Below are 72,089 nucleotides of genomic sequence, written 5' to 3' on the forward strand. Positions count from 1 at the left end.
CTTACCGTTAGTAGGTCTCATTCACGAAGCCGGTCTATAAGGTGGTATAAGGTTACTGCCTATAAAATGATGGTTTAATGGGTGTCCACTCTCATCCACCGCTTCCTTGACCGGTGAATGGGGGTCGTTAGCCGGATGGGTAGGATAGGACATTAATTCTCATTAATAAGTATAATGAAAATTATTAATGTAACTAAAATTTTATAAATTCCCAATCTTAGTTGCTTTAAAAAATGTGAAAATGGTGATATCCCATGAAATTGCACTTTGCACCTTGTTAAGTCGTTAGTAAAGCATGTGTGGTTAACTGACACACTAATCTGGGGCTAACAATGTGTGGCAAATGGTAGCTTGATGTTAATCATGGATCAATGGAGTGTGTGTGGTTAACCAACACATTGATTGGATGATTTGTAACATTAAGTGAACCAAACTAATTTGCATGGTTATTCACCCCTTGTTTGTGATCATCGACATCCCAGTCGAAAACCTGAAGAGCATAATTGAGATTTAAACATGCCATTGAAAATTTCAATGAATTTCATAGGAATCTAGAAATCTCAAGCCAATTAAAAACTTAATAATCAATATCGTTTTTGATGATGGAAATTGGTAAATCTTCATTTACCTACCTAGAAATATTTTGGGGTAGTCTTGGGATGCTTTACGTAGAGTAAAAGTAGAAAGGGAAGTAGACTTGAGCAGCCTAAACCCGAGAGCTTCGGTCTCTATTTATACGGAGTAATTTTGGATCTCACGTCGTGAGCATGGATTGGCTCACGTCGTGAGCTCAATCCTATCCATCCGCTGACTCGACTTCTGGCAGATCGACCATGGGACATATCCATTACTAGCTCACGTCGTGAGTCCTCTGACAGGGTGGGAATTCATGTCCCTAACTTCGGAATTTCATATCTCTCGCATACGAGTTCGGATTTTGACATTCTTTATATTCACGCGTAGGTGATTTTATGCTCTACAACTTTCATTTAGACTCCGTCGGCTAATTTTAAATCTTTTAATATTATATTTTTAACAGGCCGGGACAGGAGCAGATCTCGAAGATCGACTCCGTTTTCTCAAACCATTACGAGAGGGAAATGATTCTACCAGTCCCGTTAAAGGACCTGGGCTTGCAGTTGGTGAAATCCTTATACGAGCACTCTCTAGAGCGCACTGGAGCCTCACCTTGAGTGGAGTGCACAGTCTTTCCACTCCTGCTAGTACCACTAGCACTGAATTGAGCTAAGGCTGTCGAAACAGCCGCAACCACTGCAGCTTGGATAGCTGTTGGATTGTTTTGTGGAGGAGGTGGTGGTTGAGTTGGAGTTATCAGAGGATTACGCCTTGTCACTCTTCGTGGTGGCATTTCTTGACTGAAAGTTTATAAAGATAACAATGATAGTAAGAATCAATTGAGAGTATAATAAGAGTGGTCCATGGACTAAATCGTCATAGCCCAAAAAAACAGATGATAGTATGTTTGAAATAGAGATATAACAATAGAATGACGAAAGCATTTGGATAAAGATTTCCCCTAAGATTAGATGTCTGTCAATAATATTGGCATTAATGATGTAATAAGTTCGGTAAAAATGACCTAGAAGTAGGTCTTACATAAAACCATAAAAAGAAAATTTTGACAGCGTAAAAACTAACAGACTGAATGTTTAAAGTTCTTAACATACGAGGGAAATTACTACTAGGGTCTAAGCATAGACCTAAATATATCCAAAAGACAAAGTAGAGTAGGCTCTAATGGCTACGAGAACCGCTCGAGCGAGTCCTTGATTCTGCCAGACGACGCTCCATGTCTCGCATGCGCCTTTCAAATGTTGCCTGACGAGCTCGAAATTCTTTGACATTGGCTTAGGTTGCAGTAAGTTCTCTCTGCAGGGCCGCATTCTGGTTTATGGTCCTTCCTGAGCAGACTCCAGATGGCGGATGCGAACAGTGTTGACTCCTGCATTGGCATCGACCTCCATGAAGCGGTCAATGGCCGCCCTTCCCTGTTCCTCATTGCGAGCAATTCTGCAGACCATAACATTTAGGACTCTATCTGCTGAGCCTCCCTCGCTCAAATTGTAAAAGCTTCGGTCTCCGTTGTAAGGTAAGGTTGACCCGGCTCGTCACTCCATCTGTTCAAGTTTGTTGCCTACAAAGGGGTGGGGCCTTTAAATCCTGGTTGAGGGTTAGGATTTGGAATGGGAGCCACCGGGGGTAGGTTATTAACTTCTTGCTTGGAGTCAGAATCCTCTGGGAAGTTCTCAGCGAAGTCATCATCCAAAGGAATTTGATGATTCTCTTCTTACTCTGAGTCGAGCCATCCACCATTTCCTTGGTTAGGAACGTACGGGTCGCCAGAGGGATAGAATCCAACCATGTTACCTTACGTACTGCATACTAGTTATATGTAACCAAAACAGGATAGCCCTTCGAATAAGTGACACTAACTCTAAATCCACAACCAAACAAGGAACATGAAGTAAAGCAAAGATCATAGATTCTAAGTCTATGACACCTTAGTCACATATAACCTCTCTGTATCCACTCAACAACTATTGACCTAGTAGTAAAGACCTTGTTAGTTCTTAATTAAGTAATTATAGTAACACAAAATACTCCTATAGTATTTTAGGTTTATGTTCTATTCTAACGTTTTCATTGTAGTAGTGTTGGTAAGTTTTTAGACTTGATACAACATCACAACCATTCCTCGGCACATGCTAATCACTTCTTGGAAAGATATATTTGATCAGGCTATATCATTCCCAGATCTGATTATATGTCCCTAAGCCTGCTTGTGTTGTCCAACAATCGCAACACTTTTGTTCTATCCTAGTATGACACTGATTTTAGAATGAATGTAGGTATGCATACTTTGGTTAAATATTTTGATATTTAAAAGTATAAACTCTTGGTCAGCATATATTAATCTCGATGTGTTTATAGTTGTATATCTTTTATGGGTTGATATACTCAATTCACTATAAACAAAGCTATGATACCAATCTGTCACACCTGCAAACCAGAACGGAAGAAACGTTCAGGGGCGGAGGACGTCATGTACAGTATCATATCAATGCATAATAGTAAACAAGAAACAACATCATCCATTGCATTAATAGAATAATTTAATACAAGTGTTTTCTGTATAGTTTGAAAGACACCCAAAATATGAATCAAAATAAAAGATGAGTCTTGAACACGCTCCATCTTCTCAAAAGTCTGGTCCAGATGTATTTGTCTACTAATGACCTGAGAATACAAGTTATTTTGAAAGAGAGGATCAACATTAATGTTGGTGAGTTCATAAGTTGTTGGGTCAAAAATATGGTTTATACTTTACTTTTCTAGGAAAATGTATTTTTGTGTCTTGGACCATAAACAACTTGGTGTTTACGGTCGTATACGTGTTTACGGCTATGTTTACGGTCGTAAACAAGTTTACGGCCGTAAACCCATTTATGACCCATGTTCAGTTAGCCCATTCTCCCTTGTATATATATAGGTGTTAGGGTGAGGAGTAGGGATTGATGAACAGAAGAGAGTTTACGGCCTAGAGAGAGAAATATGAGTGTGTGTGAATCTTGTATCCGGATCTTCATTCTAATCAATTCATACATAGATTCATCATATTCCTCTTCTTCTTCTCTTCTATTTTATCTGACATCATCCGTTTGATTGGGATTCCGCACCATCAAACGGATCTGATTGATACACATGCAAATTAGGGACTTACAATTGGTATCAGAGCTTGGTTGTATCAGTCAATTTTGTCAGATTTGGAGCATTATTTAATCTTATTTTCAAAATATTCTTGCGTTTATGGATAGATCTCTGAAAAATAAGGGGGGTTTGTTCTTCATATTTTTCATAAAAAAATGGTTTTTGATCGAGTTTTGGAGCTTCAAAGTCGAAAAATCGGTGTTTTTGGTCGAAAGGAAGCGAATTTTGGAGCTTCAAGCCTCGCACTCAGCAGCCTCGCATCAGTAAAAAGGAAGCGAATTTTGGAGGTGTTAGGGATCAAACCCGCGACCTCCAGATCAAGAACACTCTCGCGCCTTACCAACTCAGCTATCTGATCACTTGTTAAAATCTTTTGAAATTTAAACTAAAACCCGTTATTCTCGGTTTCAACTTTCAAAATTTCACACTTTTAACCCAAAATTCAATTCTTTTTAATTTTAAATTCCTTTTTCATCCAAAATTAAAAATAAATAAATAAATAAATAAATAAATAAAAATAATAATAATAAATAAATAAATAAATAAATAAATTAATAAATAAAATTATATTTTAAATTTTGACTTTTATTTTTTAACTTTTGACCTTAAGTTTTGACTTTGACTTCCAAGTTTGACCTTTGACTTTAAACTTTGACTTTTTCGTTTAACTTTTAAAATTTCAAATTTAGCTTTTCGGTTTGACTTTTAAGTTTGACTTTTGAGTTTAACTTTTTAAATTTGACTTTTAAGGTTGACTTTTGAGGTTTATAATCAACGGGTTTGACTTTTAAGTTTGATTTTGGCTTCTAGTTGTGCTTTTTAATTGATTTTAAGGTCTACGAGGGAGTTGCAAACATGAAAGAGAGTCGTCAGGATATGTTAAGACAAATTTTCGACATTTTCGATTATATCTCTGGAGAAACCCTCGAAACTCAGTTGCAGCGATTTACTACACTTACTACTGAAATGAATATAGCTGGGATCTTCTTGCTTAAGTTTGAGATAAACAAAAAGCTACTAAATTCACTTCTGAAATCGTGGGATATGAACGTGGCTATCATCAAGAAGACAAAAGATCTCAATCATCTTAGTCTTGCTGATGTAATTGAAGAACTTGATGCTTTGAAGTGTATAAAAACAATGAGTTTTGAAAACATTCCGGTCACTGAAGTTACATGTACTCCAACTTGTGAAAATATGATTAAATTTCTTTGGGAACAAATTGATTTATTAAAAAGAGAAGTTGAGGACCTGAGATATGAAGAATATCAACTCAGGAAAGGACAGAAACCCCTGAAGGATGAATAAGAAGAAAAAACCAAAGACTTTAGGAAACTTCAGGAAGAGTATAGCAACAAGTGTGAAAATTATGACTATATTAAGAGACAACGTGCTGCTTTAACTGAAGAGCTTGACACTTTGAAAATTAAGTGTGGAAAAACAGACGTTAGTTTCAAAAATTATGCTGCGTCAAGTCAGACAGTCGAGTCATTATTTGAAACCCAATTAAAATTCAAAGATAATCAAAACAAGGGTCTAGGGTATGGTAGTGTTCCTCCACCTTTCAATCATAACTACACATCCATCCCTATGACACTGGGAGAAATTGCCAAGGAGGCACATCTTCAATATGGCAAACGAGCTGGGTTTGTGTCAGGAGAAGTTATTAATGCTGAAAATACTAATGCTTCTACTTCATGTGTAGGTAAAGTAGCAGAAGATGAGAACAAGGAGAGCACTACTGAACAAACCAATTACTCTTTGAACTCAGAATCTGTTGCTTTGAATTATGTTACTCCTAACAAACTTGTCGTTGAGAAATACAGGCGTCCAATTCCAGCACAACAGAGTGCTTGTTGCAAGTGTGCATGTGGGATCAATAAGAGACAAGGCATGGATACGCCACCAGGGGCAGGAAGAGATAACTTCACAGTGAAGAAAAAGACTTGTTTTCACTGTGGAACACCTGGAAACATTGCTAGAAATTATCCTAATCGCGCATACGTTCCCTACTATGAACAAGTCTGGCAGAAAGCGCAAAGAGGGAGATTTTTCAAAAGAAACCCCTCAAGGTCATGTTCAGACAATGCCGACTGGATTGCCATGAAGGCCAAGAATTCAACTCCCAAGGCCAAGCATCCAACTCCCAAGAACAAGAAGGGAATGCTGGCCCAGAAGTCTAGTTCAAGAGATGCTCCTGTGAAGCCAACACCGGTTAGGTCAAAGTCATCTCGGCAGCCGGCTTCAAGTTCCAAATCAAGTGCTGAGGCACCCATCGGATCGAACAAGAAATGGGTTAAACCCGAATATAGATGGGTACCAAAGGTGAAAACTCCCAAATCTTCTAATGACTCTAATATTTCATCGTCTTCTGTTTGTGATAAGCAGGATATGTCATGGGAGAGAGTACCCTGCATTGATGAAAAAGGTCGACCCAGTTTCAAAATGAACTGGGTTCCAAAGACCAACTGATCCCGCTCTGTATCAGAGTAGCTATGGAGGCATATCATCAGACTTCGGTTTGTTGGTAGTAGCTTTTCCAGGCACATGATAGGAGGCATCTCTCAACTGTACAAAACTCAGAACATTATTTGAGAGTATGTGTCCTTTGCGGGAAGGGAAGAAAGGAAGGGATCACTCATTGGGTTAGTTCTTAATGACATGAAGAATTTTCAGATCTGTTCTGAGTTTATGCGTGCTGTTCTCAGACCTTCTGGATGCAAATTCAATCGGTGACTTACGGTTTGAGTTTTCTTCTCTATACTCCTGAGTTTTTCTTAAGCTGATTCGCTTTAAAGACTAATTTTTGTTTTAAGATAGTTTAAATTTGCGCATTTACTTTCGTTTCTCTCCTACGCACAAATTTAGGGGGAGAAATAAAAACAAAACAAAAATTTTAAAATTTTAAAAAATCCAAAAACATTAGAAAATCATAAAATCAAAAAATATGTTGGTTATGAAATGTGCTTGAGGGAGATGTTTTGGGAAGTGATATAATCATGTGATAACAGGCAATCTGAATCTGTGTAAGGGACTGAATCTGAATTGTCTAGGCTCTATGTTTGATGCGCTGGTAGGCACGAAAGATTCTAAATGGACATGACTAGGCAGAGTTGAACTTATGGAATTTATAGACTTGACAAATCTTGACCTAGTTAGATCCGTTTAGCCCGACAATACGATGCTTGGATAGATTGAGCAAGGAGATATATATGGTAATCTACTCGTCACATTCAATGAACCCGTATCTGGAACCGTGGATTAACTTTTCCTCGATGTGCGGATTCTATCCTTAATTCCGGTATTGATGGGGCAACTGGTAAATTCCGATAAATTAGGTCTGTAGAAAATTGTTTTCTTTCTCTATCTGTCTGTTAATCATATGTTACCTCCTCTGCGTGACTCAAAATCCGACCTGGACTGTAACATATGCAACTCTATTTCTCTGCATCTTCTATCTATGCAATTCTTTCTATCTGTTAGCCATATATTGTCTCCTTTGCGTGACTCACAATCCGACCTGGTACACAGTATATGCACCATTATTTTTCTCAATCCCTCTAAAATTTTAGTTAGTCATATGTTCCACCCTTTGCGTGATTGGAAGAGATCCGACCTAGGTGCATAGCATATGCATTCTAAATCTATCTTCTCTCTTAATGATTGTCTACTCACCCGATGTAAGGAGTACTCTGGAAGTCCTTGATGGCTGCGACATATCAGGAAGTGGGAGACATGTTCCAGTACAATTAAAATAGAAGACTCAAATATTGTCTATAGATCTCATTGCTCAATTTAGGTGGATAACAATATCCTTGGTCAGTCAGCTGAATGGTCCTTAAGGAATATTATCTAGGAACTTAGGATCACATTGTCTTGTCACTTATAGTATGTCCTAATTTTGTCACAATTTTTCATGTTTAAGTGGACAACAATACCAGCGATCGACCAGACAAAGACGTGAAGATAGAAGGTAACGACAAGTGGATAAAGGTTGTCTAAAAACTTTGATCCCAAATCATTCTTAAAGTTAGATATCATTTTATTTTTGTTAAATTTTTTTATAGTGTTCTTCTAATTTGAATATAAAGGGGAGAATTAAAAAAATAATGAAACTAAAAATAAAAAAAAACAGAAAAATTCAAAAATCAAAGAAAAATCAGAAAAATTAAAAATCCAAAAATAATGTTATTTCTGTTTTATTTCTTGTTCAGAAAAATAAAAAATCCAAAAATATTTTTGTTTCTGTTTTAATTTGTGTGCTAAGTTTTCTTTTAGTTTTGTTTTGTCTTGAAAAGTGAATTCAGGTGTAGATGAGACTCATGGAGTTTGTGTCGAAGATTTCTGAGCCAAGGCTTCATCCGTGAGCATCGAAGAATTTTCATTCGAAGGAGCGAGAAATGAAGATTATTCTTCCAACATTCAATCCTTCAACCCCAGAAGCAAGGTGAAGCAGAAATTGAAGATTATGTGACGGATTGCATTGAAGCCTCCTCAATCAGTCTGCTGCTATCGTTGTACCTGTTGAAGTGATCCAGAATATTTGTTCTCTCTAAAGTTCTCTCTAAAGATTCTTAAGCTGAAAGCGCTATCTTTCAAGAATCAGTACGTCAAGCCTCCTTACCCTATGTGCATTCAGAGTCAAATCTTGAAGAAAAGCTCAAGTGCTCAAAATAAAGTCATTCATTGAAGATTCATCAAGTTCATCTTGAAGCTATGAATTCATCGAAGATTAAAGCTGAAGCCAAAGCTCCCATTGAAGATTAACAAGAAAAGCCAGCTACTTTTTAAGGGGAGCTTGTTGGGTCATTTAGAAAACAAAGTTATAAACCAAGGGGGAGATTGTTGGGTCAAAAATATGGTTTATACTTTACTTTTCTAGGAAATGTATTTTTGTGTCTTGGACCGTAAACAACATGGTGTTTACGGCCGTATACGTGTTTACGGCTGTGTTTACGGCCGTAAACCCATTTACGACCCATGTTCAGTTAGCCCATTTGTAACATCCGGATTCCCAGGTATATTATTTTATTCCTTTATTTTTGGAGGTTGTGAAGGGACTCGGCGAGTTGGTGCTTAGACTCGCCGAGTAGGGTCGTGGCTTCTTATCCGGGTTCATGACTGGACTCGACAATTTCATGAGTGGACTCGGCGAATCCACGCTTTTTAATGAAACCCTAATTTCCTGGGTTTGGGACCTATTTAAAGGCCCTTAGGGCCGTCATTTGCAGCTACCAAACCCCAGAGAGAAACTCTAAAGGAGTTAGAGCGTTTGTGAGAGGAAAGGAGCCATTTCTTGATCTTTGTGGTTGATTCTTGCAAGAAGAAGGTGATTCCAGCTTAGGAGAGACCAAGGAGGTTGTGCATTTGTGGATTTCGAGTAAGAGACTTCATCTTTGAGGTATTATATCGCCCCTTTATCTGTTTTGTTGAAGGAATCCATAGATGTAGAGTTTTATGACCTTTATTGGAAGAAAATTGTGAGGATATGGCCCCTATTCACTTCGAGACTTTAGATCTGGACCCATAGTGGTCTAAAGAGCTTATCTTAGCTTGCTTTATGTTAAGCTATGGAGGTGTTGAGCTAAGGATGTTACTTTTGGGGCTAAATCACCAAGTGAAGCCTCCTAGACGTCCCATGAGTGTCAAGATTCTAACTTTACGTGTTTATCAGGATTGGGAAGGTCAGATATGGATCAGAGGAACAGATCTGACCTCAGGAGGCCATTTGAGTTAGTGCATGGCATGAACTCGCCGAGTCCAAGGGCAGACTCGGCAAGGTTAGGGTTTCAGACGGTGATGTTTAGTTCGCCTCCATTTTTTGGCAGAAATCACATGAGGAATTATCTAGATTAGGTTTCTATGCCCATAACTATAATTGGTATGTACTTGACCAGCTGATAGCATGGTCCATTTGGGTTGTAACACTCTAGAACAATGTGATAGGATGGATACTTGCGAAATAGGTTATTGTGATTTATTAATATATTATAAGCATAATATATTAATTGGGGATCATATTATTTAATTTGTATTGATCAAGAATTAATTTAGTGATCAAAATAAACTAATTAAAGTTACAGGGACTGATTAAGTAAATCAGTAATACTTCTTATTGGGCTCATGACTCATGTTGATTAAAGTTGGGTTAAACCTATGTGAAAGTCCATAAAGGTTTAGCCCAAAAGACTAAGAAATATGAAGAGTCATTAGGGTTTGCATGGTTGTAATCCTAAGCTATATAAGAAGACCCTAACACCTAAAATCGGCACCCATATGCAAACTAGTTGTTGCTAGCCGATTTTGATATCCCAACCTCTCTCTCAAGTCCATTCTCTTGTTCTTGGTTTGTTATAAAACATTTGAGGCATCACACTTGGGGTGATAGGCTCCTAAAGGTCAAAGACAAGCAAGCTACTACACAAGGTACTCCTCTAACAATTTTTATGATTTAAATGTTACCTTGCATGCTAGTTTAGGCTTCATGATCTGGAAAATGTTTATTGCATGTATAATTAGAGAAAACTTAGATCCAAAATATTAGGGTTGTACGTGCACCATAGGAATGTCAGAGTACATAAAACCCAACATTGGTATCAGAGTCATCGGTGTTTTCTATTGAATTGATGCAATTGTGTAATTTTCAAAAGCAAGAAAACTGCATTCCGGGATTCTGCAAGGGCCAACTCGTTGAGTCCATCTTTGAACTTGATGAGTTGGATGATGTTTGCCTTGAACTCGATGAGTCCATTATGGCACTTAACGAGTTGGTGTATTTGATGGTAGAATCTTCGAGTTTTTGGCTTGTTTTGGATTAGGAACATTACCACAAACTGTTTTGGTTCATAAAATTTGATTTTAATGATATGGTAATGTTTATCCCCATGGAAAAATATGAAGTTTGTCAAGTTCTAAGATAATCTTGATTTTTGTGACATACTAGTTATTTGTAAAATTTGAAACTATCTTGAATATGAATTAAATTAGGTCAAATTGGTAAATGATCATCATATCATAATTGGACTAGTTAATTTGATCCATATGTGTTCTTGAAAAGTTCCATAACTTGTCCTCAAGTTATGGAATATGAAAAGTCTTTATTTATGAAACCATTAACTAATGTTAATTATAGAATTCAAAGAGTCTTGAAAGGTTTCATAACTTGTACACAAGTATGGAATTTGAAAGGTCTCATTCATGGAACTTTAAAATATATAAGTTATGGAAATCAAAAGTTTTGACAAGTTACAAAACTTTCCCTCAAGTTTAGGAACTTGAAGAGCCTCATTTATGAAACTTTAATTCCAAACCCCAGAAATTTAAAAGTTTAAAATTCAACTCTTATACTATTTAATATCAAAGTCTAATATATATATATATATATATATATATATATATATATATATATATATATATAAGACAAGTCAGTCTTACCATTAGTAAGCCTCATCGAAGTCGATCTATAAGGGGGGTATAAGGTTAGTACCTATAAAACAATGGTTTAATGGGTGTCCACTCTTATTTACCGCTTCCATGACCGGTGGAGGGTCGTTAGCCGGATGGGTAGGATAGGACATTAATTCTCATTAATAAGTATAATGAAAATTATTAAAGTAACTAAACTTTTATAAATCTCCAATCTTAGTTACTTTAAAAAAATGTGAAAATGGTGGTATCCCATGAAATTGCACTTTACACCTTGTTAAGTCGTTAGTGAAGCGTGTATTGTTAACCGACACAGTAATATGGGACTGAAAATGTGTGGCAAACGGTAGCTTGATGTTAATCATGGATCCATGGAGTGTGTGTGGTTAACCGACACATTGATTGGATGATTTGTAACATTAAGTGTACCAAACTAATTTGCATGGTTATTCACACCTTTTTTGTGATCCTAGGCATCCCAGTCACAAACCTGAAGGGCATAATCGAGATTTAAACATGCCATTGAAAATTTCAATAAATTTAAAAGGAATCTAGAAATTTCAAGCCAATTGAAACTTAATAATCAATATCATTTTTGATGGTGGAAATTGGTAAATCGTCATTACCTACCTTCAAATATTTTGCAATTGGATTACGCCATTCCTTTTATGAATTGTAAAATATTGTGTTGGGTCCTAGCCTTAATATTTCATTTGGGTGATATATTGAGGATAATTATCCAATCTAAACTTTGTCTTTCTTTTCAGATGTCTTCCAACACTGCTTCAAACCCAATCCCTTCCGGCTCTTTCTCCCTCATGAACTTATGTGGGAGGGTCATCTTCGACGGATCGAATTTCAGTGATTGGATTCGAAACATCAGAATGGTTATTCGTTACGAGGACAAAGAATATATCCTTGATAAAGAGCTTAAGCAAATTGATGAATCTATCGCTACTCTCGAACAAATTGCTGAATACAAGGCCCATGAGAGGGATGCGACTAAAGTGTCATGTATTATGATTGCTACCATGACTGCTGAGCTTCAGAAGTCCTATGCGGACTTTTGGCCTTATGAAATATACCAAGACTTGATGGAAAGGTATCATCAAAGTGCAAGGTAGGAAAGGTATGAAATCATAGCCTCCATGATCACTACTAAAGTGAAGGATGGGGAGTCCATCACGGCCCACTTGCAAAAGATGTAAAGGTTTGTGGACCATTTGCTGAAGTTGAACGTCAACTTCGATGAAGAGTTGGCAATAAATATCATTCTACACTCTTTGCCTCCTTTTTATGATAAGTTTTGTATGACCTATCATATGAACAAGGAGGAGGTCACTCTAAGAAAACTTCAAGGCTTTTTGAGGACTGCTGAAAGTAGTCTTAAAGGAAAATATGTTGTTCCTACTCCTACTGCTACTGCCCCTGTCTTGAAGATTGGACATGGAAAGGGAAAGAAGAGGAAGACTCCTTCTAAGAGTCACAAGGGAAAGTCCCATGTTGGATCCTCTTCTGGTGGGACCAAAGTTGGTTCTGTCACCCCCTCTTCCAATCCAAAGGAAGCCGAGTGCTTCCATTGCCATGAAAAAGGGTATTGGAGACGAAGCTGCCCCAAATAATTGCAGGACATAAAGAATGGGAAGATCAAGCTCACCTTTTCATGTATTTATACTATTTTGTCTAGTAACTCATCACATGCTAATTCTTGGGTCCTTGATACAGGATGTGGTTTTCACATTTGTTCTGGCTTGCAGGGACTAAAAGGAAGTAGGGATGTCGAGCAAGGGAAGATGAACTTATTGATTTCAGCATGTACTTTCAAAACATTCCTAGAGTCATTGTTGATGTTGAAAGTGCAACTGAAGTTCCTCCACCAACTGGTAGAGTCAATGATGTTTCTGATTGCGAGACTGATTACGATGAGACCGATTCTGATTATGATACCAAAGAAGACACCGAAGGATATGAGGAAGATTCTGATTAGAATAGTTCTTATGTAATACGTGGTTGTAATATGAACTTTATTTGGATTTCTATTTTAAATAGAAATGTTTATTCCTATATAAATGTTTATTTCTATATAATGTGTATTTGTAATAAAAATTGTATTTGTATATATTATAATTTATCAGGAAATGATGACAATATGGCTTTTGTTTATGTATACCATGGTTGCTATTATGGGCCGTGGACACGGAGGTGATGGCGCTGAGGACCCACCTCTCCCAGGTGGTAGAAGTGTTGGTCATCATGAGCAGGACGGTAATTTTAATTACATTTGTAATAGTTTTTATTTACTATTTTTTTCAGTTATTATAAATTAAATACCGTTTCTAATAATTTTTAATTACATTTGTAGTTAAGCAACGTGCACGAAGGAAACGAGGCAAAGCGAAAAATATAAAACTTGAAAAAGCGATCTTACGGAACCGGGGAAAACCGATTAGTAGGGGTGGCAAATCGTGTTAACGTTTCGTGTTTCTGTCTACACGACACGACACGACAATGTTTTTTGTAACACGAACACGACACGACACGATGTCGTGTTTTTTTAACTAACACGAAAACGAACGAATTAAAAAACGAAAAACACGACACGACACAACAAATATAACATATACTAAAAATGAGTTTATTTAATGAATATTTTATCACATATACTAAAAATGAGTTTATTTAATGAATATTTTATCACATATAACACGACAAAGACGAAAAACACGATAAAGAACTACTAAATCGTGGCAATTTTGTGTCGAATTTTGAACACAAACACGACACGACACGACATTGTGTTTTTTATAGCGAACACGAACACGAAACGAACACGAATTCAAATTTTAGTTTCGTGCCAATTTCATTTTGTGTCGTGTATTTTGTCGTGTCGTGTCATTAATTGCCACCCCCTTCCGATTAGCATGGAATATGACAGGGATATCACATTTGATCCCGTAGGAGAGCCGGAAGACATGTTTTCCCGAGAAGTTGGAAAAACAATGTGGCAGATGTCGATTTTGATAAATGGACTTGGAAAAAAGTTTCCCCTGCAATATAGGATACCGTATTACAACATTTAGCGGTAATTATTTATTTAAATATATTTTATATGGTTAACTATAATTGTTTTTTACTTGGTTAATTTTTTTTTGTAGACAAAATTTGATTTGGATCAGATGTACTAGGATGTACAAGCTAATATGTTGACAGAGAGTTTTCAAACAGCTTTGTTAAAAGGTTATCGAGAATGTAAAGCTGACGCAAAAGAATATTTTATGTTAGTTGGAGGGTATGAAGATATCCCGGGAGCATTAGCCAACCCTCCAGAGGGTATGGAAATTGATAACCGGAAGAAAGCAGTTGAGTATTTCCAAACAGACGAACACATAATTGTTTCAGAACGGAACAAAAAAAATTGTGAAATGCAAACAAATATGAATCGTGGGGGGTCGAGCTCGTATAGCAGTACTTGCTATAAAAAGATAACGTACGATACATGTAAATATTTATTTAAAATATAATCTAATTTTTAAAGTTAAACATAACCTTAAGAGAGTGGAAACGTTTCACAAAGCTCATACCGATAAGAATGGTATGTTTGTTATTGCTGAGGCGGAACAACAATATGTAAGTATTTAATTATAATTTTATCATATAATTAAATGTTTATTTATACTTAATTGTTACTCACATTTGGGAGTTACATAATCGGTTAGCTGAAGAGCTGTTAGAACAAACTCAACGAGAAAGTCAGTTAACACCCGCTAAAGAAAGAGCTGCATTTGAGAAAGAATTAGGAGAGCGACGTCGCCATATTAGAGGCATTGACCGTAAACCTTCTGCTCACCTGTTGATTCCACAGCCTTCGCAACCGTCACCACAAGCATCACAACCATCACAGGTAAAACAATCTACTTTGGTTTTGTGGTGATTATTTGCTAAAAACTTTGGTAATTACGTTTTTGTCCCAAGTGCAAAAAATAACAACGTACTTTGGTTTTTTGTCTTAGTTTAAAAATAGCAATCTAATTTAGCATTGTAAAATGCATGTTGATTTGGTAATTTTGGTTTTGTGGTGATTATTTGCTAAAACTTTGATGATTATGTTTTTGTCCCAAGTGCAAAAAATAACGATGTACTTTGGTTTTTTGTCTTACTTTAAGAATAACAATCTACTTTAGCATCGTAAAATGCATGTTGATTTGGTAATTTTGGTTTTGTGGTGATTATTTGCTAAAAACTTTGGTAATTAGGTTTTTGTCCCAAGTGCAAAATATAACAACGTACTTTGTTTTTTTGTCTTAGTTTGAAAATAGCAATCTACTTTAGCATCGTAAAATGCATGTTGATTTGGTAATTTTGGTTTTGTGATGAATATTTGCTAAAAACTTTGGTAATTACGTTTTTGTCCCAAGCGCAAAAAAATAACAACGTACTTTGATTTTTTGTCTTAGTTTAAAAATAACAATGTATTTTGATAGTTTTTGTTTATGTTTGATAATTTAACTTATAAGTTTATATATGTTGTTATTAATTATGTAGTTGGAAAGTATTCGTGCAATGCTCAACGACCCGGCATGTAGGGATGAGCTTAATTTGTTTTTTCAATCCTAAAATAATTGAGGAAACGATGAGAACGAAGATGATGTTATGTAGGGATGAGTTTTATTTGCATACATTGTCACGCTTTGTTACTTGGTAGATTGTAAAACTTTGGTTGTTTTTTGTAATTACCGACGACACTAATACCGGGCGACATTATTATTTTTTATATTTAATCGGATGTTATGTAATTACCAGACGACATTATTACTTTTTATATTTAATCGGATATTATGACTTTTGATATTTAATTAATTATAATCGGATGTTTGATTTATAATTAGTGTTGACACTATTATTTTTGATATTTAATCGAATATTGTTATGTAATTATCGACAACATTATTACCGACAACTAAAATCGTTAATTAAAAAAAAATAAAAAAAATGAAAATTGTTATTACCGGCGACACACCTTATTACCGGCGACATGGTCATTAGCGGCGACATCTATTAATAGCGGCAACAGTATGGTCAATAGCGTCGAAGCAGTAGCGACGACTTATTACAGGCGACGCGTCGCCGCTATTACTATTACCGGCGACAACTAATTATTACCGACGACTTTTGTCGCCGCTAATGATCGTTTTCCTTGTAGTGTAATTTTGTATAACATAAATTAGAATTTGAGAGGGAAAAAATAGATGTACCACATGACACGTGCCTAATACAGGCTTATAAAGGTGACACATGAAGATAGAAGATAAGATTAGGTCTCTTTTCTTAGATTTTAGGTTTTCTATTTAATTCGACAGATTCCTTCATTTAGATCTCGAACGTCTACAGCAAATAATGATCCCTCGCAAAATTTCATTGAAAATAAGTTTATATACTGCGATGGTTTTATGCTGATAAGACGTTCTTGAGTTGTGGTAATTCGACTTCTTTTTGTCACGCTGGTTTCTCTTAATCGCGTCGAAACTACCACCCCTTTTCATTTTGCTATTCATAACTCGAATAAACAATCTTATAGCTACTTATGCTTCTTCATTGTTCGTTTTTTGGAGATTAATTTAGGCTTCTTAAAAAGGTATGTCTCAAATTCCTCTGGCTCATTCAGATTTTCTATTTTTCTTTTTTCTACCGAATATGATTCACTTTGATCATGAGTTAACTTCAATTTTTCTTGAAGAATGTACAAAATCGTGACTGATTGCTTCTCAACATGTGCTTGAGCACAATTGAATGTGTTACCCCAAACAATTACCATAAAATTAATATTACTTTATTGCATATTCACTGCTTTTTTCTGTTTGAGAGTGGTTTTAGTTATGATATTAACTTTTTAAGGCTATTTTTATACCAGGAAGTGTTTGTTAAAGGTTTTTGAAAGTGGTTATTCGATTATTGCTACTTCAAGTGGTTATCTATTGCTATATGCTTATTTAATTAGGGTAAATAATCATACAGTATATATAGTAGAGTAAAGTTACTTATACACCACTATTTTATACATAATTAAAACTATTATTGCATTATATAATTAGGCCTAACTTGCTTCCCCTGAGCTCATTTTCAACTCAGCATTTGTTGTAGAAGTGTAAGAGGCAAAACCTGAAACTGAAGTTGTGTGATTCATTTAAGGGTCAAACAACCAGATAATAAGTTTCCAATAATTAGTTTGCTACTAGCTAAAATTACTATAAACCCTTATTCAGTAGGTTCTATCCATCAAAACTGATTGTTAACAACTTCAAACAGGAAAAGGATGTCCAAACACTATCTACTACAAGGATTCTAATTATTCATTAAAAAATAGCATATGGAGGACCTAGGTGTGACACATTCATGGATAAATGAGAAAAGGGCAAAATGGGTGGAAAATAACTCCAAATGTGTATAACTTTTGATCCGTAGACCCACTTTATATGGACGGAAAGCTTCTATGGGTTGGACCCAATAAATTTCCCACCTTTGGGACTTTTTGATTACTTATTGTTCTTTATTTATGTTCTACATCAATAGGTAACTCTTTCTTTTCTTTTTCTCTCATCAAGCATATTTGTTTGACTTGTTTTCATGTCTTTAATACAGGTTTTTGCACTTGAGGGTTTATAGATGGACGTTGAAGGAAAAGATGATGTACGATCTTTAAATGCTACAGATTGGCCATCCCATAGACACGAGAATAATCTAAATCAAAGATTTTCACAAACAACCAGAAGTGTTTCAATATCCATTCCTGTAAGTTCCATTGAATTGAACTCCATCGCAACAAGTCATGTTGCCTTACTAAATAAAAAAAATGTCTTGATGTACAGAGACAAGAGAGGGAAGCTGTGGAAGAGAAAGAGATTAGAAATGATAACCATCAATTGGGAGTTAATGATGAAGTAAAAAATAAGCACTTATTGAGGTCAGGACAATTGGGGATGTGCAATGCTTCTTATTGTACATCATGCCCGATATCTTGCTATTATGAAAGACCACTTACCTTCAGAGTTTCACAGCGGTTTGATCACTATGTATTACTCTTCTCTTTGGAAAATACTAAACATACTTGATTTCAATTTTCCCTTTTAGAACATATTGGTTCTAAACTTACATGATTGCTCATGTTGTGGTGCTTTCTTAATTGCCTATATCATTAGTTTATATGGCATATTTAGACTCACTGGACGTAAGATTGTTGTATTTTTAAATTACTCCATGAACTCTTGTCATAATGAATTGCTTACTTTTGTTCATGCAGTTTTATTTTTTTTTGTTCTTTTGCAGAATGATGATGTTCAACGTCGAGGTGTAAAGGCATGGAAACGAGAAAAGTTATCGTTACTAAAACATTTTATGTTTGGGGTCATCAATCCACATGCCAAAATTGTTAGAGGGTGGACTCAATTAGTTATCACTTCTTGCTCATTCGCCACTTTCATAGACCCCTTATTCTGTTACTTGCTGTCAGTGAATAAGGTACAACCCTTAAGCGCGCATTTAAACACTGATAAGTATATATGAAAACCGGTGGCATCTCATCTAAATTTTGACATTTTATTTGTGTTATTTCCAAACTATGATGGTGAGTTAAATGTTCTTGTAACCGTGGTTGTGAATTGGCATAATATATACACTTTTTTTTAATTGTTTAATCTCTGACTAATCTAGTATATTATTATCTTCCTTTACATGATTACTTTTTTTGGAAGCAGGGCTTTAAGTGCATAGGGATTGATTCAGGAATGACAACACCCATTGTGGTTTTTAGAAGCATGATGGACCTTATATTCCTCATGCACATGCTTGTTCAGGTAAACCACTATATCACCTCTTTTTTCACTAGCTTTTTCGTTCTCTTTATGATATACACACACACACACTTAGGTTAGTTACTCGAGTATTACATGGGTTGATTAAAAAAAATTAAATAGAAAACAAAAATTAATGATTTTTTTTAAATGATATTTTAATAGGACTTGACTAAAATGAGGAATAAGCAGTTATTTTAAGTAATACAAATATCGATTCAACAAATCCATTTTTGGTCTCTACATTTTAGTGATTTCTTGCATTTGAGTGTTTTAGCCATAGAAACAACCACTTTATATCTTGAAAACTACTTCATCTCTCATCTAAAATAAATAGAAAAACTCGTTAATATTCACCCCAATGTTATTTAAAAATGTTTTAAATGTTCTGAAACTTTTTGGGATCCAATGTAAGTGTTACTAAAACTTTTTGGGATCCAGTGTGACGATGGGTTAAATCGTAAGTTATAATTTAATGAAAGAAGATGAAAAAAAAAATGGTTTTTATAAAGTAAAAGAAAACTACGAACTCTATTTTTTAGTTTTGTGTTGACCTTGACAAGTGAAGTTTGTTATGAAGCCAATGCCATTTTTTTTAAACATTATATTCATTCAAATAAAAGCAGCTTTCCAGAAAAGTACCAAAAAAGTATATAGAAAAGTATATGGAACCGATTGAATTTTTTTTAAATAAAATTACTTCTATATATTGATCGATATCAATGAAAACAAGGACAAACAACATGAATGAAATCCAAATCGGTATAGTTATAAGTGAAATTGTTGGTATCTATGCAAAGCCGGGTGGAACGTCCTAAAAATTACAAATAAATTTTTCATTTTAAAATAGATTAATCAATTAAAATCTTTTTACATAAAATCAATAACTGAAATTCATTTGTTTGAAACCATAGTGTTATAAGAGATGAATTTACAAAACATCGGAAACCAAAATCTTCGATGTGTGTGTAGAGTCCCACCGATCACTTCTCACGAACAACTTGAAAAATATTTTATCTATGACTGTAAACATAAAGCTTAGTGAGTTTCCTAGTATACCACATATTCCACTATATAAACAATGCATACAAGCAAAGTACTGACTCTAGCGCTGAACAACCACATCTCCTGTTCACATACATATATCATACATAACGGGTGCAACCCTCACTCATCTCCAGTCCACATACATATATCATACATAATGGGTGTAACCCTCACTCACATAACAGGCTTTGCCCAGACATACATAACAGGTCCCGCCCAAGGAGTATAATGGGCCCAATCGAAACTTTCATAATGGACCCCACCCAAACATACATAATGGGCCCCATCCAAGTAGTACAACGGGCCCAACCCAAACTCAATTTATAGGGGCCAAATCCTAGTCTTTTGTGTAATTGTTAGGGACTAAATCCTAGTATTCCGGAGAATACATAGTCATATGTAGTTAGGGATCAAATAGACAGTTGAACCCAAGGTTATCGATAGCGATAGCGAGGAAATAGCGACAACCCACCTATACGCTACGTAGCGATAGCGATGAAATAGCGACAACTATTTCATGTTTTGTGATTTCTTATAAAATTAAAAACTATATTTACCTACACCTATGCAGCAATCAAAAATAACATAGAACTAAAAAGTACCAATTCTATTAAGCTAACATTAAGTTCCAAAAGATGTTTACCACAAAATATTGGTTAGTTTTAGACTCTAAATTCTAAAATTAAGTTCTAATACCACAAAATAATGGTTATTTTTAGACTCTAAAGTCTAAAACTATGTTTCAATAGCACAAATCGATTTTGGTGGGGGTTACAGGTATTTTATCTTGAATTGACTCTCTCTTCCCTTTTTCTTTTATCAGACCCTTTTTATTCGTCTCAACACTTTCTTACATTTTTCTAATTAAAGATGGGATTTAAGCTATTTCACATGTGCATTCCTTGTTATTTGATGTATAGCTAGCATGTCAATAATCCATGTTATGCTCTTAACGGTTTTCTTTTTCGGGTTTTTGGCACTCTATATATTCTCTTTTTGTGACAAAGTATTTTTTTCATCCTCTTTAACATGGTATGAGGGCTTACGAATTCAAAATATTAAAAAAACAATCCTTGATTCCATTGGTAAAGCAACAACTTACTATTGGTAATATGTGATTTGGAATTCTCTATAGGTTGTTTCCCCTTTCCTCTCCTTAGAATTAGGCAAGTTACCTATTATTATAAGATATGCATCTGATAAGATTTCATAGTTATTTAAGTAAGTATTAGATGAGTAGTCTATTAGTTTTCTTCTCTATAAATAACCTTATAGTTTAGTATCAATTCATTATATAATAATTATTCATACATTTTGAACTCCCTTCTCCCTTCATTGATTATAATAAAATCTTTCATGAGCCTTGGGTTTTTTACCTGCAACGGTTTGCACACAAATCATTGTTTCGTTTCTCTTTACTTCTACTTGTTTCTTAATTGTTGATTAAAAGAAGTGGTATCAGAATCACATTCATTATCCTAGCAAAGGTCTATTTGACATTAATGGTATCCATGGAGTATGATCTTTCGTCAAGAAGCAAGCGTTATTAGCACAACCTGACTATGAAGATGTGTTAGATATATGAAGAGAAAAAGAAAGGCCATATAACTCTAACTTAATTAAACCAACTCCATTATGCATAACGAAAGATCTCACTGGTAAAATTCATCTCAAAGAGAAGTTTTTTAAACAAAAATGCACAATGGAGGATGCTTGTCGAACCATATTTCGAATTTAAAAAAAAAAAAAATCATTGACGACCTAGCTCCGATGGAAGTCAAGTATGGAGAGGAAGATATGGTTTTAATGATGTTACATTTTCTGCCAAGCTCCTGTTCCTTATTCTATATGACATTTTTGAGGCCCCAGATTCAAAGAGCAGGCAAAGTAAAATGGTGGCTACTAATGGCTTCAGTAGTTTACAAGCCGATTGCTTGTGTGTTCATGGTGATCAATGAGAACAAATCAAATAATGGATCTCGAGATAAAAAGGCCAATCAAAATGCAAATGTTGCAAAAAGAAAGAGCAACACATAATGTGTACATGTTGTAGAACAAGGAAAAAGGAATAGCTCAAACAAATTGAAAGATAACAAAGCAGATGATTTTATGAAGTGTGTATGTGATAGTAGTTCAAAATATGAGAGGTTCGTGTTGTAGGATATTCTTACATGAATGACATGTGGGTTCTTGATTCCACTTGCACCTATCATATGCATAGTTTTCGACTCAGTTCGTGACTTGAAAGAGTAAAATGTCTACTCCGTGACTCGATTCATAAGAGCAATGATTATATATATACATGGAGTATAACACACATGAAAGACATAATATTGGTTCAATATTAATGCATGTTCACCAAAATATTACAGCTTCTCTATTTATGAGTCTGACTCACAGTTTGCCACCATATACATGTGGCATGTGCAAAAATCATACAAAATAATATATCGTATCCACAAAATAATACAACTTGTGAGCTATTAATAAAGCAAATGGAAAAACCCTTACTATCTTCATCTCCATCTTCATCATACTCAACTTCAACTCATCTTTTGTATCACTGACAATAATTGTTGTTCTTTTGTCATTTATAACCGACACCTTTTTTACGTTCCTCAGTCCTAAAACAATTAAAAGTATCTTTATGTTTAACTATTTTATAAATTAAGGTAATATAATATATATGCTTTGTATATCAAAGTATTTACCTCTATTTTGTTTTTTTGTTACTAGTCCCCTCATCCTCTTTAAAGCATTAGTGAACATCCATCAACGAGATATCTATCGGGAGACATGCATCCTCGTAAGTTTCTCCTGGTTCTTGTCTCTTTTGATGCCTTTTATTAGGGTTAATGTTGTATTTCACAAATACTAAAACATTGAACCTCTGTTTCTTCAAAAAGAGGAGTACATAATGAAATGTGCCCCAATTCCTCTCACATCCTATGACACTAAATGTGAGATTGAACATACGAATGGCTAGATGCTGAAGTTTTGGACACTCATCTCCATAGTGTCTCCATGACCTTGTTGGTTGGATCTTCTTTCTTATTGAAATGGTTTGAGATAATTAAACCAAACATTCCTATTCTATCATTGAACTTATCAAGTTGTTCTTGAATTTTTATGTTTGTTGGTCTGTCATACATCTTCGCAATTACGTAGTACAATCCAAGTTTGACTTCATAATCGGCCCAAAAGTTCTCATCGAAGTGAAGGCTATTTTTGAAAATTATGGTAAGATATTAGTTTACTATATATAAAGTAAATTAATAAGTAATTTCAATCTCATGAACAAAAGTCAGACCTTGGATGAAGATGGTATCCCACATGAAGGGACCTATGGGGTTGCATTTGCCACCTACGATCAATCTTTTTCACAAAGGGGTCGATATCTTGTCTCAACCCCATTAAAATTTTTGAATTTTCCTCATGGTCTTCCCCGTCCGTAGGCTATGAGGGCATATCAGACTATATATTACACAAGTTTAATTATCTTAGTCTAGAGGGTAATTAGATGTAATATCCATCCCAATATTACATACATATATACCTCTTGTAATCCATTATTTACAATCAAATGCGAATACATGACCTTACATAGAATATTAGTTACCATGGTTTTACTAAATTCTGAAAGAATAAGCTTTACTTATTCTGAAAGAATAAGCTTACTTATTTTTCATCCACCTCCCATGAATTTGTATTTTTTACTCACATCAAACTTAATAAGAGAGTTCCTTCTAATCCTTTTCATTTGCTGATGATTGTGACACAGCAAATCAGTACATTGGCTGGATATCAAACTCCAAGTTATTTTTTCTGGGAAATCCTTTTTACCATGTTTATCATTGGTGTTGGACTTCTACTATTTTCCTTTCTGATCGGAAGCATGCAGAACTTTCTTCAAGGTCTCGGTCGTAGGTACACCAATTAGTAGGAAACTTATGCTGCTTATAACCCTCACTGATTTATGATATTAGTAGTTCTTCAATATGAATGATCCATGGACATTTAATATTAATTATCGTAGAGAAATGGAAACATTAGTTAGACGACGTGATGTTGAAGAGTGGATGAGACACGAGAACTTACCAGAAAACCTACGAAGGTACAAATCTCATGCCTCATTATTTTCATCAATCACAGTAATTAATCATTAATGCGCAATTTCCTTTCTTAGTAAAAGTTCAAATTTAGCATGAAGCTTTAGGCTGTAGTTATTACTCCGGACTGGACTCCAGAAGCTTTCTAGGCCTATTCTAACCTTGTTCCACGTTTTGGGTGTTTTAGTTATGTCCTTTCCTGTCATAAGATTCTTTCTTTTCCATTGTGATTTGCATCAGGTAGTTTTGATGTCTACTTGGTCAAAACTTGACTATTTAAGGTCTTGATATGCAGAAAAGTTCGAGAGTCGGAGTATTTTAATGGGGCTGCTACCCAAGGGATTGATGGAGAAACACTAGTGCAGAATTTACCTGAAGACTTGCAAAGAGATGTTCGCCATCACCTCTTTAAGTTCTTCAAGAAAGTAAGATCGATTAAACCATTTCTATGTTCCTGTTAGGTGAAGGTTACATGATCACTGATCATTAAAGCTGCATCTCAACCTTTTAAATAATCTGTAGGTCCGGATTTTTGCGTATATGGATGAACCACTTTTAGATGCAATATATGAAAGGTTAAGGAAAAAGACATATATTAAAGGAGGCAAAGTTTTATATATAGGTGGGGTTGTGACGAAAATGGTTTTTATTGCAAGAGGGAAGTTGGAGAGTATAGTAGAAAATGGGAATAAAGTTCCGTTGTCAGAAGGCGATGTATGCGGTGAAGAACTTCTCATATCGTACTTCGAACATTTCTGTGTTAATGGAGGTATAAAGTAGTTTGGATGGGGAGATCACGATATAGTGGATTGTACTTTTACTTAATTTCTAATTGGTCATTGGAATATAATAAACTTAGAGCATCCACAATGGTGAGTTTAATGGGAGAGTTGAATGAGGTGGCAAGTTCATGTGTCATTCAATGTATGAAACTCTACCATTGTGAGATGCCACATTGACATTCAATGGATTTGGAATTTAATGGTCATTGAACTATTCAATGGGAAAAAGGAAAGTTTTAATTCTTAAATACTTACTATAAATTACATTTTGTAACATTCTATTGAACTTTGTAGAGTTCAATGCATTGTAGAGAAAAAAATAATAGAGTTGTATGGTTTGTAGAATGATGATGTGACAATCCATTGAACTCTATGGAGTTCAATGCATTGTGGATGTCCTTAGTTAGTAACACCATTGTACCACCCAAAATTGACTTTTTAGGTAACTTTGACCAAAAACTGTAAAATGCAGACATGGGCGAATGGATTTAATAACAGTTGTCAGAAATTGGACGGTTTTGGAAACAATTTTTAAAGTCTGGCCACAAAATTAGAAATGAAGTGAATATGTGTCGTTAACTATTGTGATTTTCCATGTTGGGTTTAATAACCATTTTTCCATTCACTACACATGCATATAAAGTGTTACACCCTTTGCTTTTTTTTAAAGATTTTGATGTGTTTTTTTCCACTATAAATTGTTACCTTTAGATACAAGAAACCATAGAAAACAAGGAAATGTTGGAAATCAGGCCCGCAATCACTCTTTGAACACCCATCAAAACAGCAATTGTTTATATTACACTTTCAAGAAAACTAATTACCCTCTGGATTAAACCAACAGGAAAAAGATTGATTAGCAACAGAACGGTGAAATGCTTATCGAATGTGGAGGCATATGTTATTTGGGCTGCAGAACTTGAAGAAGTAACCAACCTTTTTTCTGAATACTTCAGGAATCCTCGTGTTCAGCATGCCATAAGGTAATACATCTTCTACACAATATTTGATGCACTGTTTGTTAGTTGATATAAGTGAAAGATTAGAGGGAGGGAGGGATTTCTAAAATATTTATACGTGAATAGGGATATTAAAAGTAATATTACACGTAATATAAGAATTTTATTAAGGCCAATCCATAATGTTCTTTTTACTGTTGAGTATCAGATGCGTTATTTTAATGTTGAAATTTGTAAAAGGAAATTGAATGAAGTCGCGTACTTAAACTACTGTTTGATTAATATTGTCACTGTTCCAATAAACCTGAAATAATTAATTGCTACATGTCAAATTAATGTGATACCTTTTAATATAAGCATGTGATCATCACTAAGTTGTTTCAGTTTATGCTTAAAAAATGAAAATGTATCTGAATGTTTTGGATCAAAGCCGATTGTTCTAGGACACGCATGCGGGGACAGGTTCTAGTAGTTTCACTTCCAAATGGGAAACACCAGCATTGTTCACATTTACTTTATAATAATTGTCCAATTGTTTAGTATACATAAGCTATATGTCAGATTATGGTTTCTGTTCCTGATAGCAATTAAAATAAATTCAGTTTTTATAATTACATGGTTTACATGTTTTGCTACCTTCAGGAACAAATCCCTATACTGGCGAAGCATGGCGGCAACCACTATCCAGGTGGCATGGAGACACTATAAGAAGCGCCAAAACCATGCAAAAACCTCACGTGGTCGTACTATTCTGCAACCACTTTAATGCTCTAAATGGTTTTCTTGGTTTAAGAGCTTGTATTAATATGAGTGAGACATACATTCCACAGGAATGGCTGGAATTTGGTGATATTGGTGCCAAATGCCTCTAAGGTGTGTGTTGACATTCCTTCATTGTGTTTGTGGATTATGAAGTCATTATTATGAGATGTATATAATTAATATCAGTTCTGCGTAGCTAGACACTTATGCCGTTGGCGTCTCAAAGCTTTTCAAGTCATGTTTGCATGTTTTCCTTTGGCATAAGGTTTGTACAAATTAAGTATTAAGCTGATGTTTGTTTTTAAAGAGATAAAAGGTCTTCTATCTACAGACCAAATCTGCCTAAATGTTAAATGGCATTATCCTGAAAAGTTAAACTAATTAAACATTTAAAAAAATAAGATTGACTTTAAATTATAAAACAAAAAGGATAAATATCTAATACATTAAAACATTTAACTGATATCTATCATATGTTAGTCCCGTTTTATAAATCGTCTTTATTTTGAAAATGATTTTAAAAATCCAATCCCTATTCTAATAAAAAATATGTTTATTCTTCTTTCATTATGTATCATCCTATTATGTTTTCTAATTAATGTCATGTCATTGTCAACCTATTGATTCTCCATATTAAAGTTCAAATTTTAAATTTCCTACTCTAATTACATTAAACTAATAACATTAGAGTAAAAAATAAAATAAAATAATACATATTATAAGGTCACGTATTTAATTTATCTAAATCAACGATTATAATTTTATAACTAAAAAATATATCTTTATTAATAATTTATTTAAAATAACTTATGAATAATTTTGAGTTTTTAGTATGAAAGTTTAATTAATTTTATAATTGTAATTCTCACAGGTTATAAACTACTATTTAATATGGATATGCAATAAGAAAAAATACATAACAAACCCATTATAACGTAAAAAAAATTGTTGTGAATCCCAATAAGATATTAATTATGAGCAATGATTAATGAGTTAAAAAATACCATAGTTTACTATTCAATGTAAAGCAAGAAAAAAATGTTTATTTTTAAAATATGTGAGAAGTTGTTATTGAATGTCTTAAAAAAGAGGGCGTACAAATCATTTTAGGTTTGCGGTCTTCTAAAAATAAACATGATATGAGTTAAAATGTTTGTGCGGTGAAAACAAAAGTGGTGATCCCTCACTAATTTACAACGGAATTAGGTTTCAGCGAGGGTAATAATTCCTCCTGGTCTACGAAGGATTTACGAGGGATTAGCGAGGCAACGATATTTCCAAACTTTAATTATTTCTCAACAAATTTGCGACAGCTTCGAAAGGAATAACTAACATAACCATCGATGGAATAGGCCTTTCTTTCAGACCGGTCTTCTGAGTTCCTTCCTACGTAATCAAATCTGATCATCCCCTTTTGTCCATAGGGACCTCGTGGCATACAACCAGAATGACTCCCGCTAGATAGCCGCCTTTTCTCTATTTTTACAGCCTCGGGTCGCTTAGACCGCACAGAGTGGGCTTTGCTTAAGCTCGACGAATCCGAGGTGGACTCGGCAAACACCGCGCTGCCACCTCGGTAAGCTCTACTCGACGTCTGTATTCAGTGAGTTTATACCGAGTATAAATCCCACACTTCAACCAATGAGCAACGACTCCTGTTTTAAATTCAATCATAACCCCTTCATATACCACATCAAAACAATCTTCTACACTCTCTCTAAAAATGCCATCTTCATCTTCTTCATTGTTGGATTTTTTTGATGTGTTGCTTGAATCGACCATAGAGGTCATTCAAGAGGCTAAACAGAAGATAGAAGAGCTACATTAACAAAATGCCGAAAATTTTTGCTTAAAAAAAGAAGGTTCATACAAAGAATTCGTGAAGCAGCTCGCTAACGCCTCATGCAAGATAATTTTGAAGAACATGTAACTTTTCAAGGATATTATTTTCGTAGGCGGTTCTGTATGCACGAACATCTATTTTAGTGTATCGTTAACGACATTACGCCAACATGTCTATATTTCAAATAAAGTGCAGATGCTAGAGGTTTATCTAGTTTTACTGATTTACAAAAATGCACCAGCACACTTCACCAACTAGCATATGTAACTTCCCTCGATGCACTAGATGAGAATCTTAGGATGTTTGGACGTACTGCATGACAAAGACTTCAAAAAATTTGGGTATATCATTTGATTGTATGGTTCACGATATTTGTGCAAACGTACCTGCAGTAACATCCAATAATTATATGCTCATCATTCAAATGTGAACGACTTCCATGGAATGTTAGGAAGCCTAGATTGCCTCCACTAGGAATGGGGCAGTTTCCTAAATGCACATCAAGGTTAATACACCTAAGGTGATCATGGTTATCCAATTATCATACTGGAAGTGGTGGCCTCATAGGATTTGTGCTATGGCACACATTTTTTGGTTCTGCTGGTCCCTTCAATGACGTTAATGTTCTTAACATGTATTCATTATTCAACGACATGTATAATGAGACTACACCAAATTCTTTGTTTGATGTACATGGAATATCATATAGGTACGGGTACTATCTTGTGAACGAGATTTATCCGGAGTGTTCTTGTTTTGTAAAGTCATTGTCTTGTCCTAATGATCGAAAAATGTTGAAGTTTCAGAGAGCTCAAGAGAAGGAAAGGAAGGTTGTTGAACGAGCGTTTGACGCTCTTAAAAAATGTTGGCATATACTTAAATACCCTGAGATTTTTGTTGACGAGGAGAAAATGGATGAGGTTATGTATATTTGTATCATATTGCGTAATATGATTCTCAAAGATGAAGGAAGTGCAATATGTGAGTTTAATGAAAACAAGATCGTTCCACCAACACAAACATTTGAGGTTGGAAGCGACAAATACTTGATGAGAAGATCAATAAATAATGATATTGAGGCCCATCATGTTCTTCGTAGAGATCTAACATAACATATTTAGACCGTTGACCACATCGATCATAACGCAGAACGGTCGATGATTTAGACGACTGATTTTTCGATTAAGATGCCTTTACATCTATCTATATTTCGTTTTTTAATATCTAGGTTTTTGTATTTTTAAATTTTATGCTTTTTATTTGTTGTTTTTCCGTTCAAATTTATTAGTTTTAAAATATTTTTTAATTAATTTATTTTATTATAAATTAATTTTACAAATAGCATGGCAAGGATGACAACTCACTTCCTGTAAATTTTACATGACAGTTTTGTAGCAACATGACAAATCCTATGTGGCGCCTAGTGGACTATAGCAAGCATGGCATCATTCCCTACAAACTTATTAATATTCATTCCCTCCAATTATTTCATTTCCCAAATTCTTTCACTTGCAAAGATTATTTCAGCGTTCCCTCCACATTGTGAAAAGTTCCTCCTCTCACTTGCTTTCCCTCTTCAAAATCGAAACCCTTTTCCCCTAAATCCTAATTGGCCAATTTTTCTAGTTCCCTCTATTTTCCAGAACTCCTCCTCCCACTCAAACCTACTTTGTATCCTAATCGTGTGGTCCCTCCTCCGTATTACCCTCTTTATTCATAATCAAATTTGTTACAATCAACATAAGACCCTCTTCTCATGGTGTGTTATCTGCCTGCGGCCACAATCACATACTGATTTCCTTACTCAACATTGGGACCCCTCATTATCCTCTTTGATACTACCGCTCTAACTCATGTAATATTTCACACACACTTTCCTTTTGTTATAACCAAAGAAGTGGTTTTTCAGAGTAAAATATCTACTTCTTTCAACAAATTTGCGTTCAAGTTTTTTGTGGTTGCTTATTATGAACCCTAATTGATCATTTACCATGGTTTTGTTGTGTTGTTTAATTAAATATTATCAAGAACTCGATGACCTTATTCTATTATAGATCATGGAGAGGAAGTTGTATTTCTAGTCGATAAGTAATAGACAGTTATGATAGAGACTAGAATTAGAAGGATACAAAGTGAAATTATGTAGTTTATATATATCCTATGTAATCTATCGGTCATAATAGACAATACAATATTTTACCAAGATTATTATGGTATCAGAGCTTGTCAATTCCTAAACCTAATCGGCACCTAACATCTCTTACTGTCGATCAAACAATAATCAACAATCTCAAGCCTTCTGAATCTTTAACGGCGACAATCACAAGTCTTCTGATCCTTCAACAACAATCAATAATCCAACACATAGGTTCTGTTACTCTTTCTTTTCATCAACCCTCGTTTTTTTTTCTGATTCTATTCGGCTGAACAATGGCTTTGATTGTTGCATTCACCACTATTGAGAAAACTTCTCACAACTCTCACAAATTTGAATTTACTCTCTCCCCAACCAACTATGGTTTTTGGAAAACAATGATTCATCCATTCCTTGTTACAAACAATCTGATTGGATATGTTGATGGTACCATTCCATGTCCATCACCATTGGTTGAACAAACCTCTTCATCAGACAAAGAGCCTGTCACGACATCCCAACCAAACCCTAATTATCCTATATGGGTTTCTAACGACACTCATATTAGGATGTTGATCATTTCGACGATCTCAGAGGCTGCTTTTCCTCATGTTCAAGGTACCTCTACATCTCATGAAGTCTGGCTTTCCTTGGAACGAGCATACGCCCCTCATACCTTCTCCAGGGAATATACCCTAAAAAAACAATTACTAAAGATTCAGATGAAGGGAGACAAAACATCCTCAACATATCTCAATCGTGCAAAGGAGTATGTTGATGCTTTGGCTAATATCGGTGAACCTTTTAAAGAGAAAGACCTTGTCATGCTTGTTATTGCAGGTCTTCGTGCTGACTACAATGGATTAAAGTCGACTCTTCTTTCTCGACAGGTTCCTACAGCCTTCAATGAATTGAATGGGCTGCTATCTGATCATGATTACATGATTAAATAGTCCGTTCCTGTTGTCCCACAACCACAGGTTTTTCACACAAATTTTACTGGAACAACTTCTACAATAATCCCCTTACAACAGGACTCCATGCAAGCTTTAACTCAACTTGTTTCCCAATTTGGCTTCAAACTACAACCTACTAATCAATAATGTCAAGAAGTTTTCACTTCTTATTCTCCAAACAACTGCGGCCATGGTCGCTTTCCTAACAGCCGTGGTCGAGGCCGTACTCCAAACAATCGAAATAGTAGAGGGCAATTTACTTGGGCCTCTAATCAAAACACCATCTATGGGACATGTAATTGGTGTGGCATTGGCCACCTTCCATTAGATTGCCCTAATCGTGACCCTTTCACCATCTGAAACCGACAGCCACCTTCGGCTAATCATGCCGACTATCGCTTACAGGCACAAACTCCTTGGCTTCTTGATACCGACTCTAACAACCATGTAGTACCTGATCACTCTAGCATCGGAACCACTGAACCATACTATGGTGACGAGCCCCTCCATGTTGGCAATGGTAATGGCTTACCTATTTTACATATTGGTTCCACTAAATTTTACTCTCCGAAGAAAACTTTTTCCTTAACCAATATTCTTCATGTTCCACAAATCAAACGTAATCTTCTCTATGTTCAAAAATTGTGTCATGATAATAACATTTTCTTTGAACTTCATGATACTTTTTATGTTGTGAAGGACGAGACTTCACGCAATAACCTCCTCCCAGGTCCAAGTGAACATGGGCTCTACTCATTTCATCTTTCGTCCTTTCAACCAGTTTCAAGGAGTGTCTTCACCGTTATTCGTGCTCCTGTCCACACATGGCATCAACGGATTCTTCATCCACATGCACAACTTTTGAATTCCATGTTATCTAAATACTCTCTTCCTGTTTTACATAAAAACTCGAGTTCTCCTTGTAATGCTTGTCATATAGGGAAATCCTCAAAACTATCTTTACCATTGTCTACTTTTAAAAGCTCTTGCATTTTAGATTTGGTTTTTTGTGATGTATGGGGTCCAGCCCCCGTTACCTCCTCTGATGGGCATAATTACTTTTACTTTGCATTGATCATTTTACTCATTACATGTGGATCTTTCCCTTAAAACAAAAATATGATGTTTATGCCATTTTTAAACACTTTCTTGCTATGGTTGAACGATAATTTAAAACCAAACTCAAATCTGCCCAAACAGATTGGGGTGGAGAATTTCGAAATCTGCCACAATTTTTCTCTCCCCTTGGCATCATTCATCGTCGTTCATGTCCACACACAAGTGAGCAAAACGGTTTTGTAGAGTGTCGTCATCGACGACATGTTGTAGAAATTGGGCTCACTTTACTTGCTCAATCTGGCGTGCCCTCTAGTTTTTGGCATTTTTCATATGAAACAGCGGTTTATCTAATCAACCACATGCCATCCCGTACCTCATCAAATGTGTCACCTCTTGAACATGCCTTTTCTCACAAACTGGATTACTCTTTCTTACGTGTTTTTGGCTACCTATGTTATCCTCATCTTCTTCCATACAATACCCATAAAATGGATTTTCGTATCTCTTGTCTCTTTCTTGGGTACAGCCCTGATCATCATGGTTACATATGTCTCGATCCTATAACTGACCGCATCTACATAGCTCATTATGTCCGGTTTCTAGAGCAACAATTTCCTTTTTTACAACCATCACCCATTCCGCCTACCACTCCTTCTCCTGATCCATACATCTCAAGTTACCCTACAATTATTCTATATTCAGATAACCCCATTAATACTGCCACACCATCTACACCTCCTATTATACTCAACGAAACTCCCTCCACCAGCTCCTCCCCTTCTACGGTTCTCAACAACGAACTAACCTCTACCACCGAACCAGCTTCACCATCTTTTGTACAATCCACCATTCCTATTTCTATGCAGCCCGCACCATCCACTCATGTCCGACCATCCCATCTTTGGCAGAACCCAAAACCATGGGTCCCTTATGAGCCATCTGCCTATGCCGTCTCTACAAGCTCTTTTGATATTGAGCCCACCACCTTTGCTAGTGCCAACAAATCACCCTAGTGGCGAGCTGCCATGGCTGAAGAATATGCTGACCTCATACGAAATAACACCTGGTCTCTTGTTCTGCTAGTTCCCGTTGTAAATGTGGTTGACTGTAAATGGGTGTACAAACTTAAAAAGGATCAGAATGGTAAGATCACTCTTTATAAAGCACGCTTAGTGGCAAAGGGGTTTAAGCAGCAACATGGTATTGATTACTATGAAACATTTAGTCCAGTTGTGAAATCTACAACTATTTGCACCGTTCTTTCTCTTGTTGTTACACAGAAATGGACGCTTCGCCAACTAGATGTTCAAAATGCCTTATTACCTGGTGAGCTCAATGAGACCGTTTATTTACTTCAACCACCAAGTTTTGTTCATCCCACGAAACCTAATCATCTATGTCTACTACAAAAATCTCTCTATGGTCTAAAGCAGGCGCCTCGTGCATGGTTTCATCGATTAACCAAAGCTTTACAAGCACTTGGTTTTAAGGGATCCAAAACTGATCCCTCTCTTTTTATTTTTTCCTCTAAGGGAACTCTTTTATACATGTTGGTGTATATCAATGATATCATTCTCACAGGTAACAACTCTAGTGCTATTGACCAGATCATCAAGAATCTCAGTCACACATTTGCGCTTCAAGATTTAGGTCATCTTTCATATTTTTTGTGCATTGAGGTGATTAGAAAGAACCAAGATATCATTCTGTCTCAAAAGAAATATATCTTGGAACTACTTCATCGGGCGAATCTTTCACATGCGAAGTCGGTACCCTCTCCAATTACTACCACAAATAATTTATCTATTGGTGACAGCCCTTTGTTTGACGATCCAGTAAAATATCACCAAATTGTTGGTGCTCTTCAGTATGTCACCTTGTCTCGTCCTGACATCACCTTTGTTGTTAACAAAGTCTGCCAGTTCATTCACTCTCCCACTGAAAATCATTGGTCTGCTGTGAAATGAATACGACGATATCTTCAGGGTACATCGGCTGATGGTCTTCGTATTCAACATGATTCTGGATCGATTCTTCATGCCTACACCAACTCTCATGCATCCTTCTTGACTGCCTTCTCGGATGCCAACTGGGGTCGTTGTCCTGATGACCATCGATCCACCGGGGGGTATGCCATATATCTTAGGAATAATCTCATCTCTTGGTTAGCTAGAAAACAACGAACCATCTCTCACACATCAACAAAATTGGAATACAAAGCCTTAGCTGACACTGTAGCTAAACTCACTTAGCTTGAAGCCCTTCTTAGAGAACTCAAGGTCTCTATGCCATTAGTCCCAATTTTGTGGTGTGACAACTTGGGTGCCACATACTTATCAACAAATCTTGTCTTTCATGCTCGTACAAAACATGTTGAAGTCGATTTTCATTTTGTTAGAGAAAAGGTAGCTGTCGGAAAACTTTATGTACAATTTGTTTCCACGTATGATCAGATTGTAGACATCTTTACAAAGCCTTTATCCTCTCAACGATTTGCTGACTTACGGTCCAAGCTGCAGGTCGTTACCCATCCTTAGCTTGCAGGGGAATAATAGACAGTTATGATAGAGACTAGAATTAGAAGGATACAAAGTGTAATTATGTAGTTTATATATATCCTATATAATCTATCGTTCATAATATACAAAACAATATTTTACCAAGATTAGTAATAAGACAATTTCTTTTAGTTCAATTTACAGATTCAACATTGTTTTCTAGTTGTGAGGCCATTGTGAATCCTGTTTGTATATGTGTGTTCCATTTGTAAACAAACTCCCTTCTTCATGAGCTTTGCATTTAGGATGTGAACATATGTGTACGAAGATCATAAATATTTGAGAAAGATTAAAGTGATTTGATTAAAGGCTTCAAGCCTTTTTGCTATGAAGAGTTTTGATAAAACTTATAGAGGAAGGAGGCATACAAGGGTTACATATACATAGAGAAATAAAATAAAAGGTATAAGTTACGTAAACTACCCTAAGCTATATGTAATTATAAAAGTGGCCCCAAAGATACAAGACAATTTTGAATGTACACTAACATAGTGGTGGTTGTCGAGGCCAATAAAATAGATACCCTAAATATTGCACATAAAGTAGTGTATAACGGTAAAGTGATTGTATCCACGAAGATTGGTTTAATTTATAACTAAAGCATAGTGATCGTATCAACAAAACATGACCATAACCCAATAAGAGCTATACATATGATTTCCTAGCCCACACCACCAATATAAGACCTTTCAGTATATAAATCAATCATATAACCAGAATATCGTCCTAACAGGTCACTAGCATAACATCATCCTATATACCAGGACTCCAACCCAACCGGGTCACTAAAGCATAGTGTATCACCATCCTAACTACCAGGATGTAAATCAATAAGCATAACATGCAATAATCCGAATACAATCCATAAAGGGTCGGCCTTGGTGCCTTAGACCCTGTTGATATAGTGAGGATAACTCACCTCGTAAGTAGCTCGAAAGGTAGTGTCAAACTCCTCCAAATGTAGCTCTAATTCCAACACCTATATTCACCAATGTCCTTTGCTATCAAAATCCCATTTACCAAATTCCCTCAGAAGTCAACTGGTGAATCCTAGTCAAAGTCAAAGTCAACTGTCAAGGTCAACAGTCCATGTTGACCTCAACTCATCGAGTACCCTCGACTACTCGCCGAGTTCCTTGCATAACTTGCCCACTCGCTGAGTCACTCGCTTGACACGCCGAGCCCAAGGCAATCTTCATCGGACTCCCCGAGTCGTTCATACGACTCGCCGAGTCTATGAAAATCTTCATCGAACTCGCTGAGTCGTTTATGCCACTCGCCGAGTCTCTTCAGTCCATCATCCATATAAATGCTATTTACGCCATGCTAAGGCTCCATACTAAAGATCAAAGCCCCTAGGGCATGTTTACCACGTAAAGTTGCAAACTTTACGTGCATGCAAGGTGCTAATGACTTAAATCAAGCTAAAAAAGTGGTTCTAGGCAAAAGGGCTTCACCAATATTCTAAAGACTAAGAATTTATGATGATGAGAGCCAAGATGAGCCTACATCTGAAGTTACAACTTTAGATCTTGGTTCCTCACTTGAAATGCAACACCAAATGCCCAAAATGGTCCCAAAACTCAAATATAAAAGGGATCTAGCTAGGAGAAGCTCAAAGTGATGACTTGATACCTTCAAATGATGATAAACCGAGGTAGACTTCAGATCCCCAACTGTTCCTTGCTCAAAGCTTCTTGATCTTAAATCCTCTCTTCACCAAAATCCACCCTTCAAACTTAAACAAACAAGTATGAAGAGAAAATGGAGATTTAGGGTTTCTGGACTCTGAGGGGCTGTAAAGGGAGGATAAGGGGCAAAGGATCCTTTAAATAAGGTGCAAAACCCCAAGGATTAGGGTTTCACCCTCCATCTCCAACTCGTCGAGTCACTCTTCCGACTCGGCAAGTTGGTTACTTAAATACGTGGCCCAATCCCGCTCCTAGTCGATGAGTCAGTGCATCCACTCGTCGAGTAGACCTTGAAACTTGAAATTTAAAGTCATAATATCAATACCTGAGAATTGGGGTGTTACAATTCTTCCCCACTTGAACTAGACTTCGTCCTCCAAGTACGTTGCGGTGAACAACTCCAGATAGTGCTCCTGCATCTCAGCCTCCGGCTCCCATGTCCATTCGGATCCCCTTCGATGCTCTCACTGTACCTTCACCAAATGTATCTCCTTGGTCCATAAAATCTTCACCTTCCTCTCTAGTATGGCGATAGGCCTCTCAACATAGTTCAAGCGCTTATCGACCTGAATGTCATCCAAGGATACCACCGCCTCCTGGTCCATAATGCACTTTTGCAACTGCGAAACATGGAAAGTGCTATGAATCTAGTTAAGCTCCTCTGGTAGCTCTAGCTTACATGCCACCTTGCCAACACTGGCAATGATCCTGAATGGCCCAATGTAATGGCGACCCAATTTCCCCCTCTTCCTAAAGTGAATCACACCCTTCCAGGGTGTGATCTTCAGGAGTACCATATCACCTACCTGGAACTCTAACTCAGATCGGCGTCTATCGGCGTAACTCTTCTGCCGACTCTGAGCGGTCTACAATCGCTGCCTAATCTACTGCATCTTCTCAGTAGTTTGCAAAACTCCTTCCATCCGACCCATTACTCTATGTCCGACCTCACCCCAACAGTCCGAGGTGCGACATCTCCACCCATACAATAGCTCAAAAGGCGGGGCACCGATGTTGGAATGATAGTTGTTGTAGGTGAAATCTACAAGGGGTAGGTGGGAATCCCAGCTCCCACCGAAATTAATAACATACGCCCTCAACATATCCTCGAGGGTCTAAATGGTCTGCTCACTCAGACCGTTGGTCTGTGGATTAAATGCCATGCTAAAGTGCAACCGCGTGCCCAGTTCCTCATGGAACTTCTGCCAGAAACGGGAGGTAAATCTAACATCCCGGTCGGACACGATGGAGACCGGAACCCCATGGCGAGCAACGATCTCGCGAACATATACGTCAGCCAACTTCTCGGCCAATGAACTCTCCCGAATGGCCAAGAAATGAGCACTCTTCGTCAACTGATCCACGATGACCCATATAGAATCAAACCCTTTCGTCGTCCTCGGCAGCTTGGTAATGAAGTCCATCATGATCTGCTCCCATTTCCACATGGGAATCTCTAGGGGCTACAACCTACCATGCGGCCTCTGATGCTCGACCTTAACCATCCTACATGTCAAGCACCTCTCAATATACCAAGCGATTTCTCCCTTCATACATGGCCACCAATAACTCAAACTCGGGTCTCGGTACATCTTGGTGGCCCCCGGGCGAATAGAGAAGTGAGACTTATAAGCCTCCTCGATGACTGTCTGTATAACCCCACCATACACCAGAACCCAAACCCGACTGCATCGAGTCAATAATCCCCGACTATCCTGCACAAATCGGGCGCTCTCTCCCTTTATCCTTTCCAACTTCCAATTCTCTGATCGCATGCCCTCAACCTAGTTGTCTCTGATCAATCTCACAAGCGGAGAATCCACCGCTATCCTCATACATATCTTTGGGGTGAAAGACCTAGCTGACTTGCGGCTCAAAGCGTCCGCAACCATATTCGCTTTACCGGGATGGTAAAGGATCTCACAATCGTAGTCCTTGACTACATCCAGCCACATGCGCTGCCTCATGTTTAGGTTCGGATGATCCATGATGTGCCTCAAGCTCTTTTGATCTGTGTATATGGTACAATGGACCCCATATAGGTAATGTCGCCATATATTAAGAGCAAACACCACCGCTCCCAACTCTAAATCATGAGTAGGATATCTCGTCTCGTGCGGCTTCAGCTGCCGTGATGCATAGGCTATCACTCGTCCTATCTGCATGAGGATTGCCCCCAAACCTGTGATGGACGCATCACAGAAGACCACAAAATCCTCAACTCCCTCAGGAAGTGTCAAGACCAGAGCCTCGCACAACTGCTGACGGAGGGTATCAAATGCCCCTTGTTGCTCAGGGCCCCACTGAAAATCCACCCCTTCCTTGTCAGACGAGTGAGGCGTACTGCAATCTTGGAGAAATCTCTAATGAATCTCTGTAGTACCCTACCAATGCTAGAAAACTCCAGATATCTGAAGGAGACCTCGACATGTCCCACTGCATGACTGCCTCGATTTTGGCCGGATTGACCAAAATCCCTTCCTGGTTGACAAGATGTCCGAGAAAATGGACCTCTCGTAACCAAAACTCGCACTTTGAGAACTTGGCATACAACCGTTCTCGTCTCAAAACTCCCAATAACTCCCTGAGGTGCTCCTTGTGCTGCTCTCGGGTCTTGGAATATACCAAGATATCATCTATGAACACAATGACTGAGCAATCAAGAATCGGTCTGTAGACCCGATTCATCAAGTCCATGCATACTGCTGGCACGTTGGTGAGTCCAAACGACATCACCACGGACTCGTAATGTCCATAACAAGTCCGGAAAGCGGTCTTCTGCACGTCCTCCTCTCTGACCCGGACGTGATGATACCCCGACCTCAAATCAATCTTGGAGAACGAAGATGCACCCTGCAACTGATCGAAGAGATCATCTATCCTCAGGAGAGGATAACGGTTCTTCACCGTCATCTTGTTCAACTCCCTATAATCAATGCACATCTGGTGTGAACCGTCCTTCTTCCTGACAAAAAGGAACGGTGCTCCCCATAGAGAACTACTAGGTCAAATGAACTGCTTGCCTAACAGTTCCTGCAGCTGTGACGACAACTCCTGCATCTCGGGTGGCACCAACCGGTACGACGCCTTGGCGATAAGGGCCGCACCTGGCACCAGGTCGATCCAAAACTCGACATGCCTCTCCAGAGGTATCCCTGACAACTCCTCTGGGAACACATCAACAAACTGTCTAACCACCAGAACCTCTGTAACTGAAGTTTGATCCCTAACTCGCGTATCTACCACGTACGCTAGGTAACCAACACACCCGTGTTGAATATACTATCGCACCCTCACGACTGAAGAAAACCCTGATCCCACTCATGTGCCCTCGCCATATATAACCAGTTCTCCCTCACTTGGGGTTCGAACTACCACCCGCTGGCTCTCACAATCTATCATGGCATCAAATATACTAAGCCAGTCCATCCCTACAACCACGCACGCCTCCCTTATGGGAATCGGAATCAAGTCTATCGGGAAAGATACCCCGAAGATCTCCAAATCACATCCTCGGTAGACCGAAGAAGTAGAAACCCCGTGTTCATTGGCGTTGGAGACTCACAACAGACACTCTAACTCGCCTACTGGCACACTGAACTCCCTACTAAATATCTGAGATACGAATGACCGATTCGTCCCCCGAGTCAAATAAAACCAATGCAAGCAAGGATTTCACTAGAAAGTCCCTAACCATAGGCACAACATATAAGTATAAAAAAGATATAATAATTGAGGTAAAGGATAGAAACATACCAGCAACCACATCCGGTGCTACCTTGGCCTCCTCGGCTGTAAGCTGGAAGGAACGTCCCTGAGCCTTCGGAGGCTCCGCCCTAACTGGCCTCCCATCTGTAATCCTCAATGTAGCCGGCGCTGGAGCCTACGCCGGCTTCGCCGCAAGCTGTGGACAGTTGGTCTTTACGTGACCAATTTGATGACAATGATAACATATCCTCATATCCGAGGCAGGGACGAACTGACGATAGTCCCTAGCAAAGTGCCCCTTCTTGCCACACCTGTGGCACCCGCTACTAGTTCGACAAGCCCATGTATGAACCTTGCCGCACTTTCCACAAGGGCGGCCCTGCTGGCTTCCGGTCCTAGAATTATCGGCCTTAGACCGCTTCGGTGCTGGATGCGACTGTGTCGGGGCCGTCCGCTGCTCCCTCAACTGCAGCTCAATCTCTAACTCATGCCGCCTAGCGGCCTCCTATAACTCTAACAGAGTATCACATCGTTGTGTGGAAACAAACTGTCGAATGTCAGTGTTGAGCATGCTTAGATAACGTGTCATCTAGGCCTGCTCAGAAGCAAACTCCAGGCAAAACATCGCCCTCTCGGTGAATATACGGGTGATCTCCGCCACCGACTCCCCATCTTGTCTCAAACTCAAAAACTCCTGTGCCAAACGTTCCTGCTCGACGCGAGGAATGTAACGGGCGCGGAACATGTCCCGGAACTGCTCCCAAGTAACAACAACTTTCTGCTCATCAGTGTATGACCTTGTCGTCAGTCTCCACCAGTCCTTGGCCCTGAGCCTCAGCATGTTCAGGGCACATCTGAGCTTCCGGTCAGTAGGACATGAACACATGAAGAAACAGCCCTCCACGTTAGATAATCACCCCATGGCTCGAATAGGATCCTGGGTACTGTCAAATGTCGGGGGCTTCGGATACAGCTGATGCAGCTGCTACGACAGCCGTCTCCGCAAGGGATGCTTAGCACTCATCAAAGTACTCGACCATGGCGGTCTTAATCGACCGAAACATCTCCGGAAGTTGTGCCCGAATCATAGCAGCAACCTCATCATGCATGATCTCTTGAATCCTAGCATCCAACTCGAGTGTACCCATCTGCACCACAATCTCGGGTGCTGCTAGCCCCTACTGGCCTCCGTCTCCTGATCCTGATCCTGAATCGGATCCAGTCACAAAGCGTCGAGTAACCACCATTCTAAAAAAATATCGAAAAGATCTCAGATAATCCGCATAACAACAGGGAACCCATTCCCAACCCAACCCTAGGGTTGTGACTTCCTTGCGATGTATATGGGTTGTTAGGCGTGTCAAACCCAACAAATAAAGGGGTACGATATACTCCTATATAATCCCACTATATTACACTAACAGGTAGTACACGGCAAGTAGGGTCGATCCACAAAGACACGGGACAATCGGTCGACTACCTCTTCGCGTAAGGCACTTGTTCACAAAAGATGAAAGAGGGGGGATTTTGAATGCAGTGTTTAAACAAACAAATTAAAAACACAAGTAATTAGCTAAATGAGTGAAGTAAATTCAGATTGTGTAAAGAGTCCAACTTCATGTATGACAACTTAGCAATGTGATTCAAAGATGACACAATATTTGTTCAATTCTATCTAAGTTGGTACTTGAAAGTGTTAACAAGCTCTAACACTTCCCATTCACCACATTAATTATTCAAAACAAGATCTTTGATTAACCCTAACCTTACTGACCTAATCCAAACAAACTCTTAGAATTAGATTAAAAGATTGCATGAAGCTTTATGTGAATGTTCCCAACAATACCCAATGCTCCTCACTAGCTCGAGAGTGTAAGAGTGTTTGAATAAGATTTGCACTAGATTTATTCGAAAGACTTCAATTTAGTGCTTGTTACTATTTCAATTTCACAAAACAATTACGGATTTTGCAAAATGAATAACTTGAATGACCTAACCCTAATTCAAATGGCCAATAATAATCACAATTAGAATCCAACATTTGATTAAAGCAAAATAAAATTCACTAGATAGAAATTAAAATCAAACATCAATTCATATGATTGAAATCACAACCAAGAAGTCAAAACATGAAGTTGGAGAAACTAGGGTTCTAGCCACATATTGCTGGAACAAAATCACAAGTTTTAGAGATGGAAATGATGTGCAATTACAATTTACAAATAAGAGGAATAATGTTTCCAAATGCTAAACGATCAAATCCTTGCAAAAACCTTGGAAATTCCTCTCCCCTGGTGCTATAGTATCATGTGTGTGTCCCTAAATGACCCAATTTCCATAATATGAAAGATAGGAAAAACTACCAAAAGTTGGTTTTTGGGTCGAACACGGCCCGTGTTGATTTGCACTAAACTGACACAGACTGTGTTTAGCATGGTCAACACGGCCCGTGTTGACTTGCACTAGACTGACACGGCCTGTGTTCATCATGGTCAACAACTTATTTTCTGGTCGACACAGCTCGTGCTCCTTTTGTAGTGTAAATCCAACACGGCCCGTGTCCCTCTCTGACTCCAATTCCAAACTTGATTTTTCCAACTTTTCCGTTCTTCACCCTATCATCCCGAAATCTTCACCAATGCTTCCCGGCACCTCCGAAAGCACGTTCTAACCTCCCGTTTACCTGAAAAGATCATGAAATAGTGCAAATAAGGTTGTTCTAGAGACTAACATGAATTTGATGAAATGCAATAAAATAAAGAATAATTATGCTAAAATGATGCATAAAAGGAACCAAAAGGGGCGTGCAAAAGGGTCCACAAATTGCACCTAACAAATCTCTCCAAGCTTAGACCTTTCTTGTCCTCAAGAAAGAACAAGAATCAGACGAAACAGGACAATTTCTAGATGGCAAAAAGAAACACATAACAAAACAGGACATGAAGATCCTAAAGGCTAGGAATGAATGCATGCAATGAAAACCATGAAAAATAAAAAATGTAACACCTGATTCCTGGTATGTATTTAATTCAAGAATTTCACGTATTTTTCTTTGGGACTGGACGAGTTCTTGGCCCAAATCGTCGAGTAGAGTCATGATCCGCAGGGAGTTTAAGTGACCTACTCGATGAGTGGGGGGACTGACTCGGCGACTAGGAGCTGTTTGAGTGAAACCCTATATTTGAGAGTTTGCACCCTATTTAAACAACTTATCTCAGCCTTCATCGTCCCTTATGCTCCCATAAGACATCATATCAAAACCCTAGCCTTGTTTGAGTATTCTAAGGCCATTTTGATGCATTTTGGTGGATTGTGAAGCTTGAGAAGAGGAAAGGAGCTTGGGAGCTCAAGTTGGAGCTTGGAGATCCAGAGATTGTGTTCCATTTCCAGCTCATTTAAGGTAAAAAGCTCCTTCCTTAATGTTCCATGTGTTTGTTCATCTTTAGGGCATGGATTTTGGGTATATTTAGGGCTTTCTAAGCCATTTTCGGGTTGTGAAGTCTTATAGGGAGTATTGACTTCAGATCTTGGTCATTGGAGGGGTCCCATGGCATAAAGGTGCCAACTTTATGGCCATGAGAGCCCCATGCATCTTTTAGACATCATTTGTAGTCCTTTAGGGCTAAAGGACCCATGGATGGACATAATGTTCGTGGCTTTACGTGCTATATCGGCCCTGGGAGGTCAGATCTACCCTTTGGATGAGATGAGCTTGACAGAAATCGAGTTTATGGAAATGGACTTTAGTGGACTCGGCTAGTTGTTCTTGGGACTCGACGAGTCGTGTAGTGGTTCTCCAACCTTTTCTGTTTTGGGGGTCTGGTTGAGTCTAGAGAAGGACTCAACGAAGATGGATGAGATTATAGTCCTGGGAATCATGGGACTCGATGAGTGTTTGAGTAGACTTGGCGAGTCCAGGGAAATCTTCTAATCTTTGAAGATGGACTCAACGAGTTGTTCATACAACTTGGCGAGTCATGGACTGGACACATTCTTATGAGGGAGATGAACTCGACGAGTTCAAGGTCGAACTCGGCGAGTCGGATGAAGATGGCCCCGATGGTATGATTGAAAAAGAACCCATCGAGTTCTTGCTAGACTCGATGAGTAGAGACGGGGTTTGGTTTGGGTTAGAGAAGTATGGACTCGTTGAGTTGGTAGACCAACTTAGCGAGTCAAGTCAGCTGGATGTTGACTTTGACCGGATTTGAGCTGACCCTGGTTAGGGTTACAAGTGCAATTTGATAACATGTATGGGGTTATCGTGTAGGGATTAAGGAGTCGAGGAGAGTCCATTTTCACGCCGAGGACAGTTCGGACATTACACGACTTTGAGGTGAGTCTTCTCCTAGTAGGGGTGGGTCTACGGCCACAATGTCGGCCTAGAAGTAAGAGTATTGGTTAGATTATTGTCTTTGTGATAATTATCTAGGACTTAATATGTGTTATGCTTACTGTGATTGATATGGTTATGATTGATATGCTTATTGTGCTTATTATGTGTTAGCAGTAGGAGGGGTGAAATAGTCCCTGGTTACCGGGTTAAGATACCAAAGGGGAGGATATTGCCCTGATACCAGTTGAAAGATACCGAAGGGGAGGGTAGTCCCCGGTTACCGGTTGAAAGATACTGAGGGGGAGTCCAGCTCCCAGTTGTGTTTGATAGTTACCGGTTAAAAGATACCGAGGGTCATGTACTATTTTGGTATAGGTATGATGGGGGAACTCACTAACCTTCGTGCTTACAATTTTAGTTTTGGTTTCAGGTACTTCTTCTTCTAAGGGGAAGGAGTCGACGGTGTAGCAGCACATCACACACACACGGTTTCCGCATTGAGTTTTTGGGATTGTACCCTGATTTCATTATTTCTGATGTTATGGTTTGGGACACAACATTATGGTTTTTATAATTCGATGTAAAATTGACACGACATTATGGTTTGACTTATTTTTCAGGCCCGGTCAGAACAAGGTTGATGTGTTCAACTAAGTTCTATGTCAAACGAATCAGAGATCGAGAAACAAAGTGTTGAACAATAAGTATTGTAAGCATGATATCTAGAACAGAGGATTATACGATCCCTTATCTGGAAGACGAGTTATCGATCAGAGTTTACAGCAACGTGTAAGAGCTTCGATTACTAATCGGATCCTGAAGTCATATGTGAGATATAGTTACTAGACTTATCCAAGTGGGAGACTATTGGATTAGTGTCTAAGCCCGTACCTATATTTGGTATGTACTTGACTTGGTTGTGCATGGTCCTTTTGGGTTGCCTTCACCAAAGCAACTTGACAAGGTTATTTAAGAAAGAGAGAAAAGATATTATGATTTATTAATATATTATAAGAATAATATTTTAAAGGAGAAATCATATTATTTGATTAATATTAGTCATAAGTTAATTAGGAATTAATTTGGTGACTAAAAGAGATTAACTGAATAAAGGGGCATAAACTGTCAAATGTGTGATAGTTGATTTTTGGGCTGGGAAACCTAATGGACTAAGGGGGAACGAAATTATGATGGGGATCCATCATATTTCGTCCAAAGTCCCTAATCTAGAAGGTTCCATGAGCTGCTTGGTGACTAAGTTGTCCATTAGGGTTTAGGCTGAAACCCTAGCAGCCTACACTATAAATAGAGGTCCTTGGATGCAATTTTTGGATGCTTGACTCCAAGTGAAACCCTAGGGCTGATTTTTAGTGTTCTTCCTCCTCTCTCATAATAGCCTTCTTGCTTGTGCTTTTTATGATCCGTTAGAGGGGTTACAATTGTGACTCTAAGCTCAAGACTAAGAAGATTCAAAGGATTTCAAGCAAATTGAAAGAGGTAAACACTTAGATCTGTTCTTATAATGTTAATTTCGAATAATACATGCTAGATCTAGGGTTACAAGTCTTGGATTAATTACATGTACAATAGAGAAGCCTAGATCCAAGCTTTAGGGTTTTGCATGAGCACATAGGATGTTCTTTTGCTTTAAAACCATCAGTGGTATCAGAGTCTTGATTGGTTTCTGTTGTATGTGATGTAATTGTCGTATTTCTGCTGAAAATGGTTTTTTTGGCCTTTGCCCGACTTTACTCGGTGAGTCAGTATCTGGACTCAGCGAGTTGGCCCAACTCGGCGAGTCCATGACTGACTCGGTGAGTTCGGGAGTAAGACAGAGCATATCTCGGGATTTTCTTGCTGTTTTGCTATAGGATATATGCCAAAATCGTTTTTTGATGATAAAATCTGAATTTTATTGTATGCAAATGATTATCCTTACCAAAACAAAAGATAAATTTAAATCTTTTGAATAATAGTTTCTTTATATGATAAATATGGATTATTTAAATTATTTGGTAATTATCTTGTGACTAAAATTGGATTAGGTCAAATATAGATAATCATAAAATTAATTGTTTAATTTATATTATTTGTTATTTGATCCCTTATTTTTTGAAAAGTTCAAAACTTGTCCTCAAGTTTTGAAATTTAAATTTTATGATTAAAAGTTTAATTTTGAATGATTTAAATTTCAAACTCTTAGAATTTTACAAGTTTAAAATTCAACCCTATACTACTATATTATTACAAGATTAATTAATATATATGTATAACTTAAAGTGCTAGTCTTACCGTTAGTAGGCCTCATTCACGAAGCCGATCTATAAGGGGGGTATAAGGTTATGGCCTATAAAATGGCCATTTAATGGGTATCCACTCTTACCCACCACTACCTTGATTGGTGGAGGGTCATTAGCTGAACGGGTAGGATAGGGCAATCCTCTCCTCGTTAAAAGTATAATGGATGATACAAAGTAAGTACAATGTTTTACAAATTCCCAATCTTAGTTACTTTATGGTAAAATGTGAAAATGATGCTACTCCATGGAATTACACTTTACCCTTGTCAAACGTTAGTGAAGCGTGTGTGGTTAACCGACACACTAATTTGGGGTTGACATTGGTAGCAAAGGGTGGCTCGATGTTTGTCATAGATCAATGGAGCATGTGTGGTTTACCGACACATTGATTAGGTGATAGAGACATTGAGTGCACCATGTTGATTCACGTGGTTATTGACACCTTGTTTTTGATCCTCGGTATCCCAGTCACAAACCTGAAGGGCATATCGAGATTTAAACATGCCATTGAAAAGTTCAATGAATCTCAAAAGGATCTAGGAGTTTTCAAATACATTTAAAACTTAATTTCTTTTCGTTTTTCATGGTGGAAATTAGTGAATCGTCATTAACTTACCTTCAAATTATTCGCATTTAGATTACGATGTCGCTTTTCTAAGTTGTGAATAATGTTGTTGGATCCTAGCCCTAATTTTTCATTTGGGTGTTTAATTGGGGATTCATTTCTAATCAAACTTTGTTCCCTTCTTTTTCAGATGTCTGCTAACAACAACAACGCTTCTGGGTCATTCTCGCTGATGAACCTATGTCAAAAGGTGACATTTGATGGGTCAAATTTCAACGAGTGGATGTGGTACATTTGCATGATCAATCGCTACGAGGACAAAGAATATGTCCTCGATGAGAAGCTTGAGAAGATCATCCCAGATGTTGATACTCCTGAAGAGTTGGCCGCCTTTGAGGCCCACAAGCGTGATGCTACGAAAGTTCATTGCATCATGGTGGCCACTATGAACCTCGAACTTCAAAAGTCCTATGAGGACATGTATCCGTATGAAATGCATCAAGATTTGTTGGACATGTATCACCAAAGCGCGAGGCAAGAGTGTTATGAGATCATTACTAACATGATCACCGCTAAGATGGGGACTGGAAAATCCCTAACCTCTCATTTGTAGAAAATGTAGAGGTATGTTGATCGTCTTCTCAAACATAATGTTAAGTTTGATGAGGATTTGGCTATCGACATCATCCTCCACTCCTTGCCTTCCTGCTAAAAGCAGTTTAGAATGACCTACCACATGAATAAGGAAGAGGTCTCCTTGAGTAAGCTTCAAGGACTGCTGAGAGCAACATCAAAGACAAATCTGTTGCACCATCCCCTGTTGTGGCTGCTCCTATGTAGGCAATTGGCCAAAGGAAGGGAAAGAAGAGGAAGGCTCCTTCAAAGAGCCACCAAAAGGGAAAGTCCCGTGATGGTTCATCCTCTAGTGTGACTAGAGTAGGTCCTGCTAAACCCTCCTATGACCCTCAGGAAGCAGAGTGCTTCTATTCCCACGAGAAGAGCCACTGGAAACGTAGTTGCCCTAAATATCTGTAGGACATTAAGGATGGGAAGATAAAGCCCACCTTCGCAGGTATATATTCTATTAAATCTAACAACTCATCACTTGCTACTTCATGGGTTCTTGATATAAGATGTGGTTTTCATATTTGTTCTGATTTGCAGGGCTTAAGAAGAAGTAGGGAGGTGGAGCATGGGAAAATAAACTTGATTATGGGAAACAGAAGATCATCGCCTGTGACCAAATTCGGAGTTTATTCTTTTGTGTTGAGTAATGGGTTAGGGTTAGATTTAGATAATTGTTGCTATTCTCTAGATATGGCAAAGAACATCATTTCTTTTCATGGATTGTATAGACAGAGTTTAAGATATTCATTTGATAATAGTAATGGTTCCATTAATGTTTATTTGAATGGTGTTTTTTATTTCAATGCATTTCCTTGTAATGGAATATATGAATCTGTGTTGGTTGTAGACAATTTAGGAAATGATGTGTTGAATATTGATTCGTCTAATAGTCTAGACAAAGCATGCTTGTGGCATTGTTGCCTTGGCCATGTCAACAAGAAACGCATAGCCCAACTCCAAAAGGATGGAGTGTTGGAGTTATTCGACCTTAGGGATGATGACGTGTGTGAATCTTGTTTACTTGGGAATATGACCAAGTCACCCTTTACTGGCACTTGTGAAAGGGGTGAGGGTCTATTGGATCTCATACACACCGATGTGTGTGGGCCCTTTAGATCCACCACAAGGGATGCTTGCCGCTTCTACGTGAATTTTACAGATGATTATAGAAGATATGGATATATCTACTTAATCAAGCATAAGTCGGAAACCTTTGAAAAGTTCAAAGAATTTAAGAATCAGGTGGAGAATCAGTTGGGCAAGAAAATCAAGATGCTTTGATCAGACCGAGGAAGAGCATACCTAAGTCTTCAGTTTCACGAATATCTAAAGGAATGCGAAATTCTTTTGCAATTGACACCTCCGAGAACGCCACAATTGAATGGTGTGGCTGAGAGACGTAATCGGACCTTGTTGGACATGGTTCGTTCTATGATGAGTCGGGCTTCGTTACCAATAGCTTTCTGGGGGTATGCCATGGAGACTGCCGCCCATATCCTTAACCTAGTTCCCACCAAGAAGGTTGCCAAAACACCTCACGAGATGTGGACATGGAAAGTTCCCTCGTTGGCACATATCAAGGTTTGGGGTTGTGAGGCTTTCGTAATACGAGAGACTCACGACAAGGTCGAACCTCGTAGTGAGAAGTGTTATTTCATCGGCTATCCACAGAAGTCCGTTGGTTGTCTCTTCTATAGATCGAGTGACAATGTTGTCTTCGTTGCGAGAAGAGGGGTTTTCCGAGAAAGAGAACTTATAAGCCAAGAGGATAGTGGAAGGCAAATTGATCTTGAAGAGATTCAAGAGCAAAGCAATGAAGGAACTTCTAACACTGGCACTCAACCTAAGGATGAAACTCCTGTTGAACCTGTTGACGAGTCCTTACCACTTAGACGTTCCAGTAGGGCTAGTGTTCCACCCCAGTTTTATGGTTTTCATATTACTACTGAAGGGGATACATTTATTAGTCATAGTACACTAGTAAATTTGGACGAAGCTAGCAGCTACAAGGAAGCCATGGCAGGCCTGGAGTCTGCTTAGTAGAAAGAGGCAATGGACAGCGAGATTCAGTCCATGTACGACAACCAAGTTTGGAATTTGGTTGACAATGTGTCGGGTCGTAAGACAGTCGGGTGCAAGTGGATCTTCAAGAAGAATACTGACATGGATGGGAATGTGCACACTTATAAAGAGCGATTGGTTGCGAAGGGATTTACTCAAACTCCTGGAGTTGACTATGACGAGACCTTCTCACCAATTGCGAAGATAAAGTCTATTAGGGTAATGCTTGCAATAGCTGCGTTTCTGATGGGTTTTGAGCATTCTAACACTTCCTAAGTGTACATGCAACCCTAATAACCTTGGATCTATGTTTGTCTAATTATCATGCAAAGTTGAATTCCAAGGTTATATTCCTATCTAGCATACGTGGGGAACAATTTTTAACTTAAATCATAGATAGAATAACTTACCTTGTTGTTGCTTGTGTTCCTTGAAACCTTGTGAGCCTAGCACCCCAAGTGTGATGCCTCAAATGCTTCACACAACACCAAATGCTTTTGGAAAGACTCTTGAGATAACACACACTTCTCAAAATCGGCCAAGCCCTCTAGTTTCTTATGTCTAGCTTGTGTTTCACTTGTGTAGCCAATTTTGTGGAGAATGGGACTCTTATATAGTGTTGGCACATCTAGGGTTACACCATGTAAACCCTAATGTGTCATGACTCTTCATTTCCATGACCCATGGGTTTGTAACTCCCATGGAGCATCCATGGAGCATCCTATGGGTAGAACCCAACTTGATAATCCATGGAGCCTCTTAGCCCACTATACAAGATATGGATGATTTACATAATCAACCCATATATTTAATTAGTTATCCTTTGATCACTTAATTAATTCCAAATTAATTCTTTGATCAACTAATTAAATAATATTATTAATATATTAGAACTTATAATATATTAATAATCTCCAAGTGTTATTTCTCTCATTTAGTCTATCCAATTGCATGGTGCCATGCAACCCAAATGGACCATGCCGGGTCGGGTCAAGTACAAGCCCGAAATAGTTATGGACTTAGACACCTTATCCAACAGTCTCCCACTTGGATAAGTCTAATAACTATATCTCTAGTACTTCAGGAACCGGCCGGCAATCGTAGCTCTTTCAAGGTCTCTCGGAACTGAGAATATGATGATACGCCATTTAAGATAAGTGATCATATAATCCTCTGTTCTAGATATCAGCCAGACAAATACATGGAACATGTCTTGCTTATTGTCCAGCATTTGTTTCCCGATTTCCGATTTGTTTGACATAGAACTTAATTGAACACATCAACTTAGTTCTGACCGGGCCCGGTACATGGGTCAAAACAAAATCATCGAGGGGCCCAGATATCAGCTTCTAATCCAAGAAGGAACAGATAAACTTCGACTCATATGTTTGTTCTACCACTTATTGAATTACACATAAAAGTACGTTTTATAACATCGAGTTACCAATGCGGTTTCGTACAGTCAATGCATAACCAACTTGTAAGTAACAAATCATATCTCTAGGTTTGAAGACTTATATGATATTACCGTCTCACGATCACTCGAGATAAAATTCCATGAAGTGATTCCAGTGAGCGTGGGTTGTGTCCAATGCTCAGAACTTATGAGCACTCATGATTGTTGTAGCCTTGTCAAAGACCTCTACAACCAAACATGACAGTCTTGATTCATATCTACTTCCAACATATGACCAACTGTGGAGATTTGAATAATATGTTATACCAAACAAAATTATTCTGGAAGTCAAAACATGCAAAAGAAATATAGTAAACGATTGACAAGAGATAGCAACACTTTACTCATAAATAAAACACCTTTTATTCATCATCAAATGTCAATTACACTTTACAAATTTCCGGGTTATCTAACTACTAAAACTTGTATCATCCTTCAGCCCTATGCTCCGAGCATGCTGAAGATGCTTAACCCTACTCAGTCCCTTCGTGAGGGGATCTGCTGGGTTCTCATCCGATGATACCCTCTTTGCCACGAGGAGTCCTTCTTCGATCCGATGTCTGATGAAATGGTATTTTCTGTCGATGTGTCTGGATCTCCCGTGATCCCTTGGTTCCTTGGCTAAGGCAACAGCACTTTCACTATCACAGAAAATTTCCATTGGCTCTTTAATAGCTGGTACAACTCCAAGGTCTCCAATGAAGTTCTTCAGCCATATCGCCTCCTTTGCTGCTTCACTAGCTGCAATATACTCTGATTCACAAGTAGAATCTGCCACTGTCTCTTGCTTGGAACTCTTCCAAGAAATTGCTCCTCCGTTTAGGGTAAAGACCCAGCCCGACTGAGAGCGGAAATTATCCCTATCAGTCTGGAAGCTAGCATCACTATACCCAACAACTCTCAAGTCATCACTCCCACCGAGGGTAAGGACCCAGTCCTTAGTCCTCCGTAGGTACTTGAGGATATTCTTTACCGCAGTCCAGTGTGCCTTGCCAGGGTTCGCCTGATACCTGCTAACCATGCTCAAGGCAAAAGCTACATCGGGTCGAGTACACGTCATAGCATACATGATCGATCCTACAGCCGAAGCGTAAGGTGTTCGACTCATTTCTGCTATCTCAGCCTCAGTGCTAGGGCTTTGTGTCTTACTCAATCTGGTGTTACTCTGGATGGGTAACTCTCCTTTCTTGGAATCCTGCATGCTGAATCTCTTCAGCACCTTATCCAAGTAGGTACTCTGACTAAGTCCAATTAGTCTTTTACTCCGATCTCTCAAGATTCTTATCCCTAGAATATAGGCAGCTTCACCAAGGTCCTTCATAGCGAAACACTTACCAAGCCAGGACTTTACTTCCTGCAGGGTTGGAATGTCGTTTCCTATGAGTAGTATGTCATCCACATACAATACCAAAAAGCTAACTATACTCCCACTAGCCTTGACATACACACAAGATTCATCTTCACTCCTAGAAAAGCCAAATTCCTTGACCTTTTCATCAAAGCAAAGATTCCATCTGCGAGGTGCTTGCTTCAATCCATAAATGGATTTCTCAAGCTTACACACTCCATTAGGGTACTCGTTGCTGACAAAACCCTCTGGCTGACTCATGTAAACATCTTCAGCCAACTTTCCATTAAGGAAAGCGGTTTTGACATCCATCTGCCATATTTCATAGTCATGAAATGCAGCTATGGCTAACAGAACCCGAATAGACTTAATCTTGGCTACCGGAGAAAAGGTCTCATCATAATCCACTCCAGGAATTTGAGAGAAGCCCTTTGCAACCAGTCTAGCCTTATAAGTTTGTACTTTACCATCCATGTCGGTCTTCTTCTTGAAGACCCATTTGCACCCTACTGTCTTACGACCTGGTACATTTTCAACCAAGTTCCAAACTTGATTGTCATACATGGATTGTATCTCGCTATCCATAGCCTCCTTCCATTTAGCAGACTCGGGGCCTGCCATGGCTTCCTCGTAGCTGTTAGGGTCATCTTGACTTACTAGTGTTTCATCACTAATAAGTGTCTCACCTTCTGCAGTAATATGGAATCCATAGTAATGCTCAGGTGCACTCCTAACTCTCGTGGAACGTCTCAGAGGTACAGATTTGTCAATTGGCTCAACAGGAGTTTCCTCCTCAAGTTGAGGGCTAGAGTTGGAAGTTCCTTCACCACTTGATTCTTGAATTTCTTCAAGATCAATTTGCCTCCCACTGTCTCCTTGGCTTATAAACTCTCTTTCTCGAAAGACACCTCTTCTTGCTACAAAGACCACATTGTCACTAGGTCTTTAGAAGAGGTAACCAAAGGATCGCTGTGGGTAACCGATGAAAATACACCTCTCGCTTCGAGGTTCGAGCTTATCATGAGTCTCGCGTCTCACGAAAGCCTCGCAACCCCAAATCTTGATGTGGTCTAGTTTAGGTACTTTACCAGTCCACATCTCGTGAGGAGTTTTGGCAACTTTCTTTGTAGGGACTAGATTAAGAATATGGGCGGCAGTCTCTAAGGAATACCCCCAGAATGAGATTGGTAGCATAGCTCGACTCATCATGGAACGAACCATATCTAACAAGGTTCGATTACGCCTCTCAGCCACACCATTCAACTGTGGTGTCCTGGGAGGTGTCAATTGTGAGACTATCCCACATTCCCTTAGATAGTCGAGGAACTCTGAACTAAGATACTCACCACCACGATCGGATCGAAGCATCTTAATGTTCCTGCCCAATTGATTCTCGACTTCCTGTTTAAATTCCTTAAACCTCTCGAAAGTCTCTGACTTATGCTTGATCAAGTAGACATATCCATATCTACTATAATCATCAGTAAAAGTCAAATAATAACGATTAGCATCCCTTGTGGCATGTTTGAATGGTTCACACACATCCGTGTGTATAAGGTCCAACAAACCTTCACCCCTCTCACACGAACCTTTGAAGGGTGACTTTGTCATTTTTCCAAGTAAGCATGATTCGCAACTATCATCTGACTTTAGGTCAAACGACTCCAAGACTCCATCCTTTTGGAGTTGGCCTATGCGCTTCTTGCTTATATGTCCAAGACGACAATGCCATAATGATGCTTTATCCAAGTTATTATTAGTAGAATCAATACACAAAACATTATTTCCTAAGTTATCAACAACAGATACAGCTTCATACACACCATCACAAGGTAATGCTTTAAAATAAAGAATATTATTAAAGAAAGCATCAATAGAACCAACTTCATTATTAAATGAAAAGGTAAACCCTTGTTTGTACAAAGCATGGAAGGAAATAATATTTCTTGCCATTCCTGGCGAATAACAACACTTATTCAGATCTAAACTAAACCCACTACTTGGCGATAAAGTATAAACTCCAATCTTGGTAACAGGTATAGCTTTCCTATTCCCCATGATCAAGTTTATCCTTCCTTGCTCCACATCCTCACTTCTTCTTAGTCCCTGCAAGTCACAACAAATGTGAATACCACACCCGGTATCAAGGACCCAAGAATTAGAATGGGGTGAGTTATTAGAAATGATAGTGTAAATACCTGCATGGTTGGGTTTAACTTTCCCATCCTTCACATCTTGCTGGTATTTTGGGCAGTTCCGCTTCCAATGAGCTTTTTCATGGCAATAGAAGCATTCAGCCTCTTTTGGGTCAGAAGAAGGAGTAATGAAACCTTTCTTGGTTCCACTTGAAGAAGAGCCATCAAGGGTCCGAGCCTTGGTACCCTTCAAAGATCTCTTTCTCTTCCTCCATCGATTCTTCCCAATTGCCAAAACCGGAGTAGAGTTTTGAGTAGGAGTGATAGCAACCGACTTCCCCTTAAGACCTGATTATGCGGTCTTGAGAAGTCCCTGAAGTTTGCTGAGGGTGACTTCTTCCTTGTTCATGTGATATGTCATGCGGAATTGATCATAGCACGATGGTAAGGAATGCAAAATAATATCTATTGCAAGATCCTCCGGAAAGTTCACATTAAGCTTCAGCAAACGATCCACATACCTTTGCATTTTCTGCATGTGGGTCGTGACGGATTCCCCGTCCTTCATCATGGCTGTTATCATGGAGCAGATGATTTCATACCTCTCTTGTCTTGCACTTTGATGGTATCTTTCCATCAAATCTTGGTGCATGTCATAAGGGTAGAAATCCTCATAAGACTTTTGGAGTTCCGCTGTCATCGTGGCCGTCATGATGCAAGCCACTTTCGTAGCATCCCTTTCATGTGCCCGAAATTCAGTGATCTCCTGAGGAGTTGCAGTGGACTCATCAATCTCCTTAAGCTCCTTGTCAAGGACATATTCTTTGTCCTCGTAGCGGGTAATCATCCTGATGTTTCTGATCCACTCATTGAAGTTGGATCCATCAAAGGTGACTTTCCCACACAAGTTCATAAGGGTAAAGGAGCCATTAGGATTAGAGCCAGAAGCATTGTTGAAAGACATCTGAAGGAAAGAGGACAAGCTTAGTTTAGATATAAGAGAGTCCTTAATAAAACACCCAAATGTAGTATTAAGGCTAGGATCCAATCACAATATAATATAACTTAGAAGAGGTATGCCGTAATCTAAGCTATATCATATTTGAAAGGTAGGTGAATGACGATTCACCAATTTCCACCACGAAAACCGCAATATTTTAGTATTAGGTTTTTGAATGGTTCTTAGAAATTCCTAGATTCTTTGAGATTCAATGAACTTTTCAAAGGCATGTTTCAATCTCGAGTGTGCCCTCCAAGTTTTGTGACTGGGATACCGAGGATCACAAAACGAGGTGTGAAGTAACCATGCAAATCACTTGGTACCCTTAAAGTTTATCACTCAATCGATGTGCCGGTTAACCACACACGCTCCATCGATACTATAATAAACCCTAAGTCACCCTTTACCTACCTTGTTAAGTCCAAGTTAGTGTGCCGGTTAACCACACACGCTCCACCAACGACTTAATCAAAGTGTAAAGTGTAATTTCATGGAATAGCACCTTATTCACATTTTTCCTAAAGTAACTAAGATTGGGAATTTAATAAACCATTTAGTTACTTTATAATATTCATCATACTTTGAATGAGAATTAATAAGTCCTTGTCTTACCCGTTCGGCTAACGACCCTCCACCGATCAAGCAAGCGGTGGGTGAGAGTGGACACCCATTAAGTCACCATTTTATAGGCAACAACCTTATACCCACCTTATAGACCGGCTTCGTGAATGAGGCGTACTAGCGGTAAGACGACTTTGTTCTTATACATATATATATATATATATATATATATATATATATATATATATATATATATATATATATATATATATATATATATATATATAATTATTAAATCATAATAATATAAGTATAAGGGTTGAATTTTAACTTTTTAAAATTCTAGGGGTTGGAACTAAAGTTTTAGCTTAACTTTACTTGTTCCAAAACTTGAGGGCAAGTTTTGTAAACTTTCAAAACTTTTCATTTCTTGTAACTTATGAGTTTAATAGAGTAATAAAATGAGGTCTTTTCATTTTTCCTAACTCTTGTGTTCTTTTAATGGTTTTTAACCCAAGAGACTTTTGGTTTTCCATAACTTGAGGACAAGTTATGGACTCCATTAAAACACATTATGATCATGAATTAATCTACCACATAGGTTACAAATAATTCCTATGATCATCTAAACATCATAAGAACAAGAATATGAATATGAAAACTTTCAAGAATCAAAATCACATTTAATCTTTGTAATTTTGATAACTAGTTGTTGTAAATGAGTTAGAAAAGACATTACACCTTCTAAAATAAGTTTTCAAGTACCAAAACATTTTAGGGTAATGATTCTAATCCATTTCCAGCAACTCAAGTCGAAATTCTGCACTCTGTCGACCATACTCGCCGAGTGCATAAACCTACTCGCCGAGTAGGTTGAAGATACACATGAACTCGACGAGTCCTCCCCATGGACTCGCCGAGTCCATCAGTCAGACAGCAAGATTTTCGACTTTCTTCAACTTTTAAGCACAAATAACAAACAAACAAGCCTAGGCTCTGATACCACTGATGGGTTTTGAGCATTCTAACACTTCCTAAGTGTACATGCAACCCTAATAACCTTGGATCTATGTTTGTCTAATTATCATGCAAAGTTGAATTCCAAGGTTATATTCCTATCTAGCATACATGGGGAACAATTTTTAACTTAAATCATAGATAGAATAACTTACCTTGTTGTTGCTTGTGTTCCTTGAAACCTTGTGAGCCTAGCACCCCAAGTGTGATGCCTCAAATGCTTCACACAACACCAAATGCTTTTGGAAAGACTCTTGAGATAACACACACTTCTCAAAATCGGCCAAGCCCTCTAGTTTCTTATGTCTAGCTTGTGTTTCACTTGTGTAGCCAATTTTGTGGAGAATGGGACTCTTATATAGTGTTGGCACATCTAGGGTTACACCATGTAAACCCTAATGTGTCATGACTCTTCATTTCCATGACCCATGGGTTTGTAACTCCCATGGAGCATCCATGGAGCATCCTATGGGTAGAACCCAACTTGATAATCCATGGAGCCTCTTAGCCCACTATACAAGATATGGATGATTTACATAATCAACCCATATATTTAATTAGTTATCCTTTGATCACTTAATTAATTCCAAATTAATTCTTTGATCAACTAATTAAATAATATTATTAATATATTAGAACTTATAATATATTAATAATCTCCAAGTGTTATTTCTCTCATTTAGTCTATCCAATTGCATGGTGCCATGCAACCCAAATGGACCATGCCGGGTCGGGTCAAGTACAAGCCCGAAATAGTTATGGACTTAGACACCTTATCCAACAGTTTCATGGTAATGAAATATGGCAGATGGACGTGAAAACCGCTTTTCTTAATAGAAAGTCGGCTGAGGATGTTTACATGAATCATCCAGAGGGTTTTGTCGATACGAAGCATCCAAATAGAGTGTGTAAGCTTAAGAAATCCATTTATGGATTGAAGCAAGCGTCTCACGGATGAAATCTTTGTTTTGATGAGAAGGTCAAAGAGTCTGGCTTTCTGCGAAGCGAAGATGAGTCATGTGTGTATGTCAAGGCCAGTGGGAGTATAGTGAAATTCCTCATATTGTATGTTGACAACATACTACTCATATGAAACGATGTCCCAGCCTTGCAGGAGGTCAAGTCCTGGCTTGGGAAGTGTTTCGCTATGAAGGACCTCGGAGAGACTGCGTATATTCTAGGAATATGGATAGTAAGAAACAGAAGTAAGAGACTGATATGACTCAGTCAGGATACATACTTGGAAAAGGTAATAAAGCGTTTTAGTTTGGAAAATCCCAAGAAAGGGGAGTTGCCGATCCAAAGCAATACCAAGTTGAGTAAGACTCAATACCCGAGTACAGAGGCAGAAATAGCTTATATGAGCTGAGTACCTTACGCTTCCGCAGTTGGCTCGATCATGTATGCTATGACTTGTACTCGTCCTGATGTGGCTTTCACTTTGAGCATGGTCAACAGATATCAAGGAAACCTTGGTAGATCGCATTGGACTGCAATTAAGAATATTCTTAAGTACCTTCGGAGGACCAAGGAATAGTTTCTAGTCCTCGGTGGGAGTGATGACTTAAGGTTACGAGGGTACATTGACGCTAGTTTCCAGACGGATCAGGATAATTACCGTTCGCAGTCAGGCTGGGTCTTTACCCTTAACAGAGGAGCGGTGAGTTGGAAAAGTTCCCAGTAGGAGACTGTGGCTGATTCAACGTGTGAATCAGAGTACATTGCAGCAAGTGAAGTGTCAAAAGGGGCAATATGGTTGAAGAACTTCATTGGTGACCTTGGAGTTGTGCCATCCATAAAGGAGCCCATGGAAATTTTCTGTGATAATGAAGGAGCGGTTGCCTTAACTAAGGAACCGAGGAATCATAGTAGATCCAGGCAGATCGACAGAAAATACCATTTTATCAGACATCGGGTAGAAGAGGGACTCCTCATAGTGAAGAGGGTATCGTCAGAAGATAACCCAACAGATCCCTTTACAAAGGGACTGAGTAGGGTTAAGCACTTGTAGCACGCTAGGAGCATTAGGCTGAAGGACGATATGAGTTTGAATTAGATAGATAGGAAACGTGTAATAGATAATTTGTACTTGACATTTGATATAAATAAAGGTGTTTTATTTGAGAGTAAAGTTACTATCTTGTGTTGGTTATTTATCTATTGTTTCAGTTTTGCATGTTTTGACTTCCTGAATAATAAGATTATTCAAACGATCCACAGTCGTTCATATGTTGGAAGTAAATATGAAAGAAGACTGTCATGAATTTGTTTGTAGATTGTCTAAAAGGTTTTAGACATAGCAATAGTTTGTTGCAAAGTTCATGAGTGCTTATGATTTGTGATTTGAGCATTGGAATAAACCCGCATTTGCTGGTATCACTTCGTGGTGTTTTACGTCGAGTGATCGCAAATCAATAATATCTTATAGTCTTTAAACTTAGAGATATGGTTATTGTTTGCTGGTTGGTTATGCATTGATGATGTGTAAACGCATTAGTAACTTGATGTTATAAAACACATTGTTGTGCATGATTTAATTAGTAAATAGTAAATGCATATGCGTCGAAGTTAATTTGTTCCTTTTATTCTAAGAGAATAAAGGTGATATCTTGGCCACTCGATGATTTGGTTTGACTTACGTGTCGGGCCCGGTCAGAACAAGGTTGATGTGCTCAACTAAGTTCTATGTCAAACGAATCAGAGATCGAGAAACAAAGTGCTAAACAATAAGTATTGTATGCATGATATCTAGAACAGAGGATTATACGATCCCTTATCTGAAGGACGAGTTACTGATCAGAGTTGACAACGACATGTAAGAGCTACGATTGCTAATCGGATCCTGAAGTTATATGTGAGATATAGTTACTAGACTTATCCAAGTGGGAGACTGTTGGATTAGTGTCTAAGCCCGTAACTATATTTGGTATGTACTTGACCCAGTTGTGCATGGTCCTTTTGGGTTGCCTTCACCAAAGCAACTTGACAAGGTTATTTAAGAGAGAGAGAGAGAGAGAGAGAGAGAGAGAGAGAGAGAAAGAAAAGATATTATGATTTATTAATATATTATAAGAATAATATATTAAAGGAGAAATCATATTGTTTGATTGATATTAGTCATAAGTTAATTAGGAATTAATTTGGTGACTAAAAGAGATTAATTGAATAAAGGGGCATAAACTGTCAAATGTGTGATAGTTGAGTTTTAGGCTGGGAAACCTAATCGACCAAGGGGAACGAAATTATGATGGGGATCCATCGTATTTTCGTCCAAAGGCCCTAATCTAGAAGGTTCCATGGGCTGCTTGGTGACTAAGTTGTCCATTAGGGTTTAGACTGAAACGCTAGCAGCCTACACTATAAATAAAGGTCCTTGGATGCAACTTTCGGATGCTTGACTCCAAGTGAAACCCTAGGGCTGATTTTGAGTGTTCTTCCTCCTCTCTCATAAAATCCTTCTTGCTTGTGGTGTTTGTGATCCATTAGAAGGGTTACAATTATGACTCTAAGCTCAAGATCAAGAAGATTCAAAGGATTTCAAGCAAATTGAAAGAGGTAAACAATTAGATCTGTTCTTATAATGCTAATTTCGAATTATACATGCTAGATCTAGGGTTAAAAGTCTTGGATTAATTACATGTACAATAGAGAAGCGTAGATCCAAGCTTTAGGGTTTTGCATGAGCACATAGGATGTTCTTTTGCTTTAAAACCATCAGTTATTTTATGTTACATGATTTATGATTCTTAGAACTGCATGCTAGCATAGAGCTAAGGATCTAGGAGGATTCCTTATATGCCTGATATATTATTCTGAGAACTGCGTGCTAGATTAGGGCTAAGGATGTAGGAGGATGCCTTGAACGCCTTTTGTATGAGCTGTATGCTAGGACTGTTTAGTCAGCGGTAGGATAGCTTGATTAGGTTGTGCTTGATGTGGTTACTCAATGCACAAATGCTGCTTTCTTTGTGCTATAGGGGTCCTGGCTAACTTTAACTAACTAGTGAGCGGATATGTAACAGTGTTCGCAAGCTAGTTAGGGGAAGGTGCTAGGGACTCCTAGTGAAGCTGATGGCGGAGAGTAGGTCGAAGGGTGCCCTAGGAAAGCCTAGTATGAGATTAGTGGAAAGGGGTATTGGTAAAGGGACTTGGTGAAGTTGAAACAATCCTTGGGGAAAGTACGGATAGATGTGGAAGGTAGTATGGGCCCATACTACTGGAAGCAGAGGATCCGTACTCGAGTCAAGGAGGGTTGAGATGGAACCAGGACACTTGGATAGTGTGTGAGACCTCTTGGGAGTATGTATGATCGTGAGGTTTATGTGTTTATTTTCAGTATGGTGACCACACGACATGGAGCAAGAGGTTCAGGATCTGGGTCAGGATCAGGATCAAGCTTGGGTGTAGGATCCGAGCAGGTTGATGACAGGCTACGTGATTTCATCGTGTCTGAGATCACGAGAGGTATCCTCGAGGCGACCCCGATCACTTTCGGGTCTATCAAGAAAGGGATTATAAGCTAATGGAGGACCGCCTCCGGACATTCAGGAGTGATTTGGCGTCTATCTATATGGGTACACGCACACTGTCCTTCAAGGACTTGAAATGGAGTGGTGCGTCGGACTTTCACGGGGCGAAGGACCCCATTGCTGCTAGAAGATGGATCGCAAACATTGAGTCTGCATAGTTGACGAGCTTCTGCCCGGAAGTGTCGAAGGTCCGTTTTGCTGCAGGTTGTTTGAGAGATCGAGCCAGAGATTGGTGGGAGTTAGTCGGTGATTCATTGGGGGCCCCAGCCATTGAGGTTATGCCTTGGTCATATTTTGTGACCAGGTTCAGGGTAGAGTTTGCACCAGCTGTGGAGATTCAGCAGCTGGCCAAGGAGTTTATGGATATGAGACAGACTACGGAGACTGTGGCAGAGATCACCACCAAGTTTCGGGAGAGGGCTTTGTTGGTACCCTAGTATGCAGGGCATGAGGAGATGCGGAAGACCCGCTATCATGATATGTTGAGAGCCGACATTCGGGAGCATGTCAGCTATTTGGCCTACCCGACCTTGGAGTTCATGATTGCTAAGGCACGGGAGAGGGAGATTGATTTGGAACACAGTAGGAAGAGGAAGGCAAAGACTGAGTAAGTTACAGGGGTTTCGGGGAAGAAACCCAAGGGATTCGACCCTAGGTCGAAGGGCCAGCAGGGTCGGGACCGCTGTGGGAAGTGTGGTCGGTCACATGAGGGAGTTTGTCGTACTGGGTCGGGTTCCGGCTGCTATAAGTGCGGCAAGACTGGGAATTTTGGCAGGGATTGTACTGCCCCTGCTCCTACGGTTCAGAAATCAGACTTGATTTGCTTTCATTGCAATCAGAGGGGCCATAAAAAGGCCAACTGCCCCAGATTGTACGATAGCAGCAGCAGCGCTGACAATGGCGCCAACTCCGGTGACTGCACGGGTTATGGATGGCTGGAAGGTCAAGTCAGAGGCTCCAGTGGTGCGGAGCCAAGCGTTACAGTTGACAGCCGAGGAGGCACGCGCCGCACTCGATGTGGTGACGGGTATGATTTCTTCTCTCAAATCTTTTATGTTATGCCGCTATGATTTGATATGTTATATATATGTGCTCTGTTTAGGATCGTTCCATGTGAACGGTATCCCAGTTCAGGTGTTTTTTGATTCGAGTGTTATCCGATCGTTCGTCTCTCTTGCGCTTAGCAAGAAATTTCCTGGGTCCTCGGGTATATGGGATTGCCCGCTAGAGGTCGAGATTGCGGACGACCGGTTAGTGCGAACATCAGAGGTTTTTAGAGATTGTGTTATGAGATTTTTCAAGGAACGTTACCTGGTAGACTTGGTTCCCATACCTTTGCGGGGGAACAAGGTTATTATTGGTATGGATTGGCTAAGCCCCAATGGGGCAGTGATTGACTGCGCGCAACAATTGTGCGGATCAGGACCCCAAGTGGGGGAGAGCTGGTGATTCAAGGTGAGAGGCCACAGCGAGGACCATCCTTATGTTCAGCAGCAAGAGCTAGGCGCTACCTTCAGCAGGGTTGCGCGGGATTTGTCGCCTACGTTATGGATACCCGGGAGGCGGGTAAGGCAACGGTGGGCGATGCGCCAGTGGTACGAGAGTTCGCGGATGTATTCGCCGAGGAGTTGCCCGGGATACCTCTGGAGAGGCAAGTGGAGTTCAGGATCGACCTAGTCCCTGGTGTGGCTCTGATAGCCAAGGAACAGTATCGGTTGGCTCCTCCTGAGATGCAGGAGTTGTCTACACAGCTGCAGGATCTATTAGACAAGGGATTCATTAGACTGACCAGTTCACCATGGGGAGCCCGATTCTGTTTGTGAAGAAGAAGGACGGGTCGCATCGGATGTGTATAGATTATCGGGAGCCGAATAAGGTAACGGTGAAGAACCGTTACCCACTCCCGAGGATTGATGACCTCTTTGACCAGCTATAGGAAGCATCTTGGTTCTCCAAGATTGATTTGCGTTCAAGTTATCACCAGATGAGGGTCAGAGAGAAGGATGTGCATTAGACTGCTTTTCGGACGCATTATGGCCACTATGAGTTCGTGGTGATGCCTTTCGAGCTCACCAATACTCTTGCTGCGTTCATGGATCTCATGAACCGCATGTACAGACCGATGTTGGATCAGTCTGTGATAGTTTTCATCGATGACGTCTTGCTTTATTCCGAGACGCAAGAGCAACATTAGGAGCACTTGCGAGAGCTTCTCGATACTTTGAGGAGGGAGAGATTGTATGCTAAGTTTTCCAAGTGTGAGTTCTGGTTACGTGAGGTTCAGTTTCTTAGGCACCTTGTCAACCAGAACGGGATTTCAGTTGACTCGACCAAGGTGGAGGCCGTGATGAGATGGGAGGTTTCGAGGTCTCCATCTGAGATTCAGAGCTTTCTGGGACTAGCAGGCTACTATCAGAGATTCATTCAGGACTTCTCCAAGATAGTCATGCCCCTGAACCGGTTGAGAAGGAAAGTCATGGTCTTTCACTGGGGGCCTAAGAAGCAGGTCGCGTTTGAGACGTTGAGACAGAGAGTGTGCGAGGCGCCAATCTTAGCCTTGCCAGAGGGCATGGAGGATTTTGTAGTATATTACGATGCGTCCATCTCAGGTTTGGGCGCGGTATTGAGGCAGAGAGGGCATGTTATCGCTTACGCTTCGAGGCAGCTGAAGCCTCACAAGGCGAGTTATCCGACGCATGATTTGGAGCTGGGGGCCATTGTTTTCGCCCTCAAGATTTGGCGACATTACCTTTATGGGGTTTGCTGTACTATTTACACGGACCACAAGAGCCTGAGGTATCTTATGGACCAGCCAAATCTGAATATGAGGCAGCATCGGTGGCTTGATGTGTTAAAGGATTATAATTGTGAGATCCTTTACCACCCGGGGAAGGCCAATGTCGTGACCGATACGCTTAGCCGCAAGGCAGTGCCAATTAGGGACATCTGTCTGAGGATGACAGTTCTGACCCTGCTGTTGGGACGGATTCGGGAGGCCCAGCAGGAGGCCGTGAAGGAGGAACATCAGAAGAACAAGTGAATTATGGGTCAGGTTTCCTTTTTCGACTATGACAGTCGGGGATTGTTGACCCTCCACCGTAGGGTGTGGGTCCCATATCATGAAGGTGTGCGCTAGGTATTGATGGAGGAGGTGTAAAAATCCAGGTTCTCTATCCATCCCTCGGCGACGAAGATGTATAGGGATCTTCGTCTTGATTATTGGTGGCCCTACATGAAGTGGGACGTAACTTGGTTTGTGGAGAGGTGCCTGACCTGCAGAAAGGTCAAGGCTGAGCACCAGAGACCTCACGAAATGGTCCAGCCTTTGGATATCCCGATGTGGAAATGGTAGGATTTCACTAAGGATTTCATTATGAAGCTTCCCAAGACCGCGCGAGGAGTGGATTCAGTTTGTGTCATTATTGATCGGTTGACCAAGAGCGCCCATTTTACTCCGATTCAGGAGAGCATTTCGGTCGAAAAGTTGGCCGACATTTATATCAGGGAGGTAGTGGCGCGACACGGGGTGCTAGTTTCAGTGATTTCCAACAAGGATGTGCGGTTCACTTCCAGGTTTTGGAAGAAGTTCCATGAGGAGCTGGGTACTCGTCTACATTTTAGCACCTCCTTCCACCCACAGACGGATGGTCAGAGCGAGCGGACCATCCAGGCTCTGGAGGATATGCTACGAGCATGTGTTTTAGACTCTGTAGGTAGTTGGGATACTTACCTTCCTTTGGCGGAGTTCTCTTATAATAACAACTATAATGCGAGTATCGACCGTCCTCCTTTATGAGAGGAAGTGTAGGACCCCGATATGTTGGGGTAAGGTGGGTCAGAGGGTCATGGGGAGTATAGAAGTGGTACTCAAGACTACGGAGAGGATCCAACAAGTTCGGAGAAGGCATCCGACTGCTCAGAGTTGGCAGAAAAGTTATGTCGACAAGTGTCGATCAGACTGGAGTTCAAGGTCGGGGATATGGTGCTCCTGAAAGTGTCACCTTGGAAGGTCGTCATTCGATTCAGGAAGCGGAGCAAGCTGGGACCCAGGTATATTGGACCCTTCAGGGTTATAGCTCAGGTGGGAAAGGTGGCATATAGGCGGGATCCACCAGCCGAACTTAGCCAGATTCATAGCACTTTCATCTCCCAGTTGCGGAAGTGTCTGGTGGACGATTCGGCAGTGGTGCCCTTAGAGGATATTCAAGTTGATGATAGCGTGAACTACATCGAGCGACTAGTGGCGGTCCCTGACAGGAAGTCGAAGGATCTGAGAAACAAAAGAGTGGAGCTGGTAAAGGTGCAGTGGCAGCACCGCAAGGGATTGGAATGGACCTGAGAGCCAGAAGACAAGATGAGGGAGCATTTCCCTGAGCTTTTTTAGGACCCAGTAGCAGACTTCGAGGACGAAGTCTAAAATAAGTGGGGGAGATTTGTAACACCTGATTCCTGGTACGTATTTAATTCAAGAATTTCACATATTTTTCTCTGGGACTCGACGAGTTGGTGGTCCAACTCGTCGAGTAGAGTCATGATCCGCATGGAGTTTAAGTGACCTACTCAACGAGTGGGGGGACTGACTCGGCGAGTAGGTGTTGTTTGAGTGAAACCCTAAAATTGAGGGTTTGCACCCAATTTAAACAACTTATCTTAGCCTCCATTGTCCCTTATACTCCCAGAAGACACCATATCGAAACCCTAGCCTTGTTTGAGTATTCTAAGGCCAATTTGATGCATTTTGGTGGATTGTGAAGCTTGAGAAGAGGAAAGGAGATTAGGAGTTCAAGTTGGAGCTTGGAGATCCAGAGATTATGTTCCATTTCCAGCTCATTTAAGGTAAAAAGCTCCTTCCTTGATATTCCATGTGTTTATTCATCTTTAGGGCTTGGATTTTGGGTATATTTAGGGCTTTGTAAGCCATTTTCGGGTTGTGAAGTGTTATAGGGAGTATTGACTTCAGATCTTGGTCATTGGAAGGGTATCATGGCATAAAGGTGCCAACTTTATGGCCATGAGAGCCCCATGCATCTTTTAGACATCATTTGTAGTCCTTTAGGGCTAAAAGACCCATGCATGGACGTAAAGTTTGTGGCTTTAGGTGCTATATCAGCCCTAGGAGGTCAGATCTACCCTTTGGATGAGATGAGCTTAACAAAAATAGAGTTTATGGACATGGACTTTAGTGGACTCAGCGAGTTGTTCTTAGGACTCGACGAGTCGGGTAGTGGTTCTCCATCCTTTGCTGTTTTGGGGGTCTGGTTGAGTCTAGAGAAGGACTCAACAAAGATGGACGAGATTATAGACCTGGGAATCATGGGACTCGACGAGTGTTTGAGCAAACTCGGCGAGTCCAAGGAAATCTTCCAATCTTTGAAGATGGACTCGACGAGTTGTTTATACAACTCGACAAGTCATAGACTGGACACATTCTTATAAGGGAGATGAACTCGACGAGTTCAAGGTCAAACTCGGCAAGTCAGATGAAGATGGTCCCAATGGTATGATTGAAGAAGAACCCGTCGAGTTCTTGCTAGAGTCGACGAGTAGAGACGGGGATTTGTTTGGGTTAGAGAAGTATGGACTCGATGAGTTGGTAGACCAACTCGGCGAGTCAAGTCAACTGGATGTTGACTTTTACCAAAGTTGACTTTGAACGGATTTGAGTTGACCCTGGTTAGGGTTAAAAATTCAATTTGATAACGTGGATGGGGTTGTTGTGTAGGGATTGAGGAGTCGAGGAGAGTCGATTTTCACACCGAGGACAGTTTGGACAGTACACGACTTTGAGGTGAGACTTCTCCTAGTAGGGTTGGGTCTACGGCCACAATGTTGGCCGACAAGTAAGAGTATTGGTTAGATTATTGTCTTTGTGAAAATTATCTAGGACTTGATATGTGTTATGCTTACTGTGATCGATATGGTTATGATTGATATGCTTATTGTGCTTATTATGTGTTAGCAGTAGGAGGGGTGAAATAGTCCCTGCTTAAAGATATCGAAGGGGATGGTGGTCCCCGGTTAGTGCCCAGATACCAGTTTAAAGATATCGAAGGGGATGGTAGTCCCTGGTTACCAATTGAAAGATATTGAGGGGGAGTCCAGCTCCCAATTGGGTTTGACAGTTACCGGTTGAAAGATACCGAGGGTCATGTATTATTTTGTTATGTGTATGATGGGGGAACTCACTAACCTTCGTGCTTACAGTGTTAGTTTTGGTTTCAGGTACCTCTTCATCTAAGGGGAAGGAGCCGGCGGTGTAGGAGCGCATCACACACACACAGTTTTTGCATTGAGTTTCTGGGATTGTACTCTGATTTTAGTTACTTCAGATGTTATGGTTTGGGACACGACATTATGGTTTTTATAACTCGATGTAATATTGGCAATGCTTTGGTAAAATGTCTTACGAATTACTTAATTAAAAACAAAAATTTTGGTCTCGAAATTTGGGATGTTACAAATCATTAATACCTAGGCGACCATCTTGCTACCTACCACATATCACAGACTCCCAAAGTGAGGTAGACCACGAAATGGTGTAATCCAATAATCCAACCATAGTTTTATTTAAACTTCATACCTTAATTAGCTTTTGCGAGTGAAAATAACACAGTTCGGGATCTCAAGTCCTTAAGACTAGACGGTCAAGAATCAGAATCAACACATCCTTAAGAACCTATCACGGCAAATCAACTTTCGCTGAAGCAATGAGCCCACCTGAAGGGGCCCAACTCCTATGCTTTCACTTTTTCGAGAGCCACAAGTATCATATCACACAGTTCTTCATCCACCATATTTGACTTTGAGATTGCTTTTGATTTTTGATTGAACTTGGATTTATATCTTTGTTTTGAGATTGAGTTCATCAATCAACTTTTCAATTTCTGAAAATTTCTTCGTTTAAGTACTTGAAATTTTGATTTGGGTATTGAATATGACTGTAGCACCTGGTTCCTGGTATGTATTTTAATCTAAGTATTTTTGGCATTTTTAGCTAGAACTCGGCGAGTTGTAGGCCCGACTCGCCGAGTAGAGTCGAGATATTGAGCACGTTTAAGTTGGCGACGAGGCGAGTCCGCCTGTCTGGATGAAACCCTAATATCAAAGGTTTGCACCCTATTTAAACATCTTTTTGTGCCCCATAACGACCCCATTACGTCCAGAACACTCCCTCACGAAGCCCTAACCCTTCTTTTAGTAATTTGAGTGCTTTTGGTGCAATTCCTTGAAGTTTTGGAGAAAAGAAAAAGGTAGATAAAGAGGAGAGGAAGAAGATCCAGAATCTTGTGCCATTTCAGAGCTTCTAGAGGTATTAGACTCGAAACCCTCTCTGTTCCTTCATTATTATCTCCTTAAGAGCTTAAGATATTCATTTTAAGGCCTCTTTTAGTCTTGATCTTTGAGTAATGAGCTTATAGTGTTAAGGGACTTCAAATCTAGGCGTGATTGAGATCTAGGAGCTCGGATCTATTGCCTTTATGAGCCTAACTTGTGTATAAGTCCTAGATCTACTCTTCTAGTCCTTGTTAAGCCTCTTATTTCCCTTTTGATACATGAATACACGTAAAGTTAGAAACTTTACGTGTAAAACCTACCCTAAGAACCCAGATCTATGAATGGAATGCAATGGATTCAAGCAGAATCGAGTATATAGTAATTGCATGCATGCGACTCAGCGAGTCGTTCTTCGGACTCGGTGAGTCGAGTCGCGAGTCCTCGTTTTTCCCCTTTTGATTTACGCTGAGTGGGATCAGTGAGCTATAAGTGGACTTAGTGAGCCGGAAGCCAAACTCGGTAATGGAGGGACTTGGCAAGTCAATGCCCTGACTCGGCGAGTCCAAGGCAATCTTCTTGCCTCAAGAACAGATTCGGCGAGTTGTTCATACAACTCGGCGAGTCACGGGCGAGAGTGTTCATCGGATGAAGATGAACTCGACGAGTTGTTCATACAACTCGGCGAGTCGAATGAAGGACTATTGGATATCTGTTTAAAAGGAGAACTCGTCGAGTCAATGCCTAACTCGACAAGTAGGGACGAGAGTGAGGACAACTGACTGGATTGGGACTCGACGAGTTAGCGAGCCAACTCGGTGAGTCGGGTCAATTGGAAGTTGAATTTGACTTTGACTTTTGACTTGGCCAGGGGTAAAATGGTCATTTTACCCTAAGGACAGTTAGCAGTGTTTGATTGAGTGTTTCGTGGGAATTACAGGCGGAGGATTTCTGGAGCAGCAGCAGACAAACAGACAGTTACCACGCAGATAAGCAGCTAGTTCAAGGTGAGTTACCTTCCAGTAGCGGTGGGTCTACGGCCACAATGCCGACCCACCAGTAGGAGTTTTTTGTTAGATGATTGTCTTTGTGATATCATCTAGTTTTGCTACTACCTGATATGTTATATGCTAGCTCGATGTGTTATAGTAGTAGAGTTCGGTTGCTAGGACCGAAAGGGTAGTCAGACACCCCAGATACGTTTGACAGTATGTGATGTCATGATTATATGCTAGCATGATCTGAGATATGTGTTAGGGGTAGTAGGAGGGGAACAGTCCCCGAGTTCGGTTGTTAGGACCGAAGGGTGGGCGGCACCCCAGAATGGCAGCATGGGTAGGTCGGCACCCCAGAATGGCCGTACCGGGTACCGGGTAGGTCTGAAAATTTCTTCGTTTGAGTACTTGAAATTTTGATTAGGGTATTGAATATGACTGTAGCACCTGGTTCCTGGTATGTATTTTAAGCTAAGTATTTTTGGCATTTTTAGCTAGAACTCGGCGAGTTGTAGGCCCGACTCGCCGAGTAGAGACGAGATATTGAGCACGTTTAAGTTGGCGACGAGGCGAGTCCGCCTGTCTGGATGAAACCCTAATTTCAAAGGTTTGCACCCTATTTAAACATCTTTTTGTGCCCCATAACGACCCCATTACGTCCAGAACACTCCCTCACGAAGCCCTAACCCTTCTTTTAGTAATTTGAGTGCTTTTGGTGCAATTCCTTGAAGTTTTGGAGAAAAGAAAAAGGTAGATCAAGAGGAGAGGAAGAAGATCCAGAATCTTGTGCCATTTCAGAGCTTCTAGAGGTATTAGACTCGAAACCCTCTCTGTTCCTTCATTATTATCTCCTTAAGAGATTAAGATTGTCATTTTAAGGCCTCTTTTAGTCTTGATCTTTGATTAATGAGCTTATAGTGTTAAGGGACTTCAAATCTAGGCATGATTGAGCTCTAGGAGCTCGGATCTATTGCCTTTATGAGCCTAACTTGTGTATAAGTCCTAGATCTACTCTTCTAGTCCTTGTTAAGCCTCTTATTTCCCTTTTGATGCATGAATACACGTAAAGTTAGAAACTTTATGTGTAAAACCTACCCTAAGAACCCAGATCTATGAATGGAATGCATTGGATTCAAGCAGAATCGAGTATATAGTAATTGCATGCATGTGACTCGGCGAGTCGTTCTTCGGACTCGGCGAGTCGAGTCGCTAGTCCTCGTTTTTCCCCTTTTGATTTACGTTGAGTGGGATCACTGAGCTATAAGTGGACTTAGTGAGCCG

The 72,089-nt window shown here is 39.3% G+C and overlaps 2 protein-coding genes across 3 annotated transcripts; both read left to right on the forward strand.

Moving 5' to 3' along the window:
* The first annotated feature begins 16,483 nt into the window (after positions 1-16,483).
* Positions 16,484-26,852, forward strand: LOC145086220 (putative cyclic nucleotide-gated ion channel 20, chloroplastic). Of its 2 annotated transcripts, XM_079023967.1 has the most exons (12): positions 16,484-16,786; positions 17,458-17,721; positions 17,791-17,940; positions 18,018-18,221; positions 18,475-18,666; positions 18,903-19,001; positions 23,827-23,972; positions 24,082-24,159; positions 24,450-24,579; positions 24,677-24,923; positions 25,781-25,919; positions 26,538-26,852. In XM_079023967.1, exons 3-12 carry the CDS (start codon positions 17,815-17,817, stop codon positions 26,659-26,661), a joined length of 1,485 nt encoding a protein of 494 aa, XP_078880093.1. In that variant the 5' UTR covers positions 16,484-16,786; positions 17,458-17,721; positions 17,791-17,814; the 3' UTR covers positions 26,662-26,852. The 2 variants fall into 2 exon arrangements, with proteins under 2 accessions (XP_078880093.1, XP_078880094.1); XM_079023968.1 differs by lacking the exon at positions 17,458-17,721.
* Positions 26,853-29,153: 2,301 nt separating this feature from the next.
* On the forward strand, positions 29,154-29,612 carry LOC145089212 (uncharacterized). The gene has a single exon (XM_079027680.1). The coding sequence runs from the start codon at positions 29,154-29,156 to the stop codon at positions 29,610-29,612; it is 459 nt and encodes a 152-aa protein (XP_078883806.1).
* Positions 29,613-72,089: the final 42,477 nt, after the last annotated feature.

This window comes from Lactuca serriola, chromosome 2 (genome assembly GCF_051521515.1).
Source record: "Lactuca serriola cultivar US96UC23 chromosome 2, Lser_US96UC23_V15, whole genome shotgun sequence".
Lineage (NCBI taxonomy): Eukaryota > Viridiplantae > Streptophyta > Magnoliopsida > Asterales > Asteraceae > Lactuca > Lactuca serriola.

Coding starts and splice junctions, on each gene's coding strand:
- LOC145086220 (XM_079023967.1), top strand. CDS start 17,815: ATGGACGTTGAAGGAAAAGATGATGTACGATCTTTAAATGCTACAGAT. Junction 24,160..24,449: donor TTACCAGAAAACCTACGAAG/GTACAAATCTCA, acceptor CTTGATATGCAG/AAAAGTTCGAGAGTCGGAGT. Junction 24,924..25,780: donor ACATTTCTGTGTTAATGGAG/GTATAAAGTAGT, acceptor TTAAACCAACAG/GAAAAAGATTGATTAGCAAC.
- LOC145089212 (XM_079027680.1), top strand. CDS start 29,154: ATGTATAATGAGACTACACCAAATTCTTTGTTTGATGTACATGGAATA.